Source organism: Entelurus aequoreus, linkage group LG19 (genome assembly GCF_033978785.1).
Source record: "Entelurus aequoreus isolate RoL-2023_Sb linkage group LG19, RoL_Eaeq_v1.1, whole genome shotgun sequence".
Classification (NCBI taxonomy): Eukaryota; Metazoa; Chordata; class Actinopteri; order Syngnathiformes; family Syngnathidae; genus Entelurus; species Entelurus aequoreus.
The window spans coordinates 39,323,385-39,395,473 of NC_084749.1; the positions used below are offsets into that span (position 1 = coordinate 39,323,385).

The 72,089-nt window shown below is 42.4% G+C and overlaps 3 protein-coding genes and 2 pseudogenes across 3 annotated transcripts; 3 read left to right on the forward strand and 2 right to left on the reverse strand.

Annotated features, from left to right (window-relative positions):
• Positions 1-884: 884 nt before the first annotated feature.
• LOC133634970 (uncharacterized) lies at positions 885-20,448 on the forward strand. The gene is made up of 9 exons (XM_062027631.1): positions 885-1,032; positions 1,322-1,457; positions 5,218-5,758; positions 5,915-10,619; positions 13,599-13,881; positions 13,943-14,188; positions 18,518-18,578; positions 18,867-19,060; positions 20,172-20,448. Exons 1-9 carry the CDS (start codon positions 885-887, stop codon positions 20,446-20,448), a joined length of 6,591 nt encoding a protein of 2,196 aa, XP_061883615.1.
• A 104-nt stretch (positions 20,449-20,552) lies between these two features.
• On the forward strand, positions 20,553-22,619 carry LOC133635365 (general transcription factor II-I repeat domain-containing protein 2-like). The gene has a single exon (XM_062028504.1). It carries the CDS (start codon positions 20,728-20,730, stop codon positions 22,546-22,548), a length of 1,821 nt encoding a protein of 606 aa, XP_061884488.1. The 5' UTR covers positions 20,553-20,727; the 3' UTR covers positions 22,549-22,619.
• A 989-nt stretch (positions 22,620-23,608) lies between these two features.
• On the forward strand, positions 23,609-30,229 carry LOC133634971 (uncharacterized; annotated as a pseudogene).
• Positions 30,230-34,998: 4,769 nt separating this feature from the next.
• LOC133635367 (uncharacterized) lies at positions 34,999-37,014 on the reverse strand. Its single transcript, XM_062028507.1, has 3 exons — positions 36,492-37,014; positions 35,777-36,106; positions 34,999-35,591 (listed from the first exon to the last, which is right to left on the reverse strand). Exons 1-3 carry the CDS (start codon positions 36,592-36,594, stop codon positions 35,122-35,124), a joined length of 903 nt encoding a protein of 300 aa, XP_061884491.1. The 5' UTR covers positions 36,595-37,014; the 3' UTR covers positions 34,999-35,121.
• A 32,212-nt stretch (positions 37,015-69,226) lies between these two features.
• LOC133635440 (uncharacterized) overlaps positions 69,227-72,089 on the reverse strand; it is a 4,347-nt pseudogene continuing 1,484 nt past the window's right edge.

The following is a 72,089-nucleotide window of genomic DNA, read 5'->3' on the forward strand; positions in this document are numbered from 1 at the left end:
AATGATTTGCAAATCCTTTTAAACTTATATTCAATTGAATGTACTGCAAATACAAGATATTTAATGTTCGAACTGAGAAACTTGTTTTTTTTTGCAAATAATCATTAACTTTAAATTGAATGGCAGCAACACATTGCAAAAAAGTTGGCACCGGGACATTTTTACCACTGTGTTACATGGCCTTTCCTTTTAACAACACTCAGTAAACGTTTGGGAACTGAGGAGACCAATTTTTGAAGCTTTCCCATTCTTGCTTGATGTGGAGCTTAAGTTGTTCAACAATACGTTGTCGTATTTTAGGCTTTATATTGTGTCACACATTTTCAATGGGAGACAAGTCTGGACTACAGGCAGGTCAGTCTAGTACCCGCACTCTTTTACTATGAAGCCACGCTGTTGTAACACATGCAGAATGTGGCTTGGCATTGTCTTGGTGAAATAAGCAGGGGCGTCCATGAAAAAGACGTTGCTTGAATGGCAACATATGTTGCTCCAAAACCTGTATGTACCTTTCAGCATTAATGGTGCCTTCACAGATGTGTAAGTAGGGTTGATGTTCGAAACCGGTTCTCCCGATTGTTCGATAAGAAAAGAACTGATTCCATGGATTTTTGAGAAACGGTTCCCTTTATCAAAGCCACTAGAGTAAAGAAAAAGATTTGGTTCGTTAGTCAAATCACGTGTCACAGGAAGTGTCCTGTGGGACGTCACAGGAAATGACGTAGCTCAGTCATTCGGCGGCAGATACAGAAACAGCAAAAATAATTGACCGGAAAAAACGCTCTAAGTCATGGCTATATTTTACTAAAAAATACGATGAGGAAATGGCTATATGCAATTATTGCCAGGCTTCGCTCTCATGTAAGGGGGGCAGTACATCAAGCATGTTGAAACATGTTCAGGCCGTACATAACCGGAAGGTGAGAGAAAGGTGTCGTGTCTTCGACACGTGGAGAAGCAGCGACAGAGACGACGAAGCACACCCCTCTTCCTCTGCTTCAACCTGCAGTCCCAGTCCCAGTTATAGTGCCGGTGAGTAACTAATGTTAACTCTTACAGGTTAATTTCCATATCTGCTCACTTGTAACCTTTAGGCTAAAATAACGTTACCTCTTATGTCAACCAGGACTGCAGTAATGTTAGCTAGACTAACGTTACCTAAGCATAGTCAGTGGCTAACGGTAACATTGACGTTAGCCTTTTTGTATGTGTTGTTAACGGTACCTTGTAGCCTACACCACTCCAGAGTTTGCAGGTCTGTCTAATAAACTAGTGCTTGCAAGATGTGAATTAAGATAATGTTAATGTTATCCTATTTCAGATGATGACATTCATGACAGCCAGAGTGACCAGGGCAGTGTTTGCTCTGCAGCACAGGGCTTTAACCCTTTTACCATAGCGAGAATGATGGTGAAAAATCCCCTCCCCTTCAACTTGGTGAACACAGACGAATACAAGTAGGTTAATAATTGTATTTTGCTGACATGTAATGGAGCAAAAAGTAAACAACACCATTACTCTGAGATGTGTTTCAAATGTAAAGTGCTGTACAATACAAATGAATGCAGGATTTTCCCTGCATGTATTTTTCTTAGGTGGCCCACTTAAAGGGGCACTGTCGGGATATGATAGACCTTGTATAATCACAGTCAGTGTATCTGAGTATATGTGCTTCATTCCCACAACAATGTGTTCTGTGGTAGTGTTGTGTCGTTCGCGAATGATTCGTTCGAAAGACCGAATCTTTTGAGCGAACGTACTGAACCGAATCACTTCATAAACTGATTCGTTCCTTTCTCAGTTCAGTTGAGCTCCGCCGCGACCATGCCGGTATGAGTGGAACTGGCGCATTCTGTGACTCACTGAACCCTCGACGTCGGCGAACGACGCAGCCAATGAGAGGGCGGGGGGAGGGACTGAGCGAACGATTCGTTCACTGCGGAATAACGACATGAATCACTCAGTGAACGACAACGCTCTCGCTCTCTGCTCTGCTTGCCCCAATGCCGCGAGTGATTCTCCCCCCGTCGCGGGGATATGTTTCATGCCATTGGCATCCGTTCTCCATTCATTCTCCAAGCTAACGGCTAATGTTGACTCAAGCCACATGAAAACAAACACACGTCCCCATTATCTCAACACATAAAGTTAAAGAAAATCCGTGCAGGCTGAGCAGCAGCGACGCGAGGGGGAGGGGCGGAGGGTAACGTGTAGGGCAGGCTGTTTTGAGAAGATTTAAAATAAAAATAATAACTAATGTATGTACACATACATAGGCTATTATTTACACAGTTATTGTAACAAAAATACATTTCTCCTTGGGGATCAATTCTGATTCATATTATTATTAGGGTCCGCACAGGACCTTTTCAAAAGGAATCCCACAGGGAGTCCTTTTGCAATGGGACGAAAGGACCCTATTGAAATTGTAATGTTTTATTATTATTATTATTATTATTTTTCCGCAGCTTTGCGCACTACTTTGCCCCCCTTAACATGCTTCAAAACTCACCAAATTTTTTCCACACATACAAAAAGTGGGCCAAAACAACTTGGTCTAAAAACCAAAGCCCAAAAATCAACATTGCTCTCTAGCGCCCCCTAGGAAGAAAACTGCCTTTAACTCCCACTAGGAAGGTCGTAGAGACATGAAACAAAAACCTGTATGTAGGTCTCACTTAGACCTACAATTCATAATTTCACTTCTTCGGGCGAAAACCAACAGGAAGTTGGCAATTTCCCCTTCAAGACAAAAAATGACTAAAAACACTCATTTTTGATTTTTGAGCTGTAATTTGACCCCCTTAAAATACTTCAAAACTCACCAAAATTCTCACACACATCGGGACTGGTGGAAACTGTGATCTAAAAAAAAAAACGAATCCCAAAACTCAAAATTGTGCTCTACATAATTTTTGGAAAAAAATGAGAAAAAACTGCTCCTCAGAGGAAAAATCAGACAAAACTGCTTGTAACTTCCGGTAGGAACGTCTTAGAGACATGAAACAAATACCTCTACGTAGGTCTCACTTAGACCTACATTTCATACATTGAGACAGTTTGCTGTGGTCGACAGTCACTCTCGTAGTAGCTGTGGCCTGCTAGATCACAACGGTACAAGTGTAATACTGCACGTTTCCTGTTTAGATGACCTGCATCACTACATCTGTTGTTTGGCTGATGCTCTCTGTTCAGGGCTGAAGCCTTTTGAGCTGTGTGGCGTTAGGGTTAGTGTAGGTGCAAGTCCAGCGTTGTCTGGAGCTTCTGTAGAGAGTTGCATCTTTGAGATGAACACTGCTGCAGCACCTGAACATAGTGACATCAATGATGTTTGTGCCACCACCTCCTTGTTTGACAGTGATGCAGGTCCAGCTGTGAGCCACGCACAATCCGGTGTTCCTGTGGAGAGTGGCTTCATAGAGATGAGCACTGCTCCGGCACCTGGATTTAGTGACGTTGAAAAAGATTTTGCAGCCCCATCTGTGTGTCAGAGTTGGGCTGGTGTTGAAGCGAGCCCAGCACTGTCTGGCGCATCTGTTCTCACTTTTTTAAGTGAAGTTAGCAGTGGCTCAACAGCAGAATTTGTTGCCACTGATGGCAAAAAGCGTACGATTTTGTCTCGTGAACGCAAGTCTAAACAATCCAAGCGTTTTGATGGCGTTACAGTAAACTCTGATGTAGTGTTTATCGCTGCATCAGAGAGTGAGAAACAGTTTTTCCGTCCCCTCGGTGATGACGTTTGTAGGGCTTTGTGTAGTCAATTAAAAATAGATTTTATGAAAGTCGGTGGTCTGGTGCACAGAGAGGTGGGCTACTTAGGTGTTCCTTGCCTTAGGGAGAAAATTGTTCCGGATGGGAACTGCTTTTTCAGAGCTGTTTCTCACGCTGTCAGTGGTTCACAGAAGAACCATCGTAAGATTAGACTGGCAGCCTGTAGAGAGCTCGAAAAGAATGAGGCTAAGTATCGGGGTCTTTTGAGGAGTGATATGTCACTTTTAGAGTACATCAAGCAGTCCAGGATGAAGTGTGTCAAGACTTGGGCCACAGAGGTTGAAATCCAGGCCACTGCAGATTATTTAGGCATTGCCTTTTTTACATTTCATGATGCTCGTTGGCTACAATATCGTTGCAGCAGTAAGTGTTTGTCAGCGGACTGCATTTATTTGGAGAATGTCGGGGGCCAGCATTTTGACTGCGTTCTTTGTGTTTTCAAGCCTGGACTGCAAAGTTGTTATGGATATTCTGAATTAGGCTGGGATATAGGCTGTACCACTAGGTCTTCAGTGAAAGATAGAGCGGGGCAGGCAGTAGATGGGATAGATTGTCTAGATGCAGGTACAGATGTTGTAGAGGGCAGTACTATAAGTAGGGATTCTAGTGCGACAATGTATTTAAAGCGTAAGGAAGGACTGCACTGCAAGATAAAATTAATGTTAAACATCGAGAGAGACGTGCCCTGCTTTATAGGAAAGTGTATAGTGAAGATTTGAACTTCAGGGAGAGCTGTATATCACGAGGAGTAGAGAAATACAGACATAGCTTTGAGCACAGGGGCAAAGTGAAAGCACGCAGTGTAGGGACGTACAGGGACATTTCAGAGCACAGAGACATGGTTAAAGCACGCAGTGTAGGACGGTACAGGGACATTTTAGAGCACAGAGACAGGGTTAAAGCACACAGTGTAGAAAAGTATAGGGACATTTTACAGCACAGAGACAGGGTTAAAGCACGCAGTGTAGAAAAGTATAGGGACATTTTACAGCACAGAGACAGGGTTAAAGCACTCAGTGTAGACAAGTATAGGGACATTTTACACCACAGGGACATGGTTAAAGCACACAGTGTAGACAAGTATAGGGACATTTTACACCACCGAGACAGCGTTAAAGCACGTAGCAAAAAGCAGTACAGTGTTAGTTTAAAGCATAGGCAACAAGTGAAAGCTAGTGTACAGCTGAGTCGGAAGCAGAGGCTGGAGAGGTCTGTAGATTTTGGTTTTGTCATGGATAGTTTTTTGGATAAGGTTAGACACGGACCGGATTTCGTGTGTAGTGTTTGTCATAGGCTGCTGTTTAGATATCAGGTGCTGCACTGTGAGAGGGAAGTATATGCAGCATGTTTAGCAACGGCTGGCATTGCAAATAATTGCATTAGTGAGCATTATCTGCATAGTTGTGATGATAGGTGTGTTGAGCCCTGTCCCCTTGTTGTGTCCAGAGGTCACTTGTGGATTTACTTTAGTTGTCATAGTAAGATCAGTAAAGGTCAAATCCCAGCTGAATGTTGGAACAACAACTTAGCTGTACACCCCATTCCTCCAGAACTGGGATGTCTGAATAGCTTAGAGCAGCACCTGATTGCTTTACGCATCCCTTTTATGAAGGCGGTGGCGTTGCCGAAGGGTGGTCAGAATGGTGTACATGGGCCCGTTACTTGTGTTCCGGCCAACATTGTACAAACCACCAATGTGTTGCCGCGCTCCAGTATGGAGGGGTCTCTGCTTCAAGTGAAGTTAAAGCGGAAGTTGACTTACAAAGGACACTACGAGTATCAGTTTGTTGACTCGTGGCGTGTCAGGCGTGCTATAGAGTACTTAAAGAGAACCAATGTCTTGTATAAAGACATTGAGTTCAACGAGGAATGGTCAAATGCTTTTTGTAGGGAGGAAGAGGTTGTAGAGGATGGTCAGGGTGACCAGGTTGTTGTAGAGGATGGTCAGGGTGACCAGGTTGTTGTAGAGGATGGTCAGGGTGACCAGGTTGTTGTAGAGGATGGTCAGGCTGGTCAGGGTGACCAGGTTGTTGTAGAGGATGGTCAGGCTGGTCAGGGTGACCAGGTTGTTGTAGAGGATGGTCAGGCTGGTCAGGGTGACCAGGTTGTTGTAGAGGATGGTCAGGCTGCTCAGGGTGACCAGGTTGTTGTAGAGGATGGTCAGGCTGGTCAGGGTGACCAGGTTGTTGTTGACCCACAGTTCAGTGAGGATGAGGCTGTAGAGCAGAAAGGTGGCCCAGAAGAGGAATCCGAAGACATTGTGCAAGATGAACTGTTACATGACAGACAACAGCACTGCATGTTTCAGGACACTTGTCTTATGCCCGTTGATATCGGTCAGGAAGCATTAGTTCACTATTTTAAGGATGTTGTATGTCTGGCCCCCGCGGAAGGTAATAGTCCGGTTAGAATGCTTTCTGACAAATTCAATGAGGCCATGTGTTTTCCTGCGCTGTTTCCAAACAGCAGAAATACATTCCACGCCGACCGCGCGCATCGTATAACATTGTTGCGCTACTTTAATAACCGGGTAATGCATGCAGACGGCCGTTTTGCGCGCAACGTTGAATACATATTCTTTTGTCAGTATATGTCCGAATTGGACCAAGTCATAAGTAGCATTTCGGTCGCCATGCGTAAAGGTAAGGGGGGTCAGCATTCTCAGCGGATTTTGCCGGACATGCTCAAAGACGACGAGTCTCTGAAGCGCTTGCTACAGTTCGATGACGGTTTTCGTTTCCTTCGGCCCATTCGCGGGACGCCAGCTTTTTGGTCTTCCGTTCAGAAAGACCTTATGGCTTGTGTCCGCCAATTGGGGATCCCAACATGGTTCTGCTCCTTTTCGTCTGCTGATCTGCGCTGGCAGAATCTCCTTGCCAGCATCCTGAGACAGGAAGGCAGACAGCAGACAGTAGAACAGCTAGAGTGGGCCGATAGGTGCGAGCTGTTGCGGCGCAACCCGGCCACAGCCGCGAGGATGTTTGACTACAGGTGGCACTGTTTTCTGAAGGAAGTACTCATGTCCCCGTCTAACCCTGTTGGCAAGATTTTGGATTTCTTTTATCGCATTGAGTTCCAGCAGCGTGGGTCCCCCCATGTTCATGCGCTGTTTTGGATTGAGGGAGCTCCCCAGTTTTATAAAAACCCCGACTTAGAAGTCGCACAATTTATTGATCAATATGTGACATGTGAGCTACCCTCTGCCGATGACACATTATCGGAAGTTGTGTCATCGGTTCAACTGCATTCGAAACGGCATTCAAAGTCGTGTCGTAAAAATAACACCAAATGCCGTTTCAATTTTCCCAAACCCATCTCTGCACGCACATTCATCTGCAAAATCCCAGAATGTGTTTGTCCTAAAAAGGCAACGGGGACAGAGAGTGAGTGCCTTCCAGAAAACCGGCCAAAGTGCACCTGTTTAGATAAGGACAAGAAGATGCGAAAGGAGGTTGCGCAGATGATTATGGAGAAAGTCATGGACGCCATGGAGAGGGAGGAGCCCTTTGGTAGCGTAGAAGAGTTGTTTGCCAGTGTGGGCATCAACCAGGACGTCTTTGAGCTCGCTTATTGGCGGCTGGAGACTAAGAATAAGGTGGTTTATAGGCGAGGGGTAAACGACACCTGGGTTAACCAGTACAATAAGAATCTATTGAAGTGTTGGAATGCTAACATGGACATTAGCTTTGTCACTGACGCCTACGCAGTCGTCATCTACATAATCAAGTACATCACAAAAGCAGAGAATGAAATTGGTCTGTTATTGAGCAATGCCCTTAAAGAAGCCAATAAGCTAGGAAATCTCTCTGCTAAAGAGGCTTTAAAGAAACTGGGCAGTGTATATTTACACAACAGAGATGTATGCGCTCAGGAGGCAGTGTATAGGCTAATGAGCATGCATTTGAAAGAATGTTCCAGGAAGGTGGTGTTTATTCCAACAGGGAATAACATTGTGCGGATGAGCTTACCCCTCAGCGTGTTGTTGCAAAGGGCTTCCTCAGAGGGTCTCAGGTCCGAAAACATGTGGATGACGAGTGTTGTCGAGAGGTATCAGAACAGGCCCGACGGTGTCGTATTTGCCGATATGTGCATAGCCACGTTTTGTTCGGAGTATCGTGTTCTCACCAAGAATGAAGACTCTGACAAAAAAATTGCACTTCAAGGGGGTTTAGGGTTCATCTTGCGGAGAACACGAACTCAGTTTGCCGTCGTCCGCTACATGCGCTTTAAATTAGACAAACAGGAGGAAGCCCACTTTCAGAGTTTGCTGCAGTTGTTCCTTCCTTATAGAACTGATTGTGAACTCAAGCCGGAAGGCTTTGACTTCTACAAACAGTTCCACGACGAAGGTAATGTCACGTTGGCTGGCGGGACCGCACGGCCGGTGCGAGACGTCGTCGATGACAACAGGGCAAAGTTTGAAGTGGACTGTCCTCGGTTAGAGCATGCGCAGGAGCTTGCGGATCTGTTAGGTCCTAATGTCGATGAGGATGCGTGGGGGGACCTTCGTCCTGAACAGGAAATCGAACACATGGAGTGTTTAGAGGAGAGGCAGAAGCAGCAGCAGGGGGAAATTAGTGACGAGCAGCTAGTTCAATCTGAGGAAAATGTCCCCGATTTGTTTGTTGGTGGTAAACAAGTAGCTACGATTGAGAGAAACACCAACATTTTGTCTAGAAGGGAGGGTTTAGCTCTGCTCCATTCTCTCAATGAGACGCAGAGGAGCGTTTTGGATAGGATTAGGAAATGGTGCTTAGAAAAGGTGAGGGGAAAAAACCCCGAACCTTTCCATGTGTTCGTAACTGGTAAGGCAGGTACTGGAAAAAGCCATTTGATTAGAGCTATCCAGTACGAGGCAGGGAGACTATTGTCGCGTCTGTACAAACCAGATGAAACCTGCGTGCTCTTAACTGCCCCCACAGGCATAGCTGCATACAGTTTACATGCAGCCACAATTCACCACACCTTCAGTATTGGCATACAGGTTAGTTTACCCTATATCCCTCTGGGGGAAGATAAGATAAACTCCCTGAGGGCTCAATTTGGTCACCTACAAATTCTCATCATTGACGAAATCAGTAAGGTAGATCATCATCTTTTAGTCTATGTGCACGGCCGGTTAAGGCAAATGAAGCAGACGGGGGACTTTTCTCCATTTGGAAACGTTAGCGTTGTAGCTGTCGGTGACTTTTATCAGTTGCCGCCCGTTAAAGGGAAGCCGCTGTACGCCAGTCAGGTGGGTGTGGACCTCTGGTGTCATTTTACAAAAGTAGCACTAACAACAGTTGTGAGGCAAAAAGATAGTGTCTTTTCTGAGCTGCTCAATAGGCTTAGAGTTCGGGCGAAGGGAACCCCCTTATTGCAAAGCGACGTCGATATCCTCAAGTCCCGGGAGACGGGGGAAGAGAGCGCTGCTTTGCATATTTATCCCACGAATATGCAAACCAGCCACCATAATCTGGAGAGGTTATTCGCAATCTGTCCAGATTATGTTACAATCGAGGCGCAAGATTTTATCAACAGTAGGAAGACGGGTCAATTAGAGCACGTGGCTGATCATCACGCTAAAACGTCGTACACGTGTTTGGTCAAGAGTTTGTGCTTGGCTCCGAACGCACGTGTAATGCTGTGCAAAAACATTGCCGTGGCAGACGGTCTGGTCAATGGCGCATGTGGAACGGTCACTTATATTCATTTTGGAGCCGATAAAGACTTCCCCCTCACAGTTTATGTGAAATTTGATGACCCAAAAATAGGCTCACAAAGGAGAAAGGAACGTTCCCATGCTGCTGTAGAATGCCCGCATTCTACCGCCATTGATCCCGTGGAGGATTCCGCGACAAAATGCGGCGGTTTGCGTCGTCAGTTTCCGCTTAAACTCGCGTGGGCCTGCACTGTTCACAAAGTGCAAGGTCTAACTGTAGATGAGGCTGTCGTGTGTTTGCACAAGGTTTTTGCAGCTGGGCAGGCGTATGTCGCCCTCAGCCGTGTCAGGGATATATCCGGCCTTGTCATTACTGACTTTAAGGAAAAGGCCATTTACTGCAAGGACGCCGTCAAGGAGGCATTGGATAGCATGCCCCCATTTCTACTTGAGCAGCCACAGCCCTCGTTAGAACCCCGCAGTTTCTCCGCGTATTTACTGAACGTCCAAAGTTTACCTTGCCACGCCGCTCATTTGATGTCTTGTACGCAGCATTTACAGCCTACCTGTATTGCTGTCACAGAGACGTGGCTCACTGCACAATCCCCGACAGACTGTGTCCAAATACAGGGATACACTTTCCACAGTCGTCCCCGAGCCTTGTGTTACAGTAGCAATGATTTCAAATTAGCTGAGATTAGAGATTTACAACATGGCGGAGTAGGTTTATATGTTGTAGATAATTCGGACTGTGAGATTCTGCAGGTGCCCGATTTAAATCTGGAGTGTTTGGTGTGCCTGTTTACCAAAGAAAACATTTTGATGGCAGTCATTTATCGTCCGCCATCTTACCCAAATTTACTTTTTAAATCCAATCTGGTGAAGTTACTTGATTGGGTCACTCCACTCAGTAACACAATTGTTATAATGGGAGATTTTAATGAAGATCTTCTCAAACATTCATCAATTTCTAAATTAATGGGCCAAAATGGCTTTTCGCAGCATGTAACACAAGCGACTACAGAGAATGGGACATTAATTGACCACATTTATGTCAAAACAACGCAGTATGCTGTGGATTGTGCAGTGCTGTCCACTTATTTCAGTGACCACGAAGCCATCCTGTGTGCTTTTCGTGGTCAAGATGAAGGTGATGCGTTTAATTTGGAGTTGTTGTTTGCAGAGCAGTTTGCTGACGAAGAGGGTCCCTAAGCATCGTCTCAACCCCCAAGATGGATTAGCTTGCTGGACTAAGACATTTTTAACATGCATGTGAAAAAGTGCAATATATTTATCTGTACAGTAATCTATTTATTTATTATATATATATTTATTATATAGTATTTTTATATATTTATTTATATATGCACCTTATTGCTTTTTTATTTCTTATATATATATTTATTATAGAGTATTTTTATATATTTATTTATATATGCACCTTAGTGCTTTTTTATCCTGCACTCCTGATAGGCGTCCTCCTCCCTTAGCCAGGCTTGCACCTGACCGCAGCTTTTAGATTGGTGTTTGCATGTTTTGCTTCTTCTGGTGTCATCGCTGATTTTTTCATGTTCTCTTCATGCTTTTCATGCAGTACCTCTGCTTTTCTCATGCTGCATGCCTTACAAAGTATGTTTGTTTTGTTTATTCATAGCCACAGTTAGCGACTTTTGTTTGTCTATAGTTGAGGCTAAGTGTTAATTTTTTTTTCTCCGCCTTGTGCGCGCCTTTTCTTTGCACCCTTACCTTCACGCCATCTCCCGTCACTTTCCTTTGCATGCCGTAATAACATACCTCAACCCCAGTCCTCGCTATGTCCCTGGTTTTTCTGTTGGTCCTTCTGGTGTCGTCGATTTTTTTTCCTGCTCTCTTCATGCTGTTTCATGCAATACCTCTGCTCTTCTCATGCTGCATGCCTTACAAAGTATGTTTTTTTTTTGGTTTATTCATAGCCACAGTTTGCGACTTTGGTTTCATGTCTATAGTTGACGCTAAGTGTTAGTTTTATTTGTCTCCGCCTTGTGCGCGCCTTTTCTTTGCACCCTCACCTTCACGCCATCTCCTGCCACTTTTCTTTGCATGCCGGAACAAAGTACTTTTTGATTGATTAATTGATTGACACTTTTATTAGTCGGTTGCACAGTGAAGTACATATTCTGTACAATTCACCACTAAATGGTAACACCCCAATAAGTACGTGCTTTGTTCCGTGTTCTACCTTTGCATGCCTGGGGGACAATGGATCAGCGTTCACGTCGCGTCCCCTGTCAGTACCCACGTTCACCTGGGGAAACCAATGATCCCACCTGTACATCTTTATATTCTCTCAGGGACTGTTTGCACGTCTTGTTTGTATGGGGTTTAAATGTACAGATACCAGGATACAGAGAAGGTAGGTAATGTGCAGGTAATGATATGACTGGGTGATGGCAGGAAGCACCAGCGTAGCGTGACATACACGGGGCATGTGCAGGAGCCGGCTGTGAAGCAGATGTCAGGTGAGTGGATATCTCTGCTGGAGCCAGTTATCTAATCACCTGTGTCTTTATTAGCAGCGTTGGTGACCACAGAAGCTGAGAAGCAAGGAAAGACTTTGTGAGGAAAAAAGAAGAAGAAATACTTTCTGAAGGACAAAAGACATTGTGAGAAATAAACGATTGTAAACCTGGAAAAGCCGGCTGGCTGTCAGTCTGTCGGTCCTGAAAGAACCCCACGCCACAAGACGTGTCACATACTACAATTACAACTACTACAATAATAACTGCAGCTGCTACTACTACTACTATTTCTACTACACATATTAATAATACACTACCTGCTACTAATACTACTATTACAATACGTGTTAATAATAATACTATTACTACGCCTACCGGTCACAATGCTACACTTACTACTACTACAAATGCTACTGTTACTAATACTACACTTACTACTACTACAAATGCTACTGTTACTAATACTACAATTACTACTACTACAAATGCTGTTACTAATACTACAATTACTACTACTACAAATGCTGTTACTAATATTACAAATACATTTACTTTTGCTACTACTAATAATACTACTATTACAATTACTGCCTATAGTAATACTACAATTACTACGACTACTAATGCTACTGCTATTACAATTACTGCTAACAGTCATACTACAACTACTAATCATAATACTACTGTTACTACTACTACTACTAGTAGTAATTATACAATTACTACTACTACTACTAATAGTAATACTATAACTAATACTAATAATAATACTACAATTGTTACTAACACCTAAACTACTAGTTTTACTACTGCTATTACAGCTATAACTACTACCAGTACCAATATCGTAGAGACACGAAACAAAAACCTCTATGTAGGTCTCACTCAGGACTACCACTGGACAAAAGTATTGGACACCTACGACTAGCACCTGCCAAAAGGCGGACCCGACCAATGCTGCTTGCAGCTTTAATTATTATTATTATCCATTCTACTGCAACAGTTGTTGTTGTTTAGTAGCTATCATCATCATTATAATAATGCTGATTTGCAATTAAACTGTACTGCTGCTGCAGAAGTGATTCGGTACACGTACTGAACTGCAGCCACAGTGTGGCGTTGTCAGTCACTGATTCTAGTGTTTAGTACAGTCAAAAGAACTGCCGATCCCATGAAAACAAGCCACATGAAAACAAAATGAGAGTAGACTAGTAGAGGAGACAGAAAGAAGGGGCGGGGGGTAAAGTGTAAGCAGGCTGTTTTGAGAAGATTTAAAATAAAAAATAATAACTAATGTATGTACACATACATAGGCTATTATTTACACAGTTATTGTAACAAAAATACATTTCTCCTTGGGGATCAATTCTGATTCATATTATTATTATTATCCCTTCTACTGCAACTGTTGTTGTTGTTAGATTAACACGAGTCCCTACGCAGTGCACGAATGTCTGCACTGTACTGTCTGCACTACGCACGCCCCCCCCAATGTTTTTTGGGGGGTGGGGTGATTCGGTGAACACATTTTTTGAACGAATCAATTTAAGGAACTGATTCTAGTGATTCAGTACAGTCAAAAGAACTGCCGATCCCATCACTATTCTGTGGGGAGGCTCTAGCAGCTCTGAACCCCAAGTACAAGCCCTTCGACAGATTAAAGCTGTCTGACACCCTGGTCCCAGCGTGGTATGAGGTGGAGAAGGCCAATCTGATCTCTCAGCTAGAGCAGGTTAGCAAGGTAGCTATTACTGCTGACGGCTGGACAGCTGTCACGCAGGATCACTACCTCTCCGTAACTGTGCACTACGTCTCGGAGGGTCAGTTAACGGAGAAAGTCCTCAACACCAGAGCCGAAGAAATAGATGAGATCCTGGAAGAGTTCAAGATCCAAGCGAAGGTCGTGGCAGCCACCGTTGACAACGCTGCCAATATGAATGTTGCTCCCAAGAAGCTCCACCTGCTCAAGTTTGGGTGTTTTGCTCACACCTTAAACGTGGAGCGCAGAAGATCTATAGCATCTTGTCAGTATCCAACTGGGCAGCGAGGATTTGTGCCATGGTGGCGTGGTTGAAGCGGTCCCACAGGGCCAAAATGGTCTTGAAGGACAAGCAGCCACCGTTGACAACGCTGCCAATATGAATGTTGCTCCCAAGAAGCTCCACCTGCTCAAGTTTGGGCGTTTTGCTCACACCTTAAACGTTCCCACTCAGGGATTTCTTCGAGTCACGCTGTCTGGACTTCCTGTGCATAACGGAGACGTGGCTCGGTGCCGGTGAGTCCAGTGTTTTCTCCGAACTTCTGCCGGCAGATTGTTGCTATTTTAACCCTCCTCTTACCTCAGGCCGCGGAGGAGGAACGGCGACACTTTATAAAATTGACTATAAATGTAAGTAATGCTTTCCTTCGTCATTTTTCGCTAGCTTTGAAATGACTTTATTTGAGGTGTGTCGCGCTGACGCGGTGCTGTGCGCTGTCATTTACCGCCCGCCCAAATACAAAAAGGACTTCATCAATGACTTTTCGGATTTTTTAGCAGGAATTATGCCCCGCTATGATCGTGTCCTCATTGTTGGAGATTTTAATATCCATGTATGTATGCAAGCCACTGTTGAAGGAATTTTTTTAAACCTTATTGACTCTTTTAATTTGACACAGTTTGTGTCTGGCCCCACACACGGACGTGGTCATACGCTTGATCTTGTCCTCTCATATGGTCTATCTGTGTCTAACTTGGACATTTGTGACAATGTGCTTTTAGACCATATGCCTGTCATATTTGAGGCCAGTTTTAACCGCTTGACAGCTGGAGCGCACGCTCCTGCGCATCTCTGTCGAGTTTTTAACCCTTCCACTGCTGGTCAGTTTATTATTGCTTTTAACCAGGTTTTTTTACCCTCTGACTCTGTTTTTTCTGACACTAAGAAACTGCATTGTTTGACTCCACCTGTGAGACAGCCTTGAACTCAATGGCTCCTTTAAAAATCAAAAAGGCCAAAACTAAATCAGAACCCTGGTTTAATGAGAGAACACGTGCGATCAGACGTGAGTGCCGCAAAGCTGAACGCAGGTGCGAGAAGGACAAGTTTCAGGTGTCACTCCAGATTTTAAAGGACTGTTGGCATGGATATCAGAGCACAGTAAAAGAGGAAAAAAAGATCACATTTGGCAAACATTATTGCCTCAAATAGTCTTGACCCTCGTGTTTTATTCAAAACCATTGACTCTGTTCTTAATGCCCCTTAGCCTACATGTTTAGAACCCTCCTCTGAATTGTGCAATGCCTTTTTAGAGTATTTTATTGATAAGATTGCCACAATAAGGGCTCTCATTTTTGTTCCGACCTCTGACCCTTCTGTCCCATTTAACTACTCTGCTGTTTTTAATCAGTTTGAGCAAGTGACTCTGCGGCAGTTACAAGAATTAACTAATCATATGAAGCCCTCAGGTTCCCCCCATGATGCTGTCCCTCCTACATTTTTTAAAGAAGTGTTTTCTTGCATAGGGCAACCCGTTCTTAACATTTTAAATAGCAGTCTGTTTTCTGGTGTGGTTCCTACCAGTTTTAAACACGCCGTGGTTCAACCGCCTTTAAAGAAACCTGGTCTGGAAAGTTCCGTTTTAGCCCATTTTAGACACATTTCTAAGCTGCCTTTCCTCTCAAAGATCTTGGAGAAGATTGTTTTTACCCAGTTAAACACTGTTTTAGAGGACTGTGATATTTTAGAAGTCTTTCAGTCTGGGTTTGAACCCCTCCATAGTACCGAGTCAGCATTATTAAGGGTTTTTAATGAAATCCTTCAAGCAACAGATTTAGGTGATCATATGATTTTAGTTTTACTGGATCTAACAGCAGCATTTGATACAGTGGACCATAATATTTTAATTAGCCGCCTACAGCATCAAGTGGGCATTTGTGGTACTGCTTTGAGTTGGCTGAAGTCATATTTGACTAACAGGGCCTTCTCTGTAAATGTTGCTGGTTCTGAATCCTCTGTTGCTCCCTTGACATGTGGGGTCCCACAGGGCTCAGTTTTAGGACCACTGCTCTTTTCTATTTATTTACTTCCCCTGGGCTCAATCCTAAAAAAGCATGATATTTGTTTTCATTGTTATGCCGTTGACACACAGATTTATTTTCCGTTAAAGAGAAATCATGCCTCTTCAACGCAGCCACTACTTGCTTGTCTTGATGATATCAAGGCCTGGATGGCCCTAAACTTCTTAAATTTTAATGAAAAGAAGACAGAAGTAATAGTGTTTGGACCTAGTGGTACCTGTGAGCTCCCTGTTGACTTTGGCCCCTTGGCTTTGCACGTTAAGCCCATGATCACCAACCTAGGCTTTCGTATTGACAGTGATTTTAAATTGGACCGTCAGATTGGCACAGTGGTGAAAGCCAGCTTTTTTTTTTTTTACGTCAGCTGGCCAAGGTTAAAAACCTTCTTTCTAGGCAGCAGTTTGAGACAGTAATCCATGCCTTCATCACATCTCAGCTGGATTACTGTAACTATTTGTATTTTGGAATTAGTCAATCCTCCCTCTCACGTCTGCAGCTGGTCCAAAATGCAGCTGCTCAACTTTTAACAAACACAAGAAAAAGAGAGCACATTACTCCTCCACTGGCTGCCTGTGTCTTTTAGAGTCCATTTTAAAATTATCGTACTCATTTTTAAATCCTTACGTGGTCTTACCCCACCATACCTCTCTGAGCTGCTCCACCTCTGTTCCCCCACCCGGTCCCTCAGGTCAGCTGATCAGCTGATCCTGGAGGTACCCAAATCAAAGCGCAAGCTCAGAGGGTACAGAGCCTTCTCTGTTGCGGGTCCCAAACTCTGGAACGACCTCCCTCTCAATGTGAGACAGGCCCCTTCTTTGGCTATTTTTAAGACCCTTCTTAAAACCCATTTTTATTCACTGGCTTTTAAACCAGCATGAGACTTTAAACTGTTTTTAACTTTAACTGTTTTTAACTTTTTAACTGCTTTTTATCCAACAAATTGTTCTTAGGGTAATTTGTATTTGCTTTTTCAATGTTTATTTTATTTCTGTTTTAAATGTTATTTTTTAGTCTGTCCTTTGCCTCCCTTTCTTTGTGGTGTACAGCCCTTTGTTCTTCAAATGTGGTTGTTTTTAAAGGGCTTTATTAGGGACCGATGTGCCTTTGGGACAGAGGACCCTATTGCATTTCTAGCGTTTTATTATTCTTTATTCTTTATTATTATACCGCCGCGTCTTTGAGCTGTAATTTGACCCCTTTAACATGCTTCAAAACTCACCAAATTGGACACACACATCAAAACTCAAAATTGTGCTCTATCGCCCCCTAGGAAGAAAACACAGACAAAACTGCCTCTAACTCCCAGTAGGAATGTCGTAGACACATGAAACAAAAACCTCTATGTAGGTCACACTTAGACCTATATTTCATACATTGACAACCCCCAGCAAAAATCAACAAGAAGTTTGCAATTCCCCCTTCAAAACAAGAGTTGTGTAAAAACAGTCACCTTTTTTGAAACATTATCTCCTCTGAGCGTGTTTGTCGTGTCGGCTTCAAATACGCACAGGAGAGAGATTGAACCCTTCTGATTAAAAGTTGATGAAAGAGTTTTAATTACTGCTCCGGTTTGGATTTTATGAGCCCTCAAAAAACCGCTGCGCTGCTGCTGGTGCGCTGCTGCCATCTCAAGATGGCGGCACCCTGCTCAGACAAAACTGCCTCTAACTCCCAGTAGGAATGTCAGAGACACATGAAACAAAAACCTCAATGTAGGTCTTACTTAGACCTATATTTCATATACTGACAACCCCCAGCTAAAATCAACAGGAAGTTTGCCCTTCCCCCTTCAATACAAAAGATGGCTAAAAAAACTTGCCTTTTTTCAAAAATCTCCTCTGAGGCCGTTTGTCGTGTCTGCTTCAAATAAGCACAAGAGAGAGATTGAACCCTTCTGATTAAAAGTTGATAAAAGAGTTTTTAACGAATCTAAGAGACTGATGTATAATACATGTGTATGCAACTTTTTCTCTGTGTAATAATCCATCCATCCATCTTCAACCGCTTATCTGGGCTTGGGTCGCGGGGGCAGCAGCCCAATCAGGGAAGCCCAGACTTTCCTCTCCTCAGCCACTTCCACCAGCTCTTCCCGGGGGATCCCGAGGCGCTCCCAGGCCTGCTGAGAGACATAGTTTCTTCAGCGTGTCCTGGGTCTTCCTCGTGGTCTCCTACCGGTGGTACATGTCCTGAACACCTCAACAGCAAGGCGTCCTTATAAATTGCCCAAGCCACTTTACAACTGTTATTACTATGAGACTGATGTATAATACATGTGTATACAACTTTTTCTCTGTGTAATAATCCATCCATCCATCTTCTACCGCTTACCGGTGGTACATGTCCTGAACGCCTCAATAGCAAGGCGTCCTAATAAAATGCCCAAGCCACTTTACAACTGTTATTACTATTATTACCATTATTACCACTAGTTGTTAATCAAATGTTGGAACATTTTTATGAGTACGTGATACATAATTTTAAAATATCAAATAAAGTATGACTTAAGTAGACAGTCTCTATAAATGTGTCTTTTAATTTCAATAGGCTTCTCCTGGGAGGTGTCGTCGGAGACGTGTGGCCCTCAGGCGCCGGACGGAGGGAGCAGGTTGGTGTCCCAATTTTTCCCCTTACTCTGCATTCACACAGCCGGTGATCATTGGCGATGCGGCAGCCCAGTGGGCGTTTAGCTCATATGATTTCATGTTGGGTGGTTTTTCCACATTCGTTCCAACATGCTACAGTGTTATTTATGTTCAATGACATTCTTCCCGCCAAGTCTCCCACGATCTTCAGTTCCCATCGTCAAATCACGGCCATCAGTGCAGAGTTGCATTCGTCACTGGTTGTGTGAACGTAGGGTTAGTGTCAAGATGCACCATATGTACAATTTCAGGTGCCAGCGGTCCGTGGGGAGCCAGCGGTCATCAGGGAGGAGCCTGCAATCCAGGAGGAAGCCCAGGTGCCGCTGCAGGTCTTCAAAGATAAGGTTGCTTTTTTTCCTCTCCCTAGTGATAGTGGTAGTGTTAGTAAACCTCAGTCCGTCCGCGGTCGTGTGGCAATGGTCGAGAGGGATCGTCTGAGAATAAGGTTAGCTAAGGTTGTGCGCGGATCTTTTCACCAGGGGGATAGCAGATTTAGTTACGGAGGGATGCAATGCATGGCCATTGTTTCAAGTAGTATAGCTGAGCATATGGTGAAAAGTGTGTTTTCGTGGGAGACAGGATCTCGATCGCATCCTGTATTCCGGCGACACATTTTACAGTAGTATGCGCAACCTGGGTAGTTTTTAGCCATCCGTCGCATTATTTGTCCGTGCCGGATCTACCTAGTCATGTAGTTATTGACGAGCAGTTGTTTAGTTTCCATTTTAGTCAACACCCATCATCAGGTGATGTGGGTGTTGAGCAGGAAAACTGTCAAAGTCTGTAGTTGACGAACCCCAAGGTGCAGAGATGATGGCAGGCATTGAATGGGAAAACACGATTTAATTAAAATACTCTGGCAAAAAACAAACAAAAGGGAACAAACAAAAGGCGCGCACAAGGCGGAGAACAAACTAAGCTATAAACTAAAATAGCACAAAGCTAACTATGGACAATAAACAAAAACACTTACTGTGACACGAAGGAACTATGACTAAAGCGGAGTGGACAAAAGTAGACGGAGCTACAACGACAAATAGGTAGAAGGTAAGTGACAAGTGACAAGTATTGTAATGACAATGATCCAGCAGTGACTGGAGGGCAGGACAGGTATAAATAGGCAGCTGTCTGACTGGCACCAGGTGTGGCCACGTGCCAATCAGCCACAGCTGAGGGGACAGAGCACTTAGGGAGACAATCAGGAAATGAAGACAAAATAAAAGCACTGACAGGAACTAAAGACAGGAAACTAAGACAAACGCAGAGGAAAACTAAAACTTGATCAAACTGTCAGGGATAACCCTGACAGAAAACGGTCCCTTTGTAACTCTGCGTAATGGATTACAGGGAATTTTCAGGCAGTACAGTATGTTTCTACTGACACTGGTAACGTCTACATCTGCCATCATCTGTGAGGATGGACAGTTCGCTGTGGTCGACAGTCACTCACGAAGTAGCTGTGGCCTGCTAGATCACAACGGTACCAGTGTAATACTGCACTTTTCCTGTTTACATGACCTGCATCACTACATCTGTTGTTTGGCTGACGCTCTCAGTCCAGGGCCGAAGCCTTTTGAGCTGTGTGGCGTTAGGGTTAGTGGCGGTGCAAGTCCAGCGTTGTCTGGAGCTTCTGTAGAGAGTTGCATCTTTGAGATGAACACTGCTGCAGCACCTGAGCTTAGTGACATAAATGATGTTTGTGCTACCACCTCCTTGTTTGAGAGTGATGCAGGTCCAGCTGTGAGCCACGCACAATCCGGTGTTTCTGTGGAGAGTGGCTTCATAGAGATGAGCACTGCTCCGGCACCAGGATTAAGTGACCTTGAAAAATGATTTTTGTAGGGAGGAAGAGGTTGTTGTAGAGCACATATGTCAGAGTCAAGGCCCGCGGGCCATATCCGGCCCGCGAGAAGGTTTTTTTACGGCCCTTGGGATGATCTTGATTTATTATTAGAACCGGCCCGCAGACCGCAGATCTTTTACACGCACCAATACTACATTTCCCACAATGCAACGGTGACGCACCGAGCAGTAGGCTGCTTCATTTCAATATTTATTGGCACAGCAGTCGTCAGCATCACAGTAAAATTAACTTTCAGATACCCATCAAAAATGGCAAAACGGAAGGTGGACACTGAGAACCGGGGGTTTCAAACAAGGTGGGAGTCGGAGTATATGTTTTTGGAGGTAGCTGGAAAACCTGTGTGTCTTCTGTGTGGAGAAAGTGTGGCGGTACTGAAAGAGTATAATCTGAGACGACATTATGAAACGAAACACGCGGACAAAAACAAGAATATGGACATGGAACAAAGGCTACAAAAGGCAGAGGAATTAAAACGAGGCCTCAAATCTCGACAGGCTCTGTTCAAAAAAGCCAAATCACAAGGCCAGGCTGCTGTCAAGGCCAGTTTTATTTTGGCAGAAGAGATCGCTAAATCAGCCCGGCCATTTACGGAGGGAGATTTCATCAAAAACTGCATGATTAAAGTTTGTGACGAAGTTTGCCCAGAAAAAAGGCAACTCTTTTTAAATGTGAGTCTGAGCAGAAACACCATTGCCGAGAGAGTAGACCAGTTGTCCATCAATCTAAAAGAGCAGCTTGTGAAAAAGGGAAAAGATTTCATTGCATATTCCTTGGCTGTGGATGAGAGCACCGACATTTCTGACATTGCCCAGTTGTCAATTTTCATCCGCGGAGTGGACTCCAGCCTAAGCGTGACAGAGGAGTTTTTGGCTTTACGTCCTATGCATGGCACAACTACGGGGCATGATTTGTATGAAGAGGTGTCAAGATGTGTAAATGAGATGGAGCTGCCTTGGGAAAAACTCGTGGGTTTGACAACCGACGGAGCACCTGCGATGTGTGGACACAGGAGCGGACTGGTAGCGAAGATACGGGAAAAGATGCAAGAGGAAAACGCGACAGGTGAGCTGACAGCTTATCATTGTATCATACACCAGGAAGCGTTGTGCGGTAAAGCCTTGAAAATGGAGCATGTAATGAGCATCATCACGCGCACAGTTAACTTTATCAGAGCCAAAGGTTTGAATCACCGCCAGTTCAAGGCATTTCTGACGGAGTTAGAAACGGAGCATGGTGATTTGCCTTATCACACAGAGGTGCGATGGCTAAGCCAGGGAAAGGTGCTTCAAAGATGTTTCGAGCTTCGTGAGGAGATTTGTCTGTTCTTGGACAGCAAAGGGAAAAACACAACACAACTCCGAGACGAAATGTTTCTGTGTGAAATGGCTTTTCTGTGTGACATTACGAGTCATCTGAATGCAATGAACTTGCAGCTGCAGGGTCGGGATCATGTCATCTCTGATATGTACAGTACAGTGAAGGCATTTAAAACCAAACTGACTCTGTGGGAGACGCAGATGCGGAAAGAAAATTTGACCCACTTTTCCAGCTGCCAGACCATGAAAGAGAAGCTCTCTACCAGTGCATTCCCGAGCGCACAGTTGGCTAATAAAATAAGTATGCTTGCCGCTGACTTTCGACGCCGATTTGCTGACTTTGAAGCACAAAAAAGTAGGTTGGAACTGCTCGGTAACCCGTTTGCTGTTGACGTGGAAAGCTCACCACCAAACCTTCAAATGGAGTTGATTGACCTCCAATGCAATGATGCACTGAGGGCAAAATATGCGGCAGTGGGTGCTGCGGAGTTCGCCCGTTTCCTCCCCGACACAATGCCCCAGCTGCGCATCCAGGCTGCTCAAACGTTGTCTATGTTTGGCAGCACATACCTGTGTGAACAACTGTTTTCTTTGATGAACCTGAACAAAACATCACACAGAAGTCGACTTACTGCTGAACACCTCCATTCAATCTTGAGGATTTCCTCAGCTCAGAGCCTTACCCCGAACATTGATGAACTTGTGGAAAAGATGGGACACCACCAAGTATCACCCTCAACCTCAAACAAGTGAACATTACTGTGCAATCACATATTTAGAGTTTTTACTCAATTCAAGTTTAAAAGTTAAAGTTTAATATTTGTTTTCACGGCATGTTACTTCTCCTTAAACAAAGTGTTGTTTTTGATTTATAGATTTTTGCACTTTATTTTATTGTATTTCAATTTAATTATATTTTAAAAATATTTCAGTTGAGTGGATGATAGAAAATTGCTATTATTGTTTTTTTCTTTGAAGTAAATTTAGCCCACTTTTGCTAAAATAGAAAATATAGGCTACTGATGGTGCCTTGAATACCGGTTTCTTTCATTTAATGTTCATGTTATGGGGATTTTTATATAAAGGAAATTTGTCTTTTGTGTCTGTTGAAAATTAAAGATTACTGACAGAGCCATAAGAAAATATTGCTTTATTTATCTGATCATATTGGAATATATTTGTTAGGTTTTCAGTAGGTTCAATTAGGTTCACTAGACTATATGCGTCATTTAAAAATTTTTCAATGAACATTCGAACAGTCCGGCCCTCGGCTTGTAGCTAAATTTTTTATTTGGCCCTCCGTCCATTTGACTTTGACACCCCTGTTGTAGAGGATGGTCAGGCTGGGCAGGGTGACCAGGTTGTTGTTGAAAGACAGTCCAGTGAGGATGAGGCTGTAGAGCAGGTAATTGGGGCAGAAGAGGTATCAGACGACATTGCACAAGATGAAATGTTACATGACAGACAACAGCACTGCATGTTTCAGGACACTTGTGTTATGCCTGTTGATATCGGTCAGGAAGCATTAGATCAGTATTTTGAGCATGTTGTAAGTCTTGCCCCCGCGGAAGGTAATAGTCCGGTTAGAATGCTTTCTGACAAATTAAATGAGGCGATGTGTTTCCCTGTGCTGTTTCCGACGAGCACAAATACATTCCACACCAGCCGAATGCATCGCTTAACATTGCCGCGCTGTTTTAATAATCGGATAATAATGCATGCCAACGGCCGTTTTGCGCGCAATGTGGAATATATATTCTCTAGCCAGTATATGTCCGAAAGGGACCAAATGATATATAGCATTTCGGTCACGATGCGTAAAGGTAAGGGGGTTCAGCATTGTCAGCGGATTTGCCTGGGCTTGCTCAAAGAGGACGAGTCTCTGAAGCGCTTGCTACAGTTCAATGACGATTTTCGTTTCCTTCGGTCCATTCGCGGGACGCCAGCTTCTGTAGAGAGTTGCATCTTTGAGGTGAACACTGCTGCAGCACCTGAGTTTAGTGACATCAATGATGTTTGTGCTACCACCTCCTTGTTTGAGAGTGACGCAGGTCAAGCTGTGAGCCACGCACAATCCGGTGTTTCTGTGGAGAGTGGCTTAATAGAGATGAGCACTGCTCCAGCACCAGGATTTAGTGACCTTGAAAAATTTTTTGCAGCCCCATCTGTGTGTCAGAGTTGGGCTGGTGTTGAAGCGAGCCCAGCACTGTCTGGCGCTTCTGTTCTCACTTTTTTAAGTGAAGTTAGCAGTGGCTCAACAGCAGAATTTGTTGCCACTGATGGCAAAAAGCGTAAGATTTTTTCCCGTGAGCGCATGTCAAAACAATCAAAGCGTTTTGATAGCATTATAGTCAACTCTGATGTAATGTTTATCACTGCATCAGAGAGTGAGAAACAGTTTTTCCGTCCCCCCGGTGATGACGTTTGTAGGGCTTTGTGTAGTCAATTAAAAGTAGATTTTATGAAAGTCGGTGGTCTGGTGCATAGACAGGTGGGCTACTTAGGTGTTCCCTGCCTTAGCGAGAAAATAGTTCCGGATGGGAACTGATTTTTCAGAGCTGTTTCTCAGGCTGTCAGTGGTTCACAGAAGAACCATCGTAAGATTAGACTGGCAGCCTGTAGAGAGCTAGAAAAGAATGAGGATAGGTATCGGGGTCTTTTGAGGAGCGATATGTAGCTTTTAGAGTATATCAAGCAGTCCAGGATGAAGTGTGTCAAGACTTGGGCCACAGAGGTTGAAATCCAGGCCACTGCAGATTATTTAAGCATTGACATTTTTACATTTGATGATGGTCTTTGGCTAAAGTATAGTTGCAGCAGTAAGTGTTTGTCAGCGGACTGCATTTACTTGGAGAATGTCGGGGGCCAGCATTTTGAGTATGTTGTTTGTGTTTGTTTTAAAGCCTGGACTGCAAAGTTTTCATGGTTATTGTAAATTAGGCAGGGATATAGGCTGTAGCACTAGGTCTTCAGTGAAAGATGGAGCGGGCAGGCAGTATATGGAATAGATTGTCTATATTCAGGTAAATATTTTATAGAGGTTGTAGAGGGCAATACAGTAAGTAGGGATTCTAGTGCGACAAAGTATTTATAGCGTAAGAAAAGACTGCAGGATACATTTAATGTTAGACGTCGAGAGAGACGTGCCCTGCTTTATAGGAAAATGTATAGTGAGGACTTGAACTTCAGGGAGAGCAATACATCACGAAGTGTAGAGAAATACAGATACTGTATAGTTTTGAGCACAGGGACACGGTGAAAGCAAGCAGTGTAGGTAAGTACAGGGATAATTTGGATCACAGGGTCAGGGTTAAAGCAAACAGTATAGGGAAATATAGAGATAATTTAGAACACATGGAAAGGGTTAGAGCAAGCAGTGCAGGGAAATATAGAGATCATTTAGAACACAGAGAAAGAGTTAAACTAGGCAGCAAAAGGCAGTATAGTGTTAGTTTAAAACATAGGCAGCAAGTGATAGCTAGTGTACAGCTGAGCCGGAAGCAGAGGCTGGAGAGGTCTGTAGATTTTGGTTTTGTCATGGATAGTTTTTTGGATAAGGTTAGACATGGACCGGATTTCGTGTGTAGTGTTTGTCATAGGCTGCTGTTTAAATATCAGGTGCTGCGCTGTGAGAGGGAAGTATATGCAGCATGTTTAGCAACGGCTGGCATAGCAAATAATTGCATTAGTGAGCATTATCTGCATAGTTGTGATGATAAGTGTGTTGAGCCCTGTCTCATTGTTGCTTCCAGAGGTCAGTTGTGGATTTGCTTTACTTGTCATGGTAAGATCAGTAAAGGTGAAATCCCAGCTGAATGTTGGAACAACAACTTAGATGTAGACCCCATTCCTCCAGAACTGGGATGTCTGAATAGCTTAGAGCAGAACCTGATAACTTTACGCATCCCTTTTATGAAGGTGTTGGCGTTGCCTAAGGGTGGTCAGAATGGTGTACATAGGCCCGTTACTTGTGTTCCGGCCAACATCGTACAAACCACCAATGTGTTGCCGCGGTCCAGTACGGAGGGGTCTCTGCTTCAAGTTAAGTTAAAGCGGAAATTAACTTACAAAGGACACTGCAAGTATCAATTTGTTGACTCGTGGCGTGTCAGGCGGGCTCATTACTTAAAGAGAACCAATGTCTTGTATAAAGACATTGAGTTCAACGAGGAATGGTTAAATGATTTTTGTAGGGAGGAAGAGGTTGTTGTAGAGGATGGTCAGCCTGCAGAGGTTCAGCATTCTCAGCGGATTTGCCCGGGCATGCTCAAAGACGACGAGTCTCTGAAGCACTTGCTACAGTTCGATGACGGTTTTTGTTTCCTTCGGTCCATTCGCAGGACGCCAGCTTTTTGGTCTTCGGCTCAGAAAGACCTTTTGGCTTGTGTCCGCCAATTGGGGATTCCAACATGGTTCTACTCCTTTTCTTCTGCTGATTTGGGCTGGCAGAATCTCCTTGCCAGCATCCTGAGACAGGAAGGCAGACAGCAGACAATAGAACAGTTAGAGTGGGCCGATAGGTGCGAGCTGTTGTGTCGCAACCCGGTCACAGCCGCAAAGATGACTACAGGTGGCACTGTTTTTTGAAGGAAGTACTCATGTCCCCGTCTCAACCAGTTGGCAAGATTGTAGATTACTTTTATTGAATTGAGTTCCAGCAGCGTGGGTCCCCCCCATGTTCATGTGCTGTTTTGGATTGAGGGAGCTCCCCAAATTAATAAAAACACCGATTTAGAAGTTGCAGAGTTTATTGATAAATATGTGACATGTGAGCTACCCTCAGACGATGACACACTATTGGAAGTTGTGTCATCGGTTCAAACGCATTCAAAGTCATGTCGTAAAAATAAAACAAAATGCCGTTTCAATTTTCCAAAACCAATCTCTGCACGCACGTTCATCTGCAAAATCAAAGAACGTGTTTGTGCTAAAAAGGGAACGAGGACAGAGGGTAGTTGTATTTCAGACACAGTGCAGCTGTCTGGACGATGAGGGACAGAAGTTGCCAAAGGAGGTTGCACGATTGATTATGTCGAGAGTAAAGGATGCCATGGAGAGGGAGGAGCCTTTTGGTAGCGTAGAAGAGTTGTTTGCCAGTGTGGGCATCAACCAGGCAGTCTTTGAGCTTGCTTATAGGTGGCAGGAGACTAAGAATAAGGTGGTTTATAGGTGAGGGGTAAACGACACCTGGGTTAACCAGTATAATAGGAATTTATTGAAGTGTTGGAACGCTAACATGGACATTAGCTTTGTCACTGACGCCTACGCAGTCATCGTATACATAATAAAGTACATCACATAAGCAGAGACAGAAATAGGTCTGTTATTGAGCCATGCCCTTAAAGAAGCAAATAAACAAGGACATCTCTCTGCTAAATATGCTTTAAAGAAACTGGGCAGTGTATATTTACACAACAGAGATGTCTGTGCTCAGGAGGCAGTGTATAGGCTAATGAGCATGCATTTGAAAGAATGTTCCAAGAAGGTCGTGTTTATTCCAACAGGGAATAACATTGTGCGGATGAGTTTACCCCTCAGTATGTTGTTGCGAAAGGCTTCCTCAGAGGGTCTTAGGTCAGAAGACATGTGGATGACAAGTATTGTAGATAGGTATAGGAACAGGCGTGTTTGAGGATATGTGCATAGCCACATTTTGTTTGGAGTATCGTGTTCTCAGCAAGAATTAAAAATCAGACAATAGAATTGCACTACAAGGGGGTTTAGGGTTCATCTTGCGGAGAACACGAACTCAGTTTGCTGTCGTTCGCTACATGCGGTTTGAATTAGACAAACAGGAGGAAGCCCACTTTCAGCGTTTGCTGCAGTTGTTCCTTCATCATAGAACTGATTTCGACCTCAAGCCGGAAGGCTTTTAGTTCTACAAACAGTTCTATGAGGTAGGTAATGTAACGTCGGCTGGCGGGACCGTGCGGCCAGTGCGAGACGTCGTCGATAACAACAGGGCAAAGTTTGAAGTGGACTGTCCTCGATTAGAGCGTGCGCAGGAGATGGCGGACCGGTTCGATAATGTCGATGACAATGCGTGGGGGGACCTTTGTCCTGAACAGCAAATCGAACACATGGAATGTTTAGAGGAGAGGCGGCGACAGCAGCAGGGGGAAATTAGGGAAGAGCAACTAGTTGAATTGGAGGAAAATGTCCCTGATTTGTTTGTTGGTGGTAAACAAGTAGCTCAATTTGAGAGAAACACTGACATTTTGTCTAGAAGGGAGGGTTTAGCTCTGGTCCATTCTCTGAATGACACGCAGAGGAGCATTTTTGATAGGATTAGGAAATGGTGCCTAGAAAAGGTGATGGGAAAAAACCCAGAACCTTTCCATGCGTTCGTAACTGGTGGGGCAGGTACTGGAAAAAGCCATTTGATTAAAGCTATCCAGTACGAGGCAGGGAGACTATTGTCGCGTCTGTACCAACCAGATGAAACCTGCGTACTCTTAACTGCTCCCATAGGCATAGCTGCATACAATTTACATGCAGCCACAATTCACCACACCTTCAGTATTGGCATGCAGGTTAGTTTACCGTATATCCCTCTGGGTGAAGATAAGATAAACTCCTTGAGGGCTCAATTTGGTCACCTACAAATTCTAATCATTGTCGAAATCAGTATGGTAGATCATCATCTTTTAACTTATGTGCATGGCCGGTTAAGGCAAATTAAACAGACGGGGGACTTTTCTCCATTTGGCAACTTTAGTGTTGTAGCTGTCGGTGACTTTTATCAGTTGCCATCCGTTAAAGGGAGGCCGCTGAACACCAGTCAGGTGGGTGTGGACCTCTGGTGTCATTTTACAAAAGTAGCACTAAAAACAATTGTGAGGCAAAAAGATAGTGTATTTTCTGAGCTGCTAAATAGACTTAGAGTTCGGTCAAAGCAAACCCCCTGATTGAAAAGCGACGTAGATATCCTCAAGTCCCGGGAGACGGGGGAAGAGAGCGCAGCTTTGCATATTTATCCCACGAATATGCAAACCAGCGCGCATAATCTGGAGCGGTTATTCACAACGTGTCCAGATTATGTTACAATCGAGGCCCAAGATTTTATTAACAGTAGGAAGTCGGGTGAATTAAAGCGCATAGTCGGGCATCACGGCAAAACATCGTACACGTGTTTGGCCAAGAGTTTGTGTTTGGTTCCGAAAGCACGTGTAATGCTTTGCAAAAATTTTGACGTGGCAGACGGTCTGGTCAATGGCGCATGTGGAACGGTGACTTATATTCAATTTGGAGCAGATAAAGACTTCCCCCTTGCAGTCTATGTGAAATTTGACGATCCAAAAATAGGCTCACAAAGGAGGAAGCAACGTTCCCATGCTGCTGTAGAATGCCCGCATTCTACTGCCATTGATCCCGTGGAGGATTCGGCGACAAAACGTGGCGGTTTGCGTCGTCAGTTTCCTCTTAAACTCGCATGGGACTGCACTGTTCACAAAGTGCAAGGTCTAACTGTAGGAGGCTGTCGTGTGTTTAGGCAAGGTTTTTGCAGCTGGGCAGGCGTATGTCGCCCTCAGCCGTGTTAGGGATATGTCCGGCCTCCGGCCTTGTGATTAGAGATTTTGAGGAAAAGGCCATTTACTGCAAGGACACCGTCAAGGAGGCATTGGATAGCATGCCCCCATTTCTAATTGAACAGCCACAGCCTTCATTAGAAACTCACAGTTTCTCTTTGTATTTAATGAACGTTCAAAATTTAAGTTACCACACCGCTCATTTGGTGTCTTGCACACAGCATTTACAGCCTAACTGTATTGCTGTCACAGAGACGTGGCTCAGTGCACAATCCTCAACAGACTGCGTCCAAATAGAGGGATACACTTTCCACAGTCGAACTCGAGCCTTGTGTTACAGCAGCAATGATGTCAAATTATCTGAGATTAGAGATCAAGAACATGGCGGAGTGGGTTTATATGTTGTAGATAATTCGGACTGTGAGATTATGCAGGTGCCCAATTTAAATCTGGAGTGTTTGGTGTGCCTATTTACCAAAGAGAACATTTTGATGGCAGTAATTTATCGTCCGCCATGTTATCCAAATTCACTTTTTAAATCAAATCTGGTTAAGTTACTTTATTGGGTAAATCCAATCAGTTACACAATTGTTATAATGGGAGATTTTAATGAAGACCTTCTCAAACATACATCAATTTCTAAATTAATGAGCTAAAATGGATTTTATCAGCACGTAACACAAGAGACTACAGAGAATGGGACATTAATTGACCATGATTATGTGAAAACAGCGCAGTATGCTGTGGATTGTGCAGTGGTGTCCACTTATTTCAGTGACCACAAAGCCATCCTGTGTGGTTTTCATGCTCAAGATGAAGGCGATATGTTTGATTTGGATGTGTTGTTTGCAGATCATTTTGCTGATGAAGAGGGACTTTTTGATGGCGAGTCTAAGGCGGAGTAGGGTCAAACAGTCCCTAAACATCATCAAAATGATCTACAAACACATCAAAATATAACATCTTCATCTCGACCAGGAAAACCACTAGTAAATCAATCATTTGTATGACGGACTGAAAGGGAAAATATTTAGCTTGTGGATAGTAATGTGTTAGAAGATTTGACGTAGAAATTTGACGTAGAAATGTTTTTTGGTGCATGCATTTTTCTATGTTATATGTTTTGTTTGGTGTTTATATGTCTTGTTGTCATGTCTTGTGATCATGTTTTGTTTAGTTATGTTCTGTTTGTTTAAAACGCCACTGGTTCCTGTTTTTTCACCCTCTTGTTTTGTTTCCATTTCAACACATTAGTTTCACCTGTCTCACGTTTTGGACTCACGCACTTGTCTCAATCAATGTCATTATTTAAGCCTGGTTTTTCAGTTGGTCGTTCTGGTGTCGTCGTTGATTTTTTTCATGCTCTGTTCATGCTGTTTCATGCAATACCTCTACTCTTTTCATGCTCCATGCCTTACCAAGTAAGTTCTTTTTGTTTATTCATAGTCACAGTTAGCGACTTTTGTTTCATGTCCATAGTTGAGTGTAAGTGTTAGTTTTTTTTGTCTCTGCCGTGTGCGCGCCATTTGTTTGCACCCTTTTTTATAGATAAATTAAATTATGTATTTACCTTCACGCCACGTCCCGTCACCTTCCTTTGCATCCCGGAAAAACAAACCTCACCACAGTCCTCGCTATGACACTTGTTTGATGTTTGTATGTCTTGTTTGTCTGGGGGACAATGGATCAGCGTTCACGTCGCGTCCCCTGTCAGTACCCATGTTCACCTGGGGAAACCAATGATCCTACCTGTACATGTTTTATGTATTGTATAGTATAGTATGTATTGTTTGTATTGCACATGTTTAATCTCTTTCAGGTTCATGGTAAGTAATTTTTTATATGTACATGTTTAAATACTCGGTCTTTCCATCGCTGCTTGCCGCTTTAATTTTATCTTATGTTTTGTCAATTATCAGAAATATGTATTTTTGTTGTTTTCAGTGTTCTCAAACCTTGAGTTATAGTTCCTGTGATGCTGCACGTGTACAACAGACAGGTGGCTCTGCATGTGCATGTGTCTACGTGCTTCCTCGCATGGATGATCACATTATTTGGCCAGATCCTGTCAGGATTTCATTAGCAGACCTTACAGCTGCTGGATGTTCGGGAGGCAGGGGAGAACATTGACTGATAAGCAGGTTAATGTTGAATGAAGCTGTTCTCAGGCTGAGGCTGATCAAGCATATCTAATATAGCTGCAGGCAAACAAAGGTGCACATATCACAACCATCTGTCTTTCTATATATTGTATATCAGTGACAGTGACACATACATTATAACAACAACAAATGTAAATATTCTCAATTGTGTGGAAGTGTGCTTTGCATATTGTATTTTTTTTTTGCGTGTAAACATTCTCAAAGCCTGCTTGATATTGTTTTGGCGAATATACTGTATGTACATTTTATGTTCTGTCCGGGTGTTGTTGGAAACTCAAAATGTGTAAGAACTCTTTTTCTAAGTTGGTTGAAAAAAATTGCCAACCTCCCACCCTTTAAGTTTATCTACATCACTGGTTTATGTTCTCCCTTTTTGTCATGTGGTTTGCTCTGGAGAACAGAGAGTGAAATTGCTGCTGCTAATGTATGTGCATGAATTGATTGCGCCCTCCTTGTCACTTTCTCCCCTATAGAAAACATAATAAATAAATAGGCAGATCCCTACAACTGGTGTGCCGATAAATACTTAATCACAGATGGTATTAGAAGTCTGCCAAATAAAACTGGTACCGTGACCCGAACACTTTAGACAGCCGCTGCCAATCGCCAAATTTCAGATGTGAATATGTGACAACTAAGGTGTGAAGTTGGTAGACCTGTGATCCATGTTAATTGATAGCTAAAATATTTAATAGCATTCTGGAGCAAGAGTATTTAAATGATTAGAATACACTTACCAATTATTATTATCATTATTAAATTCTTACTGTTATTAATTAATTTATTTTTATTGTGATTACTTATGGAGTTTATTGTGAAAAAATTGTGAACAGGAAGTGAACAAAAAGTTTTGCAACTGTTATGTAAAGAAAAGGGGTAGGATTAAATAAGCTCTGCTTCTTCCTACTCCTTTTCGAACATGTTGAAAAGAAACTGGAAATTGTGATGTATCATGTTGTATGCTTGCATGTTCGAAATAAACTCAAACTCAAACTTAATAATCATATGATACAAAACCAGTGAAGTTGGCACGTTGTGTAAATCGTAAATAAAAACAGAATACAATGATTTGTGTAACCCTAGTTACGAACTAGTAATAGAGGAAACAGGTGAGTAGTAGTCAATGGTTTAAATATCGAACTGGACTAGTATCAGAAGGATCCTAGTGTTTTTAAGAGCCAGTGTTGCATATCAATAATGACACAGATAACGATGAACTGGAATGTTGAATGGCAAAAAATATATTGAAGAGTGCACATAGAAATTTACAACAACTGCAGTATATAAAAAATAATAAACAAGAATAAGAAAAGCCGGCAGAATAGAAACCCTTTTGTCTAAGTTCCCAAAGTTTGTTTAAATTGTTCCTTGGGGCCCGTTTCTCTGTAGCTGACAGAGCACTGTATTAGTTTTGTCCTACCGCACAGACTGTGGGGGAGGGACGTCAACACTGCACCTCAGTGTCAAGATTATCAGGTAGCTCGCCACCCAGTATGCACTGGGAATTGGATCGATGGATCTGGGGAATGGGCGATGCCGTCCTCTCCACACAAGGTGCTCCAGGGGATGAAGATAGTATCTGAATCACCCAATCAAAAAACCTGACCTAATAATAGATCAGACAAGACCCAATAGCTTGTGTTATTCACACAAACTGGTTTCAACTGTGTTCTTAATTAACCATAAATTAGCTTAAATACTTTTAACTTGCATTAATGATCTCAATTGTCATTAATCACTAATCATGTATCTCAAATGCTTTGGTTTACAATGTATTTGTTTTCAAAATAAGAAATATCAAAATAAAAGTTAAAGCTTATTATAGTTCTTTTCACCAATTGTTCAAATATTAAAAAATATATGAAATGTTCCTTTAAATACATAAATAAAAATACAATTTAAATGCACCTTTAAGTTCACAATTAAACAAGGTAGGTTAATTGCACAAAGTTCACATTAGCGTTCAAAAGGGACTTTTGTGTAGCAACTTGGAGGTATATAAGGTTAAAACTTACTAAATATCTCTTCCTTGCTAGCACAGGTGAGAGATGCACTAAAAATTACCCCTTCAATCACTAAATCAAAAGTATTTAGTAATCTATTACTTCAGTAAAAGAAAAATAATCACAGCGTTCCCAGCATGTGCTGTAAACATGAACAAAATAAATATCACCAACACTTATGGCTCATATAAAACATCACATCATTGTTATTCACTCACCGCTGGTCAAGTGAAATGACTGCACACAGGGATGCTTTTTGATTGATTGAAACTTTTATTAGTAGATTGCACAGTACAGTACATATTCCGTACAATTGACCACTAAATGGTAACACCCGAATAAGTTTTTCAACTTGTTATAGTCGGGGTCCACGTTAATCAATTCATGGTACAAATATATACTATCATCATAATGCAGTCATCATCATGTCAGTCAGTGAATGTTACACACGGATGTCACACTGCTCTACAAGGTTCAAACAACACAATATATGGATCAAAAGTTGTATAACAACATTAGAAATGTGGATGGATCGAATTGCAAGCTTATTTTCAAGCCTTACCAAGTGGATTGCAAAGGATTGTTCGACAGGTTCTCTGCGTGTGTTTAACATCATAGACATATATAAAGCTAGATGACTCACCCGCGCTGCTGGCCGATGGAGACCGACGTTGCCACATGGCGGCCATCTTGCGTCGGGCAGCACGCCCACTCATAACATGAATGTCTATGGTGCATGTACTATTGAAATAACCATAGCTTGCTCAATTTTCAACCGATTTTCAAACGGGTTGGTTTGTTATAAACGTCAGAGATGTAGTTATGATACTGCATACTTATAATGGACTTTCATATGAAAATAATATTAAGCAGATAGGTAAAGCAATAGCTATACACACACACACACACACAGTATTTATATTACACATTTACCGAGATATTTTTTATATATAAAAAAAAATATATATATATATAAATAAATAAATACAATTCCATTTATTTTATTATATTGTTAATATTTATGTTATTTTATAATACATTTTAAAATTTAAATATATTTACATTTTATATATAAAAATCTGTCTCATGTTGCCACTCTGTAAGCTAAGAGTTGTTAATTTAGCAATGCCTTAGCTTGAATGACAGGGACACAACTAATGACAATAGCATAGATATTCACACCTTTATCAGAAGAACCAAACCAACATAAAATTATCTCACAGACAGTAGGTCCTGGCCAGTTCTGTCTCATTTATCACAAATATTTTGACATTAAATCTTCATATCGTCCCATTCCTAACCAATACCTTCCATAACCTGAAACTTTCTAGAAACCCATGAAGGTCTGTGATTGGTTTTGTATTTAGGTTCTGGATTTGGAAACAAATCCAGAACCTTTGAAATGCGTTACCACTACACAGCACGGTGCGCTGAGTTCCTGTAGTCGAAAAAAGCCCAAGAACAACTTGGTGTGGTGTGGAGGGGATGTAGGAAGCAGGGGCAGGTGGGGAGAGATGGGGCTTCAAGGTTCAAGGTTATTTTATTTTGTCTTGGAGACAAGGACCAGCTGCACACAATACAATACAGTACAACACAAAACCAATAAGACACACGGTGCACACACAGTTGGAGCTAATGCCCTTTGAAAAGGACTGCTTTGGTGAGCTTCTGTCTCATGTTGCCACTCTGTAAGCTCAGAGTATTGATTTTTGCAATGTGGTGCAGCCTTAGCTTGAAAAACAGGGACACAACTAATGTTACCAGCGTATGGTGGTGACTGTCAATGCCATACTGTGTGTCGCCGATGTGCTCCCCGAGCAAAAACACATCCTCTGAACCTATCCTCTTCCGCACAATGTAGAGGACCTCTAGCAGTTTGATGGGCTGTGATCGTCTGGAATCTGCTGATGCCTGGCGAATGACCCACTCTGCTGCCCTGACGACCCTCACCGTGCCTTCAGACGGAATCACCAGGCCTCCATTGTTTCTTAGAGTCAGCAGGTGGTAGCTCTTGTCCTTACTGGCAGATGCAGCGTCCGTCACCAGGCTGGCACGGCAGACATCACAGGACAGCTTCTTCACCGTCCGTCGCACAACAAATCCTGAAATTAGAGGTAGACCGATTAATAATATAATAACTTATAATAATAATTAATAAGCATGGGGAAATTAGGGGGACATTTCTTTTTTAGTACTATCGTCTGATTAATTGGCCATCGTTTTCCCCCAGATTTTGACTATTGGCACTATCGGTTATAGGCAAAATACACTATCGGTCGACCTCTACCTGAAATGTACACGAGAGCGTTGTCCACAAGACCATCGAAGCGGGTGGGAAGGTAGCTGTGGTCATGTACAAGGGCAGGAATGTCAGCAAACGGGGATGGAAGATCTTCTCTTTGTTCTGCAGAGGACATATCTACAGCTGACAGGTTTGTAGATGTGTCGATGTGGTAGGACTGGGCAGCAGAGGACATTGCTACAGCTGGTAGGGACTCTGTGTCATCCTGTGCAGTCACATTGCCTTTGCTGCTTGGTTTAACAACCCCACACCGGGCCATCAGCTTTCGGAAGATGTACTTGAACTGGCTGGCATTAGGGTTGTTATTCCAGCCACCTTAAAATAAACACAAGATATACGAGTATATTACACATATATATTCAATATATCTTTATGCTTTAAAAAAAAAAAGACAAATTAGAACTAGCCACCCCTGAATGATCTTTCCACATAAATTAAGTTGAATGACATCATCATACAATTCAGACTGTATCACAGTGGTGACAAATTCTGCAAACAGATAGACAAACACACAGACATTTTACTAAATACTAAAAATAGTTTGTGACACTTCCAGATACTGTATATGTCTTCAGAACCACATTTTTCCCAAAAAAAAACAAAAAACATATGGACCGACAAACTGAAAACAATACGAGCATTTGCTGACACTTCGTGTCACTTAGTGTTGCGGCTGGTAAATATGAATTATGAACCCTACCGGATGCTCTGATGGAGTTAAAGAGAAGCTCCAAGTGGTCCTGGCTGAACCTGTAGGTCAGGACATATCGCTGTCCTTCAAGCAGCACAGGAACCATTGACATCAACGTGTCGATATTGATGATGAAGCCCAGGATAGAGAGGAACCTTCAAAAGCAAATATTGTATTACTATGATGATCCTGCCAAAACAGGACACAAGAAAGCAGGGATGCAAACACAAACGGTATAGGGTGAAAATAGTGAATGCTCCCAGAGCAGCACTTCTCAGGGAGCTGCCAGGGCAGACACAAATCCACATTTCACACAATTCACTTCATTGCCACATTTGGGGGAAAAAAGGGGGCCGTAACCTAAAGCTGACTAGTTTGCATCCCTGATCTTAAATGTATAATCAGTGTGAGGTTTAGGATCCTTAAAAATACTTTTAGGACACTAAACCTGCTTGAATCAATTCACAACAGAGCATGCAGACCATGCAATACATACCATTTTGACACCTGCATCTGGGGGGGGGGGGGGGGGGGGGGACTGAACACAAGAGAATTGGAACAGAGACAAATTTGCAGACAGCAAACACATTGGAGCAAGATAGTATCATATGAATAATACGTACCACTTTATGAACTCAATGCAGAAGAGTAGGGCATCTCATTAACTCGATGCAGACAGGAAAGAGCATCTTATGAACTTGATGCAGAAGAGTAGAGCATCTCATGAACTCGATGTAGACAGGACAGAACATCTTACAGGACAGAGCATCTTATTAACTCGATGCAGACAGGAGGACAGAGCATCTGAACTCGATGCAGAAGATAGTAGAGAATCACATAAACTTGATGATAAACAAGAGAACAGAGCATCTCATGAACTTATGTCATGGACTTTAGGGATGCACTGAAACCGGTAGAGTTGAGCTGTTGGTAATCGTTAGTTTTACCTTAGATAATTTAATGATTTGTAAATTGACTACTTGTATACATCTAACGAAGAATAAAATAAACCCTTATTTTCTAAATCAGCAGTCTCATTCTGATAATTTCATTATAATAAAGAATTTGTACTGGGTATTGGCGACTACTCAAAAGTTGAGTAGTTGTACTTATACTTGTGTGGGGGGAAAATGGTATCAGTGCATCACTAATAGAACAGTCACTATTTTAAAAGACCTCTTTGTTCGGTAAAGGGGTGTGCCATCTTCCATCTTCAAAGTCAGCAAGTACCCCCTAGCTCTTGACAAGAATTCCCTGGTGCTTGTCCAGTTCCTTGAACCAAGGGGGGCTTTGAACCCTTTGGCTCTGGGATTGCGGCTGTTCAATATGTCAAACAGCCTGTCCGTTATCTATAAACAAATATCTAAATTAACTGGAAGCACTGAAATCATCACCATAACTGGGTGTCAACAGGTATCAGATAGTAAACATCTAAGTATGATGAATAGTTTGATTCCTCTCCATTTCCTCTGTGGCTGTGCTTTTTAAAATTAAATTGCTGCACTGCGTTATACCTGTAAATCTGAGATGTGACAATAAGGGTGCTTCTGAGGTAAGTATGAGGTAGGTATAAACAGTTTTATCCAAGTGCTTGCATATTGTTGAATTTGAGGATGGTCATAATTATTTAATCGTTCCCGATGCCCAAATTCAAATGTTAATGTATTAATGTTTTGTTATATAACGAACAACACAAATAGAAGATCTACAAGCGGTGTGTTGTGAACTTTCAGATCTGGTATTTTCACGTTTTTGTGAAAACTTAAAATCTGAAATCGCTCACCTGTGATGACATGATAAAATGGGAATGCCACCAGGATTAAAGGGGTTAAAGCAATTAATCACTCAAATGTTGTTAAGAACAGTAGAATATTGGAAAACGATTTTGGTCAATGATGCAAATCCCTAGCTGTATTACCTCAATGAATTCTGAAGTAGCCTCACAGTCTTTGAACTCTGCATAGCCCATCTCCCGCAAGGTGCGGAGCGCCACTGCCACAGAGTTACTCAAAGTCTGAGCAGCCAGGGAGACCTTGATTGAGTTTATAAGGAGATAGTTCAAATGAAGAGCACATTAGCGCTACAAGATACAAACATCATCACCAGGGATAAAAACACAATAAAGCCCTAGAGCCCATTTCTATTGCGGCCCTCTATACATAAATCATCATACAAACATACCTTCATCTTCTGATTAGCAAAGTTCACATGCTTATCTGTGACTCTGTTGGCAGCATGTAGTCCACTTTTCTTTTGGACATTGTTCAGATGAACTATGTACCTCCAATTGATGCTGCCAGTGATGCTTCTAATTGGGCTGTATGCCTGCAGAATCAGAATCTTTTTTCACTGCACACGTCAAATGTAAAGCACCATATTCTCCACAATTATGTAAATACAATCAAAATGTATAAAAAGCAGAATCGAATCAACCAGAGCAAATAGGCAATAATCAGCATTTACCTGCAACATATTGCGTGTCAGCTTCAGCATGTGGCAAGCGTCCATCATAACAAAAACATTGTCATGGGTTACTGGATGTGGGAAATGGGTCTTCAAGGGCTCACAGGGGTTTGCCTTTAGATCGCACCCAAGTTGGGTGCACATACTGACATTGGATGCATGACCATCCATTGTCATGCACACCACCCTTATCTGACGATGATGCAGCTCTTCTAATGCATGCTCTACCAAGACTTTCTGTGTTTCTGGTGTGAGGGACTTGGTCAAATAATACGCAATTGGAGCTTTCCAATAACCTTGAAGCCCAACCACCATAAACACAAGAGCCTCGGAAGCAATGTCAGTCTCATTCAATCGATCCCCCATGTCCACAAATCCAGACATTGTTTGTGTCTGAGGATCATATTGGATGTGCTTTTTGATGGCCATGGCATCCAGCATCAGAGTGACACATCCGTACTTGGCCTCATCTTCCTGACGCCGTCTTTCCAGCATGTCCAACATCATTTTATTGAGACCAGGTTTGGCATCAAGAGAGCTCAGCCACCTTAGTAAAAATAAAAAGTAGCCATTTAACCACGTAGCCATTTAACCACTAAACCAAGCATCCCTATTGTGGACACTGGACATACTAAAAATAGCTACAATATCAAAATGTATCAGCATGAGACATGGGGCTCTATTTTCGTGCCGGCGGTAAGCGGCGTTATGATCGTCCTGATTCACCAAAATAGAGCCCATGAGCTGTTAGATCAGTAAGTTTAACCATTCATGATAATACAGTCTGTAGTGCTTAAGTGGTTAATGTAATTTAGTTTAAAATTAGACATCATGAAGAATACCTTTGCAATGAACTGGGATGTGGGAGGTGAATATGCAGAGTCTCTCTCAGGTAGTGATATGCCTTTGGACCATGCAGATGGAGCGTAAGGGCAAAATCTCTCTGGGCCTTGGTGTACTCTACGCCCTGCCTCGACAGGAGGTGAACCGGAAGATCTGAAATTCAATTAGTAAAAGTGATTTAGTAGGTCTCCTTTTAATAGTAACTAGGAAGTCTAACAAAGAACATAAAATACACAAAATATTCAATGTAATATTTTTATTTTACCTGAGTAGCATTCAAGCTTGTCTTTCAGCTCTTCGTTGATGAGATTTTTCTCCTTCAGTTCCTCCAGAAGAGCCCGCATGTTTTTCTTGGCCCTCCTTTCTCTCGCCAAGGCATTAGTCTTCTCCCGCTGCAGTTTCCTCACTCTCGCTGAGGCTTCTTTGAGTTTGGCCTTTATAGCCTTGGGGCAAGCAGGCAATGCGTATAGGTGGTCAGTGGCCTGCCGCTTGCGGCTCTTTCGCCTCTCTCCAGTGGCTCCCTGTTGCTTTGGCAAAATATACAAATATATAAATATTAGTAATATGTTAATTAATAACAGTTACTTTTTTAACAATTCAATGTTCACTTATCAATGCTGTGAGCCTAAATCAATTTTTATGTTCTCCAATTCTCCAACAGAAAACACAACTCAGCATACTTTTAAGAAATTGATCTTAATAGGCTTGTCCCCTTATAAGGCAAAAATATGTTTTGTGGCTCTGGACAAAAATGACTCTTTTGATTGTAAAGGTTGCCTACCCCTGGGTGTAGTTTCAATGTTCGCACATGTTTATTCATCCAAGTGTATGAGTGACAGAGCAAGTGAGATAGCCAGTGGTTCTCAAACTTTTTACACAGAGTACCACCTCAATATAATAATATGACAAGCCAAGACCAATGGACACATTTGTCCGTGTACGGACATGTTGATGACACCTGGACATTCCACATGCAAATACTCACAACATCAGGCTGAGGTTCATCCTGAGACAAGTCCATTGGCAGGTTGTCTTCCGCTCTTCTAGCAGTGGTTGTGCTTCTTGTTGCTATCGGCTAAAATAAACATAAGAGTGAAAAAAAACATATTGAGTGTCTAAAATGTGCTGTAATAAGCAACACATTATTTCTTCCTAAACTTGCAGAAAGAAAAACTAAAGTGTGACATTTAATCACATATTTATATATTGATATATCAATCTTATACACCTTGAATTCTTGTTGGTCAATGATACACATACCCTTTGAAGATGAGCTGGAAAGTTGAAAATTGTTGGCACAACACCATCTTTAAGCCGGACAGTCTGCCCCGTCCTGTCAAAATCCTCACTCCTAAAGTGCTCACTGCAGAGCACTGTCCTGCCAGAGGCAACAAAACCATCCCTTCTTAGGGCAAGTTCCCACTGCCTCTTCCTCTCTCCGGTTTTGGGAAACCTTAAAAACGTGAGAAAGGTAGCCAGATATATAAATTATTGTCAACATTTTCCACCCTTCTTTCCTTTAACATTAAGGGTAAGGACAAAAATACACACCTAAATTATCATATTTTTGGGGTAATTGTATGTATGTATGTATGTATGTATGTATGCATGTATGTATGCATGTATGCATGTATGTGCATGTATGCATGTATGTACTTTAAGAATAAGACAACCACACTAAAAGAGTTATAAGAAAGGTGTCCAAAAGAAACATTCAATTGTGTAAAAAGCCTTGGGTCAACAACAATCTTGCAATACTATTATCTCACATAGCCCCGCTGTTCCTGTGTAGCAGGACCTGTATTGTACATACATCCACTAAGTAACTAACGATTATCCTAATTATAGTCATAATATTGTCATATCTTACCGGTGAAAGGTGATCCCACGGGTTCTCGTTTTGAGACTACGGCGATTAGAGCATCCGTAGGCTGCACAAAAGTCAGGCATCTTCACTGGTAGGCGTAGTTCTGTAAACACAAAGCCAGCAATTTCCTGTATCATAATGTAAGATGTTTTTAACAAACCAAACCGCTTGGAAATCATGTGCAACTTAAGTTATGTTGAAAAGAAAGAGCAATTCTGCCTCTCCCACTGATCCTTTTCCCATGAAACGAGCTAACAAAATTGTTCAGCTAACTTAGCTAACGTTAATAGGTACAGCTGGCCAGGGACAAACATACAACCTTATTTTTTAAGTCGTTTTTCGAACAGAAAAGCTGCAATTTCAACATGTCCAAGCATCCTGAATCATAGCCACGTTAATAACGTGTGTAATAAACAAAACCGTTTGTAAATCCGTCAAGATTTCAGCGAGTTAAGAGTATTTTTGTTTGTGCAGATCACTCACCTTACAACAGCTACCATAGAACGTACCAGAATAGTTGACCGTCACAAGATGGCCGCCGGTGAACTACGCTGGAGACTCCGCCTTGCGCCATCTACTGATATATATCTATGGTTCCAACATTCAGCTGGGATTTGACATTTACTGATCTTACCATGACAACTAAAGCAAATCCACAACTGACCTCTGGACACAACAATGGGACAGGGCTCAACACACTTATCATCACAACTATGCAGATAATGCTCACTAATGCAATTATTTGCAATGCCAGCCGTTGCTAAACATGCTGCATATACTTCCCTCTCACAGTGCAGCACCTGATATTTAAACAGCAGCCTATGACAAACACTACACACGAAATCCGGTCCGTGTCTAACCTTATCCAAAAAACTATCCACGACAAAACCAAAATCTACAGACCTCTCCAGCCTCTGCTTCCGACTCAGCTGTACACTAGCTTTCACTTGCTGCCTGTGTTCTAAATGATCCCTGTACTTCCCTACACTGCGTGCTTTAACCCTGTCTCTGTGCTCCAAGCTATATCTGTATTTCTCTACACTTCGTGATGTATAGCTCTCCCTGAAGTTCAAGTCCTCACTATACATTTTCCTATAAAGCAGGGCACGTTTCTCTTGACGTCTAACATTAATTCTATCTTGCTGTCCTTGCAGTCTTTCCTTACGTTTTAAATACTTTGTCGCACTAAAATCCCTACTTATTGTACTGCCCTCTACAACATCTTTACCTGAATCTAGACAATCTATCCCATCTACTGCCTGCCCCGCTCCATCTTTCACTGAAGACCTAGTGCTACAGCCTATATCCCAGCCTAATTTACAATAACCATGACAACTTTGCAGTCCAGGCTTTAAAACACAAACAACGTAGTCAAAATGCTGGCCCCCGACATTCTCCAAGTAAATGCAGTCCGCTGACAAACACTTACTGCTGCAACGATACTTTAGCCAACGACAATCATGAAATGTAAAAATGTCAATGCCTAAATAATCTGCAGTGGCCTGGATTTCAACCTCTGTGGCCCAAGTCTTGACACACTTCATCCTGGACTGCTTGATGTACTCTAAAAGTGACATATCGCTCCTCAAAAGACCCCGATACCTAGCGTCATTCTTTTCTAGCTGTCTAGAGCAGGGGTCACCAACCTTTTTGAACCCAAGGGCTACTTCTTGGGTACTGGTTAATGCGAAGGGCTACCAGTTTGATACACACTTAAATAAATTGCCAGAAATAGCCAATTTGCTCAATTTACCTTTAACTCTATGTTATTATTAATAATTAATGATATTTATCTTTGTGGAAACACTGATCATCTTAATGATTTCTCACAATAAATATATATAGAAACAGATAAATATCAATATGCAACACTTTATTTTTATATTTTCTCTAAGTGCACATTTTTCAAATTGAACATTTTCAAATGATCACTTCTTAAACAGTCTTGTGAAATCACAATATCCCATTTTAACTAGCTAGCCACTGAAATTTTTTAACAAATCATGAATTACTTTGCACCATGTTTGTACAAATAATAACTCATGTAAAATACAAAGGTCAACTCTCCAATTTTTAAATAAATCATGTCACACTTTGAACTGATACCAAATCTGTTATCTGTTTCTTTGTCAGTTAGTGGGAAGCCTGGCATTGCACACTGTTAACTAGTGTGTTGTACTCTGGTGTGTAACTTGACACTGCAACTCTGAGTGAGTCTTGCAGATGTGCATCAGTGAGGCATGTTCTGTGTTTGTTCTTGATAAAGTTCATGTCAGAAAAGGCTGACTCACAAAGATAAGTTGAACCAAACAGGCTTGCAACCTTCATAGCTGCTGCGCATACACCACTGTACTTTTCTGTGTCAACAAGGCACCAAAAGTTTGGTGCAGCCTGGTGGGCTTTGAGGTGGAGGTCATTTTGCATTGTTACAATTTCCATCTCCACCTGTTCAGCATCCAGGCTGAATGTTGCACTTAACTGCTCAGCAATGCATGATATGTCCACGTTCATGAAAGGATTACAAATGAACGACACACATGGCTCAAGCTGATCCAGGTCACAAAACCTGTTCTCAAACTCTTGCCCAACTCTGTTAATGACCTGAGAGTACTTTTCTGCAACTTTGTGAAAAGCCTCAGATGCAGAAGCATTGTTTTTCAGCACCATCTGCACAGAGGGAAAGTGCAGCACTTTTTTTCTCTGTAAATGTACAGAGAACAGGTTCATCTTAGCTTTAAATGCATTTAAAGCACTTATCATATCGGCGACAGTTTTACCTTTGCCTTGCAGCTCACAGTTCAAACTGTTCAGTTTTCCAGTAATGTCCGTTAAAAATGCAAGGTCAAGTATCCACTCAGTGTCCTCCAGCAGCACGGTGTCCTCACCTCTGGACTGCATGAACTCTTTGATTTCACCCAAAAGTGACAAAAAACGTTGCAAAATTCGTCCCCTGCTGAGCCATCGGATTTCTGTGTGTAGTAGCAGGTCACCATATTCAGCTGACAGCTCCTCCAAAAGTACCTTGAATGTTCTGTGCTGTTTAGCTCTGGAGCGGATGCTGTTTATGATCTTTACGACGGGAGTCATTACGTGCTCAAAGCAGATCACTTTTGCACATAAGGCCTGCTGGTGTATGATGCAGTGGTACTGCAGAAAGTTTGGGAACTCTGGGTCAGCTTTACAGTGAGCAACGAATCCTGTGTGTCGGCCGATCATAGCAGGAGCCCCATCCGTAGTCACTGATACCAGCTTTTCCAGCGGCACCTTTTTTTCCACCAAAAACTCCTTCACTGCGTTATAAATGTCAACTCCCCTCGTAGTTGTCTTCAGTGGCAGTAGTGTCAGAAGTTCTTCTTTTGTGGAGAAATCATCAAACACCATCCGGATAAAGACCATCAGCTGCGCCGTACTGCTGCGGTCCACCGACTCGTCACACTGGATGCTGAACCACCGGCACCTCGCCAGATCACGGTCCAGCTGATCGGTCAAGTTCCCAGACATCGCCGACACTCTTCTTACCATTGTAGTTGCCCCGAGTTGAACATCGGAGAGACTGGAGAGTACATCGGTTCCATACTTCTCGTCTTCAAGCACAGTTTTAGCAATTATCATCATTGCTTCTTTGACAACCTCCCCGTCTGTGAATGCCTTCTTTTTCTTCATCAAGAATTGCGCAGCTCTAAACGAGGCTTCGGTTGCTTTGTGGGAGTTTTTAACCGGTCTAGTGAAAAAAGACTGCTGTTTGCACAAAGCTGCCTTTAACTCGCGGGCTTTTTCTGCGCGCAGTGCACTGCCTGGTGGGTAGTTAGCATAGCTTGTGTGACACATAGTGAAATGTCTCTCCACATTGTGCCGCTTTGCCATTGCCACAGTTGCCCCGCAAATTAAACACACGCAGGATCCTTTCATAGTGGTAAAAAAAACCTCTACCTCCCATTCATCGTGAAAAATATATGTTTTCTTTCTTTTTTCTGACATTTTTTGGGGTAACTCTTCTCATATTCGCTGCGTTAGCTTGTTTGTAAGAGCGCAACAAACGCTACGTTTTGGTCATGCGCACAATACTGACCTTTGAACTATACTAGGTCAGAGTTAATTTATATTAAACACAAAACACTTTACATTTTAAGTGTTTGTTTGTTTATATATATATATATATATATATATATATATATATATATATATATATATAAATGATAAATGGGTTATACTTGTATAGCGCTTTTCTACCTTCAAGGTACTCAAAGCGCTTTGACACACATTCACACACTGATGGCGGGAGCTGCCATGCAAGGCGCTAACCAGCAGCCATCAGAGGCAAAGGGTGAAGTGTCTTGCCCAAGGACACAACGGACGTGACTAGGAAGGTAGAAGGTGCGAATTGAATCCCAGTAACCAGCAACACTCCGATTGCTGGCACAGCCACTCTACCAACTTCGCCACGCCGTCCATATATATATATATATATATATATATATATATATATATATATATATATATATATATATATATATATATATATATATATATATATATATATTGTCATTTGTAAGTTACATGTAAGTGTGATTTAAACAATAATAGCTAAATAAATAAATCTATATACGTATATATATAAAAAATGGGTATTTCTGTCTGTCATTCCGTCGTACATTTTTTTTCCTTTTACGGAAGGTTTTTTGTAGAGAATAAATGATGAAAAAACACTTAATTGAATGGTTTAAAAGAGGAGAAAACACGAAAAAAATGAAAATTAAATTTTGATACATAGTTTATCTTCAATTTCGACTCTTTAAAATTCAAAATTCAACCGAAAAAAAGAAGAGAAAAACTAGCTAATTCGAATCTTTTTGAAAAAATTCAAAAAAGAATTTATGGAACATCATTAGTAATTTTTCCTGATTAAGATTAATTTTAGAATTTTGATGACATGTTTTAAATAGGTTAAAATCCAATCTGCACTTTGTTAGAATAATAAGAATTAAAGTAAGAATTACAATTTATTAATTATTCTTTACAATAAAAAAAATAATTTACTTGAACATTGATTTAAATTGTCAGGAAAGAAGAGGAAGGAATTTAAAAGGTAAATGTATATGAGTTTAAAAATCCTAAAATCATTTTTAAGGTTGTATTTTTTTCTCTAAAATTGTCTTTCTGACAGTTATAAGAAGCAAAGTAAAAAAATAAATGGGAACGACGCCGCAATCAGCATAAGGTGCGTGGAGCGCGCAGCTGTGGACAGTGCAATCGCCCTCTCGGACCGTATAAAAGGGCGAGAGACGTGAACATCAAGGGAGGAGACGGAGAAAGACGGCGGACGGGAGGAAACCATCCTCTGCTGCCACGCAAACGACGGCGACGTGCTGCTGAAAAGCAGACGGCGGACGGGAGGAAACCATTCATGTGCTCACGTGAGAAAAAAGGCAGCTGCTGTAAAGCAGCAAAAGACTCTGTGATTGAAATAATAAAGAAGTCTAAACCATCTGACAATGTCTTCCCTGGATCGTCCTGAGAACCCGCGCGACAGTTAGGACTGTCACACTAGTAAATAAATAAAATTTAAAAAATAGAGGCAGCTCACTGGTAAGTGCTGCTATTTGAGCTATTTTTAGAACCGGTCGCCCGCGGGCGCCATGTTGGTGACTCCTGGTCTAGAGGCTGCCAGTCTAATCTTACGATGGTTCTTCTGTGAACCACTGACAGCCTGAGAAACAGCTGTAAAAAAGCAGTTCCCATCCGGAACTATTTTCTCGCTAAGGCAGGGAACACCTAAGTAGCCCACCTCTCTATGCACCAGACCACCGACTTTCATAAAATCTACTTTTAATTGACTACACAAAGCTCTGCAAACGTCATCACAGAGGGGACGGAAAAACAGTTTCTCACTCTTTGATGCAGCGATAAACACTACATCAGAGTTGACTGTAACGCTATCAAAACGCTTGGATTGTTTTGACTTGCGTTCACGGGAAAAAATCTTACGCTTTTTGCCATCAGTGGCAACAAATTGTGCTGTTGAGCCACTGCTAACTTCACTTAAAAAAGTGAGAACAGATGCGCCAGACAGTGCTGGGCTCGCTTTAGCACCAGCCCCACTCTGACACACAGATGGGGCTGCAAAATCTTTTTCAAGGTCACTAAATCCAGGTGCCGGAGCAGTGCTCATCTCTATGAAGCCACTCTCCACAGGAACACCGGATTGTGCGTGGCTCACAACTGGACCTGCATCACTGTCAAATAAGGAGGTGGTGGCACAAACATCATTGATGTCACTACGCTCAGGTGCTGCAGCAGTGTTCATCTCAAAGATGCAACTCTCTACAGAAGCTCCAGACAACGCTGGACTTGCACCTACACTAACCCTAACGCCACACAGCTCAAAAGGCTTCAGCCCTGAACAGAGAGCGTCAGCCAAACAACAGATGTAGTGATGCAGGTAGTCTAAACAGGAAAAGTGCAGTATTACACTGGTACCGTTGTCATCTAGCAGGCCACAGCTACTACGAGAGTGACTGTCGACCACAGCAAACTGTCCATCCTCACAGATGATGGCAGATGTATACGTTTCCAGTGTCAGCAGACACGTGCGGTACTGCCTGAAAACTCCCTCTAATCCATTACGCAGAGTCACAAAGGGACCGTTTTCCTGCTCAACACCCACAGCACCTGATGCTGGGTGTTGACTAAAATGGAAACTAAACAACTGCCTGTCAATAGCTACATTACTAGGTAGATCTGGCACTGACAAAAGATGCGACGGATGGGTAAAAATACCCAGGTTGCGCATACTACTGTACAATTCATCGCCGTAACACAGGATGCGATCAAGATCCTGTGTCTCCCACGAAAACACGCTTTTCACCACATGCTTAGCTATACTACTTGAAGCAATGGCCATGCATTGCATCCCTCCATAACTAAACCTGCTATCCCCCTGGTGAAAAGACCCGCGCACAACCTTAGCTAACCTAAATCCCTGACAATCCCTCTCGACCATTGCCACACGACCGCAGACAGACTGAGGTTCACTAACACTAACACTAGGGAGCGGAAAAGAAGCAACCTTATCTGTGAAGACCTGCAGCGGCACCTGGGCTTCCTCCTGGACATCACCCAGGCAGCCCGGGGTAGACTCCCGGTATGGGTGCCCCGCTCCGTCTTTCACTGAAGACCTAGTGCTTCAGTCTATATCCCTGCCTAATTTACAATATCCATGACAACTTTGCAGTCCAGGCTTTAAAACACAAACAACGTAGTCAAAATGCTGGCCCCCGACATTCTCCAAATAAATGCAGTCCGCTGACAAACACTACGCAACGATACTTTAGCCAACGACCATCATGAAATGTAAAAATGTCAATGCCTAAATAATCTGCAGTGGCCTGGATTTCAACCTCTGTGGCCCAAGTCTTGACACACTTCATCCTGGACTGCTTGATGTACTCTAAAAGTGACATATCGCTCCTCAAAAGACCCCGATACCTAGCGTCATTCTTTTCTAGCTGTCTAGAGGCTGCCAGTCTAATCTTACGATGGTTCTACTACTGTAAAATTCATCGCCTGAATACAGGATGCGATCGAGATCCTGTGTCTCCCACGAAAACACACTTTTCACCACATGCTTAGCTATACTAGTTGAAGCAATGGCCATGCATTGCTTCCCTCCGTAACTAAACCTGCTATCCCCCTGGTGAAAAGACCCGCGAACAACCTTAGCTAAGCTAATTTCCAGACGATCCCTCTCGACCATTGCCACACGACCGCAGACAGACTGAGGTTCACTAACTCTACCACTATCACTAAGAAGCAACCTTATCTGTGAAGACCTGCAGCGGCACAATATTTAATGTGACGTAATTGGAGCCGTGAATAGGTCAGTAATTTATAATGACATTGATTGTGATTCATTATTATTTTTTAAAGAAAGAAACAGCCTACATGGCAGCTTTGTGTGATTAGAGTAAACATTGCTACATTTTCTTGTTACATTTCACCTGTTTGCTCTTTAAATACCACTTATGTATTTGTTTTTTTTCTCCAATCTCTTTTTTAAAATGTGCCGTGGGGCCGTTAAAAAAAGAGCTGCGGGCCGCACTTTGGACACCCCTGCTATAAAGCATATGATAAGCTGTTCAAAACTTACGAGCGACGAACTCGGGGACAGGAGGCATGGGGGTCCGTGACTGCCGCTCTGCCATCTTCCTCCAAAAACCAGCAGATGCAGTGATGCAGTCCATCTAAACAGGGAAAGTGCAGTATTACACTGTTACCATTGGCACTTAGTTTATTTTATTTTATGTATACAGAATGAGAAAATATTGTAAGCAAACCATAGCCGGAGACTGTGGCAACTTTCCTAAATATTTCAGCCAACTCGTTAAGAGACATGCTCCACACACTCCAATAAAACATTCACTGTTTTTATTTTGATGACAGTGACAACTAAATATAATCAAAACTAGGCTTATACTTAGCATAAGTTAACATCAAAAAGCTGTCAAAAAACGTGACTGTTTTAGCTGTTTAATCAGCAACACCTGTCACTCACTCCTTTATTTAGTTTTTTCTTGTAAGGAGGCCTCATCTTATAAAAATGTGCACTGTTAAAGTACATCATAAACTATAGAGCCGTTGGTTATTTCATTATACATAATGTATTATCATAAATAAAAAAGTAACAAACAGAAAAAACGGCTCTAAAATACAGACAGCTGCCCACAGCAACACATTACCTTTCCCTCGTCTCCAAGCCTGGGCCACGTCCGGGGATCCAGGCAGTCCGTCCGAGGGGAAGGAAGCGCAGGACGAAGAAAATCTCCCTAGCCTGTGGCCTCAGTATCTGTTAAATATTCAAATTCAAATATAACCAGTTGCAGTGAGTTGTGTAATGTTCCTGGAATCCCAACAGAGCTGACAGGCATTTAAATATAGAAAAACATTAAAATCAGCAATGAGCAACTTGTTGTGTAAAGAGAAAAAAGGAAGAAAATATAAAGGTATTTACACAGAGTGTCCAATGTCCAGGTACGAACACTGGGAGAATAATCCACTGTAGACTGGCTGCATTATCCTGTAAAAAGACAACAATAGCTGAATATTAATTGCTCAAACTTCACTCAATAGAGCAAAACTTTTAAACAAATTACGGGAAGGTGATCCATGGGGTTCCTCGATGATGGTGGGAACCAAGAGGAAATGACATAGCTGTCTGCAGCAAACAGGTTCTCTACCCGCCATAACAAAGAAAGTTTGCTCAATCTCTTACTGTCAAAATATATTGACTATTGAACTAGACTATCCAATAATTTTGAATTAAATATTTCACAGGAGCTACACTGCCTTCTCAATCATTTTGAGACAAGAGTTCAGGATCTAGTAGAACACAAACACAAATTAAAGAAATATTTTGAAAAATATTACATAAACCATATCAGCACAGCATATTCTCTATGCCTACCGTTCCCTCCATGTCCCGCTGCAAACCCAGAGTCCAAAAGTCAAAGCGGGTCAGGATGATGTTATTCACCATTGCAAGGTGCTGAGTGTGACTTTTGGTCTCATCCAAGACATGAGACAGCTAGTGGAAGAAAACAAAGTCTTTATACATGTATGATTATATGAGTGACATTCATAGATAACCACAGTGGCACAATAGTTAACTTTACCAGTTGTTCCTGGCTGTCTTGGAGTTTCTGTCACCAGTATGCTCTGTGTGCTGAAAACTTGTGGAGACTAGGGAAGTCTCCATGAGGTCTCTGCTCACTGTCATCATTTACTAGTGTAGAAAGCAACAACCGAAAAATAAAATTAAGTGTGAAATGTCACATTTCTCATTTGAATGATGTGCAAAATAGAGCCATGACTCACACTCTTGAGACTCCTCTTGTTCTTTCCCTGATGATCCAGTTGACATCCCGGCTGATGGGGAGTGAGCTATAGGAAAAACATGCAACAAACTTAATTGTCTAAAGTAGATGAAGATGACAAATGTGCATAATTATTCAATCCCATACTTAAGACTACTCTTCCATGGCTGTCAAACTGCAATGAAACATCTGGAGGGACAATCTTGCTGTACTGTTTTTTGATTTTTTGGTTCCTTGCCATGTTGTAATGGTGGAGAATGTTTCTTTGTAGAAAAATGTGTGTTGATGGGGTTGTCTGATTTAAAAACTAGTTGTTTTTTCTCATCCCTGAAAACAGCTGCTCCGCACACTGACTGTTAATAAGACCAGCAAGTTCAGGCACAAGCTCCAGCTTTCTTAGAACCTCACACTGGTCTTTGCTGTTCCCCTGGTGCAGGGGTCGGCAACCTTTACCACTCAAAGAGCCATTTTGGCAAGTTTCACAAATTAAAGAAAGTAATGGGAGCCACAAAAAAATTTAAAATGAAAAACACCGCATACAAAGCCTTAATGCTTTGTGCTATGTTAACCAGGGGTCTCCGACACACGCACCGGCACGCACTTTAATGTGGAAATTTGATGTTAGTGCAGCCCGCGAGTTTTGAATGAATTTCGCTTGATAGCGTCATACTTGCCAACCCTCTCATTTTTCCCGGGAGACTCCCGAATATCAGAGCGTGATGACACTGCATTTGGCGCCCTCTACAGTCTGTTCTAACACTGTACCTGCTCGACCACATGTACAATGCAATTTTAGCTTGCTCACGCAAGTGACAGCAAGGCTACTACCTCAGCAGCCACACGTCTTACACTGACGGTACCAATACCCAGAATCCCATGCAGCCCTAACTCTTCCGCTCAACCAACGCACGGAGAGGGGGGTTGATGTGTGGGGGGATTTGGTGGAAGAGTTAGGACTGCATGGGATTCTGGGTAATGGTTGTGTTGTGTTTATGTTGTGTTACGGTGGGATGTTCTCCAGAAATGTGTTTTTCATTCTTTTTTGGTGTGGGTTCACAGTGTGGCGCATATTTGTAACGTAACAATGTTAAAGTTGTTTGATACGGCTACCGTCAGTGTAAGCTGTGTGGCTGATGAGTAAGTATGCTTTGCTGTCTCCTGTGTGTGCATGTAATAACAACATGCATCATGTGGCTGGACTGGTACGCTGTATGTAAATGCTATAGAGGACAATTACTGTAGTGCAATTAGAGCACGTCCTTCATTAAGTAATTAGAGTGCAAATATGATTATTGTTTCCCTGGGAGTAATCTATGAGAGACACTGAGACCCATAAGACTCCTGGGAAAATCGGGGGAGTCGGCACGTATGTAGCTGAGCCGCATAAGAGTGGTCAAGGAGCCGCATGCGGCTCCGGAGCCGCGGGTTGCCGACCCCTGCCCTGGTGGAACAAATCGTTCAAAGCAAAATGCTGTGAGGATCCAGTGAGAGGGTGACCATCTTTGTCAGCTAGCTTTTTTTTAAAATTTCAGCCAATGCAAGTTGACATGGACCTTTCCCTCTGAGGCCTGCTCCACGTTCTCTGGGGTGGGATCCAGTAACCTTCCCTGAAAAGGGGCAAATATTCCTGGCTGCCTGCGGTTGGCATGCAGTGCCAGACCCCTGGCATAATCATACACAGCCACATTGGGGAGGTGTTTCCAGGACAGCAAGAGATCCAAAGTCACGTGGACTCTCTGCTCTAAGGTTGAATTTTACTGAAAACACAACCCCACATGGGCAAGTGATAACTGCAGAAAAAACAGTAATAACTGACATTAGGAGCATGTATAGCTAACCTACTGCATAATGATAAGTAATTTCTTTAACACAACAATGTATAACAAAGTTAAATGATCTTCAACATTCCATATCATTTCACTTACCAGAAGCACCCCACACTTTCTCAAACACCTTGTTGTAGGTGACTCTATTAGACATTTTGTCAGACAGTCTCATGACCATATCTATCTTGGACCCGTTATCATCCACACCACACTGTTTGCACAGTGCCCTGACCTCCTGTACCTGTTGTGAACATGCAATGAAGTTACAGCCCTTTGAGACACTTGTGATTTAGGGCTGTATAAATAAACATTGATTGATTGATTGAAGTTGATATTGTTAATACAGCATAATCATATTTTTTGTTAGCATAAAGAAGTGGATTTGGCATATTTCATCAACTCATTCACCTTCAAGTTCACAAGCTCATCTGTGAGCCGCTCCTCATTTATTTTTTCATCATCATTAAAGTTATCATCTCCATCCGTTTTGGGGCTTTGCAATTTTTCAAACTCTGTGTTCAACACAGAATTTGACCTCCCGGGTGTGTGGGCCAATCCAGGGGGCCCAGTGATTATAACTTGGTGGCACAACAAAAGGGTTCTTCCGTCCATCTTTGTGAACAAATGTGATGCGTATTAGCTATTATTATCACAACATTAGACACATTTTAATATACTTTACTGTCTCTCCAACTGTTCTGTCTTTTGACAAGACTTACTGGAATTAATCCCCGACTGAGCATTTCTGTGGCCACAGTGTTCCAGAAATGGTCCATGTCAACATTACCATCATAACCTTCAGGTGGGCTTGGGATGTCACTCACTGTTAAAACAATAGTTTCTGAACACGACATTTAATGCAGCGTTATTCAAGGGCATGGGTAATATGATGTTACACAATTCAGAGACAGATGAGGTGCTATACAAACAATGAAGCTAAAATATGTGAAATCACAATATAACTCCCCTGGCATATTGAAAACGCCTTTTCTGTGGAGAAACCATAGCAACGCCGGTAAACAAACCCCGAGAAGCCCATCCCTATGAGTGCTCCCCGCGCTACGGTCATCCGGAGGCGCACAGAGCTTTTGGGCGTAATATTATTATATATATAATCATATTATATTATATACTATTATATATAAAGCTCCGGGAGTCGCAAACGGCAACAATCACTTTCTCCTCCTTGCTGCAGTTCACCCCGGACTGCACTACACTGCACTGAGTTTGAGGGTTGAATGCTGATTGGCTGTTACTTGCATGAATATTTTAATTATCGACTTGTTTGTCTATCCATACATTAGTTTATAATGTACAATATCAAAGTTGGTCTTTATTCAATTCGAAACCGGGTTGCTTTCGCGGTTCAAGGTAGCCAGAGAGCGGCAACTTACCTCAAGGCAGAAAAGCGTGCAGTAGTATGGACTCAGACGGAAATACGTTCTCTCGCTTTCTGCTTAAACGTTTAGACCAGCCCACATTTAGGGAAAATTTAAGCCCCTCCTCGATCTGCAGGCTGCAGTCAGGGGTTACTCGATGTAGAGGAGATGGTCTTCGTCGATGTGATGACTGAGGCAGGTACATGAAGTCGGAGCATCTTCCAGCATTCTGCCGAAGTCCAATCTGGCAGTCTCAGCCCTTCTGGTCAAAGACATTGCACTGGCGTCCAGGCCTGTGTGCCAATCAGCAGGTGTCTCTCTGTGACCAAGGAAAACCCTGACTGCTTGATTCACCACCTTTATCACCAGGTGAACTGTTAGGTGTCACAACTCAGCGAGCAGCATTACTTCTTTGAACCTGCTGAACAACTTCTGCAGCTCATGAAGCAGATACTGGAGGAAGTTCTCACGCCATTGATGCACAGAGGTATGTCTGGGAACTTCAGTCATTTGCTTCATGTGCACAAACTACCTCATAAGCATCTTTTGCAAACACAAAGACAATACAGGTTTTTTTATACTCCAAGAGAGGAGATATCTGTTGAAATGAGCAGTGAGCACACTATTTACCTCTTCAATGTCATCCTGGAAGTTGAACGGTGCTCTATAGGAAAGAAAATGAGAAGAGACTTTAGATGTCTGCGATGAGGTGTGGCAACTTGTCCAAGGTGTACCCCGCCTACTGCCCGAATGCAACTGGATAATCTCCAGCCACCCCCGTGAACCTGACGTGGTCGAAAATGGATGAATGGATGGACTTTAGATGTTGGTGACATAGCCTTCCTTGTGATATAAGACGGCCAGCAAAATGATTGTAGGACCACAAAATATTGTACAGGACCAGTGTTGCCAATACCAATTCTTCTTACTACTTGAGATGTATCAGTAAAATATGTTGTTGATCATGACAATTACAATGAAACACGCTCTGAAATCAACGTATATGTGCACAATTTAGAAATATATAAATACAACAATATAGTTAAGCACAACAAAAGACAACAATTGTTGCCTCTTTATTACATACTGTCATGTCTGTGTGATCATGTTTTTGTTTTGGCCATGTGTTGTTTGTTTTTTGACTCTTTTTAGTTCCTGGTTGCACTTCCTTGTTTGTTTGTTTCCATAGCAACTCATTAGTTTTCACCTGTCCTGTCACGCACCTGTTTCACGTTTTGAGTCACGCACCTGTTTTCACTGATCATGTCACTATTTAAGCTTTTCATTTTCTGTTGGTCTTTCTGGCGACATCACATTCACACTCCTGCCACTCTGTTCACCCTCATGCTTATGATCCATGCTGCTCTTTTTTATGCCCCTCTTCTCATGCCAAGTAAGTGTTTGTTTAATAGTTTTTGTGCCCTTGTGCAAGTCTTTTGTTTTGTCATAGTCAAGTTTTTACCTCCGCTGGGAGCGCCTTTTGTTTGCACCTTTTTGATTAATTTAAATAAACATGTATTTAAATTCACGTCTCGCATGCGCCAATTTTCCGTTGCCTTTTGGGAGAACAAACCACGCCAAGGACCCAGTCCTGACACATACATTTTAACGCAAAATAAAGCCAATACCTGTGGTGCAAAGTACTTTATTATGCTATTATGTAAATATAACAACCCTCCCACAAATATATGTACTGTATTTGTAAAATAGACAATGAAAACACAAACAAATATTCCACATATGTTCACTCACATCTTCGAACAATTACATCTGTACTTTTGTAATGACAAAACAAATCCATATAACATGGAGGGTTCATCGTTATATATCCCAACACTATCTTTCTTGTGTATAATCATCACTTAGTGGTACTGTTGCTTTAACAAACCTCTTCATTTTACATGTTTATACTGTATTGCTTTGTTTCAATATCACTGCTACCCCGAGATCGCCACCACAGCACTGAAAACCCTGTTGCTATTTCCGACATCCTATCTGTGTAAAGCGGGGTTTTCTACAGTGACAGCCACCAAAACAAAACAACGGAGCAGACTGGACATAAGCAACACACTTGGGGTGTATTTGTCTCCCATTACCCCCAGTTAGGACCGTCTCGCTGCAGAGAAACAAGCTCAGGGCTCCCATTGATTTAGCGTTACGGTGAGTTAAACTTCTCATGCACTTTACATTCGTTTTTAATGTTGTATCTGCATCTAATTTTGAAGGCATGTAAACGTTACCATAGCAACCAAAATCAGAGAGCGTTACAGTGCTCGCCAACAAAGGGAGGTGAGGGAGAGGAGAGGAGGAGAGCTTGAGAGTCTCGGGCACACAAACATGCAGGAGGCTTATCTGACAGTTCAAACGGGCAACTTTATTTCAGCTTTTGAAAAATAACATTCATAAAGAAAGTAGTGTGGTTCTTGTCATTTATATATTTTTCCACGTGATTTTTTATGTATGCAATGGGCTGAGTACACAGTGGATTCACGTTTATTATTATTTCATAACAATCAACGCCCGCCTCCCCGTCGCCCATCATTCCCACACCCCCCCTCCGTGGTCAAATTGTCAAGCGTTGACCGGTCCGCAGTTACAAAAAGGTCGGGGACCACTGGTCTAGATGTTCAAGGCCATGCCGGCCCTGGAATCACTCACTAGAACTAGGTCATCGGCAAAGGCAAGAGCAGACAGTTGGTGTGTGCCTATCAGGAAGCCTTTATCTTCTGTCTCAGGCCTTTCCAAAAGTGGGTTGATTGCCAAGTTAAAGAGAAGAGGTGATAGTGGGTCACCCTGTTTGACTCCACTACGAATATGTATGGGTCGAGTATTTCCGCTCAGTCTTGACCATGGTTTAGCAGTTATGATACATGTCAGCCACTAATTTACGGATCTTTCCGTCCACATGTCTTGCCGCCAAGACATCCATGATAAGCCCATGAGACACTGAGTCAAAAGCCTTGGCCAAGTCGATAAAGACCACAGCCAGCGGCCTCTTCCCCCATTTCGCAGTGAGTTATCAGGTCCTTGGCCAGTGTGAGATTTTCGGTACCCGGGCTGTCAATTAAACCTTTCTGTATTGGGCTCAGATCACAGCGACTCTGCAGTCGCTTGTTAATAATCCCGGACAGCAGGTGAGTCAAAACAGAGCCGATGGTTATTGGCCTCCAGTTCCCAATCTTCTGGAGACTCTCGGGATCGTTTGTCTTAGGCAGGAGAGTTGTTCGGCTCACCTTTAAATTGGTAGGTATACGGCCTTAGACAAGAAGGAGGAGTAGAGGGCTGAAAGTTTAACTCCCTGGGGATCCTATTCCTTTACTTTAGTGAGTCTAACCCCATCAGGGCCAGGGGCACCGGAGGCCTTTCTTCGTTTTAAGGCTCTGATTACCTCCTCGGCTAAGACTGGGTAGTCTAACCTGGAGTTGTCCAAATTTGGCCTGACCGGAAAAACTTTTAGGCCGGTGTATTTCGGGGTTTCTTCCCAAATTTGTTTATAGTGAGACTCCACCGTAGGTAAGGGGAGAGGAGACGCCTGCTGTTCCATGCCATTCAGTATTCTAGCGACTAGTGCCTTTTTATTGAGCTGGAATAGGGCCTGATCGCTGCGGTATCTACCGATGGGTTGTGCTGTTCTCTGTATAGTAATGGCCCTTCTCCCTTTGAGGTAAAGAACGATATTTAGCACCGAGCTTGTGAAGCACTTTCCTGGTGACCTTAGTAAAGTGCAACTCGTCACTATCTCTGGGAGTGTCTATATCTATGCTGGGCGGCGGGACTCTAGAGGTAGGTAGATGCCTCGGTGCAGTCTCTCTAACATTGAGTGATGTTATGTTTGACCCCCATTCCGGAGGTATTAGAGACTGCTCGGGTGCGCTAGTGGTATTTAACTTTATTTTGTAGTTGGGTTACAGTGAACCTCCGGAGACATTCAATTTCTTTGGTTAACAATGTATCGCTTCTACCATAGGTTGCCATCAATTCCTTTAGCTTTAGTATTTCAGCCTTTGTCCACCTATTGGATTTGGCAATGCCCTTGCATGCGGCAAGCTCCCTTAATTTGTTAAAATACAGTCTAGTATGTGCCCTGCGACAGTGCATATTCAATCCCCTTGCTGAGCTAAAGGCACAGGAGCATGCGTTGCATGCGTATTCCCTGGTGGTGGTCACCTCGGTCTTTCTCTTAGCTCTACACTTAGGAGCGTGACATGCAGCAAACCTTAATGACTGAAAGACCCTAGAGCATTTTCAACATATTATTAGAACCCTCCTTGCCCTATTGGACTTCCTGAGGTGCTCCACTGCCTGTTAGGCAGTCTCCGGCAGCATCCCACAATGTTTACAAAGATTCATTGCGCCAAGGGACCCTCATAACCATTACAATATGTTTGGGGAACCGGCCGTGCAAAACTTTACAGAATGCTCCCTTGTCCTCGTAGGACATTGTTAACATGGATGCAGGTTCCCCTGGAAAGAGGTTCCGGGGCCAAGTAATACGCCTTCTGGATGCATGTCCGGTTCGGGCAAAGGTTTTCCACTGCGGGTCCATAAAGTTTTCGCCTTATGGGGGTCCCTTGGCCTGGGGCTAGTGAAGCCCAGTTCAAGAGCAGAGAGGACATATAGATACACTTCACTTTTACCGCGGTAGACAACAAGACTAGTTCTGGACCCTGTGGCTTGATTTTTCTTCGGTAAAAATACGACCAACTTGTAGCGCCATCTGCACGCTAATCATTAAAACATCTACGCTACAGTAAGTAGGCGGAAGTTAATATTTTGAAACTACTCATACTGTACAAGTGACTGTTACTATTAACTCCGGTAGAACAGGAGCAAGACCAATTAATCTACTACTACTTTTGTTGTCTTTAGTATTTACATGCTGCCGCTAGGTGACATCATACGCAAATACGGTGTTAGCTTTCACTGTTATGCTGATGACACCCAACTCCACATGCCTCTAAAGCTGACCAACACGCCGGATTGTAGTCAGCTGGAGGCGTGTCTTAATGAAATTAAACAATGGATGTCCGCTAACTTTTTGCAACTCAACGCTAAGAAAACGGAAATGCTGATTATCGGTCCTGCTCAACACCGACATCTATTTAATAATACCACCTTAACATTTGACAACCAAACAATTAAACAAGGCGACTCGGTAAAGAATCTAGGTGTTATCTTCGACCCAACTCTCTCGTTTAAGAGTGTTACTAAAACGGCCTTCTTTCATCTCCGCAATATCGCTAAAATTCGTTCCATTTTGTCCACAAACGATGCTGAGATCATTATCCATGCGTTCGTTACATCTCGTCTCGATTACTGTAATGTTTTATTTTCGGGCCTCCCTATGTCTAGCATTAAAAGATTACAGATGGTACAAAATGCGGCTGCTAGACTTTTGACAAAAACAAGAAAGTTTGATCATATTTCACCTGCACTGGCTTCCTGTGCACCTAAGATGTGACTTTAAGGTTTTACTACTTACGTATAAAATACTACACGGTCAAGCTCCTGCCTACCTTGCCGATTGTATTGTACCATGTGTCCCGGCAAGGAATCTGCGTTCAAAGAACTCCGGCTTATTAGTGATTCCCAGAGCCCAAAAAAAGTATGCGGGCTATAGAGCGTTTTCTATTCGGGCTCCAATACTATGGAATGCCCTCCCGGTAAAAGTTAGAGATGCTACCTCAGTAGAAGCATTTAAGTCTCATCTTAAAACTCATTTAAATAGACTCCCTTTTTAGATCAGTTGATCTGCCGTTTCTTTTCTTTTCTACTCTGCTCCCAACCCGGGGTGGACCGCTAGCCTGTTCATCGGATGGGGACATCTCTACGCTGCTGACCCGCCTCCGCTTGGGATGGTTCCTGCTGGCCCCACTATGGACTGGACTTTCGCTGATGTGTTGGACTTTCACAATATTATGTCAGACCCACTCGACATCCATTGCTTTCGGTCTCCCCTAGAGGGGGGGGGGTTACCCACATATGCGGTCCTCTCCAAGGTTTCTCATAGTCATTCACATTGACGTCCCACTGGGGTGAGTTTTCCTTGCCCGTATGTGGGCTCTGTACCGAGGATGTCGTTGTGGCTTGTACAGCCCTTTGAGACACTTGTGATTTAGGGCTATATAAATAAACATTGATTGATTGATTGATTGATTGTTGAGGTATTGTCAATTTAATAGGCAAAATAAGCATACAGTGTACTTTGATTGGCGCAGTGTTCAGCTACTAATTGCACAACTTGACAACCCAAAAGGTCAGATTTGTCATTTTTACACCAGTGCATAAATACAGTGTAAAAATCAGTCTAAGCCTGGCCCCCTGGAGAGGGTGTCCAGACTGAGGCCAAGTAAGAAAAAAAACTTCATAGCCATAGCACACATAAACGCGTGTAAGAGGGAAACATCAAAGGACATTAAAGACATTAAAAAGAGCAGAGCTGATGCAACCAGCCACTTCCACACAGCCACAAAAGTAACACAACAAGAAAAAAACATATACACTGTGGTGGCCTCTGCGGTGTTCCACGCCATCGTCTGCTGGGGTGGGGGGAGCATGGCCAGAGACAGGAGCAGACCCAACAAATCAACCAAGAGCTGCTGACAAACGAGAAGGGTTGATGATGATTGGTGATGTGACGAAAATGGTGGATTGTGCTCTCACGTCACAGAATAGAGCGGGCATTATCTACCAGTAGATCGATACAGTATTGAAAGTTGATAATTTAGTGAAAAACAACACGGTTGCCTCTGGTGGGAAAAAAAAACGGATGAAAATTCGGGGCCCGCGGTACGACAGCATTTTTTAGAAGAGCGCTTTGTATCAGACTGCATTATATCAAACTTTACCTTTGTTTCTTCATATTTTTCATTTTAGTCATATATTATTCAACATTTGGACAAAAATGCTTAATTTCAGCTAAAATAATAACACACAGTAAGGTTAATGTGAAATGTACTTATTGATATACTCATGGTGGGCAGGTGTTAATTTTGTTTTTGAGATGCTCTGCTATAACTTTAATAAAAGTGGCTTCAAGACAACTTCAAAAATGTGTTATCCTTTATACTTTACTCGATGAAATGTTCTGTAATTCTAGTCAGCTAAACTAGACTACAACTAAATAAATTTAGATGACTAACATGACTCAAATTAAAATACATTTTCGTCAAAACACTAGGACTAGAAGTGAATTAATTTACAATTTAACAAAATTAACACTGGTAAGCAAGCGACTGGCTATTGAGTCTGTGTCCCTAACTCACATATAAGGTCACGCAGCTGCTGGGTGGTGTTTCCTCTGCTAGTGACGAGAGTGGAAAACTATGGTTCAAGAGGGGGGATGCTTATCTGCAAAAAATATACTTTTACTTTGGAAACATCCATCTATGACATCCAAATCCCTGCCTCTTCCTACAATCTGTGTTAACTAAGCGAATTTATCAAGACCCAGACTGTCATGACTTTGTTGTGTTCATACAGATTTATCAAAAGAAGAAGATGCAGCTTCAAAGGACAGCGCAATTTACAAAACCCAAAACCAGTGAAATTGGCACGTTGTGTAAATCGTAAATAAAAACAGAATACAATGATTTGGATATCCTTTTCAACTTATATTCAATTGAATAGACTGCAGAGACAAAATATTTAATGTTCGAACTGAGAAACTAAATATTTTTTTGCAAATAATCATTAACTTATTTAAAGGCAGTAACACATTGCGAAAAAGTTGGCACAGGGGCATTTTTACCACTGTGTTACATGGCCTTTCCTTTTAACAACACTCAGTAAACGTTTGGGAACTGAGGAGACCAATTTTTTAGGCTTTTCAGGTGGAATTCTTTCCCATTCTTGCTTGATGTACAGCTTAAGTTGTTCAACAGTCCGAGGTCTCCGTTGTCGTATTTTACACTTCATAATGCACCACACATTTTCAATGGGAGACAGGTCTGGACTACAGACAGGCCAGTCTAGTACCCACACTCCTTTACGATGAAGCCATGCTGTTGTAACACGTGGCTTGGCATTAGAATAGAATAGAATAGAATAGAAAGTACTTTATTGATCCCTGGAGGAAATTCAGCACCACAGTTCACTCACAATAGACAAGAATAATAATAAATAATATAATATAAATAATTTATTATATGTATAATAATATATAAATAATATAAATATATTCTACATATACAACATATACTCTACATTTAAGTGCATTGTCTTGATGAAATAAGCAGGGGCATCCATGATAACGTTGCTTGGATGGCAACATATGTTGCTTCAAAACCTGTATGTACCTTTCAGCATTAATGGTGCCTCCACAGATGTGTAAGTTACCCATGCCTTGGGCACTAATACACCCCCATACCATCACAAATGCTGGCTTTTGAACTTTGCGCTTGAACAATCCAGATGGTTCTTTTCCTCTTTGGTCCGGAGGACACGACGTCTACAGTTTCCAAAACCAATTTGAAATGTGGACTCGTCAGACCACAGAACACGTTTCCACTTTGCATCAGTCCATCTCAGATGAGCTCGGGCCCAGTGAAGCCAGCTGCGTTTCTGGGTGTTGTTGATAAAAGGCTTTCGCTTTGCATAGTAGAGTTTTTACTTGCACTTACAGATGTAGCAATCAACTGTAGTTACTGACAGTGGTTTTCTGAAGTGTTCCTGAGCCCATGTGGTGATATCCTTTACACACTGATGTCGCCTGAGGGATCATCGTGCAGTGAATTCTCCAGATTCTCTGAACCTTTTGATGATATTACGGACCGTAGATGGTGAAATCCCTAAATTCCTTGCATTAGCTGGTTGACAAATGTTGTTCTTAAACTGTTTAAAAATGTGCTCACACAATTGTTCACCAAGTGGTTACCCTCGTCCCATAATTGTTTTTGAACGACTGAGCATTTCATGGAAGATGATTTTATACCCAGTCATGGCACCCACCTGTTCCCCTGTGGGATGTTCCAAATACGTGTTTGATGAGCATTTCTCAACTTTCTCAGTCTTTTTTGCCAATTGTGCCAGCTTTTTTAAAATTTGTTGCAGGCATCAAATTCCAAATAAGCTAATATTAGCAAAAAGTAACAACGTTTTCCAGTTTGAACATTAAATATCTTGTCTTTGCAGTCTATTCAGTTGAATATAAGTTGAAAATTATTTGCAAATGTAACCCAGGCCTGGAGTTTAAATAATTAATTTGAGTTAAAATAATTCATTTAGTAAAGATAAATTAATTTCAGTTGAATACATCTGTAAAAAAAACTCTTGTGGATGTACTACCAGTCTGTGGTTGCCAGTGTTCTGTACTACATCGTAGTGTGCTGGGGGGGGGGGGGGGGGGGGGGGGGGGGGCAGTATATATCTAAGAAGGACAGCTACAGACTGGAGAAACTGATCAGGCGGGCCGGTTCTACGATCGGAATAAAACTGGACTCACTGGTGACGGTGGCAGAGAAGAGGACTGTGGAAAAACTAGTGAGCTCCCTGGATGATGCCAGTTACCCTCTGCATACCGTTGTCAGTAGCCAGAGGAGCCTGTTCAGTGCTAGACTGCTTCATCCCAAGGGCAGGACTAATACACTCAAAAACTCATTTGTCCCACACGCCATCAGACTGTACAACTCCTCTCTGAGGGGTAGGGGGGTACTAGGATGACAGGGGATGCAAAACAATAACAGTGCAATACTTTTTCATAACATGGTCACTACTGCCTAGTTTCTCTTGTTATATTCTTATTTTACTGTTATATTTTTATGCTCATTGTTGCTTTTTATTTTTATTCTATTGTAATATTTTTCTATTTAGTTTCCATTTATACCCCCATTATTTACTTTTTACAATTTTGTACACTGCTGCTGGAATTTAAATTTTCCTGCGGGAACTCTCCTGAAGGAATCAATAAAGTACTTTCTATCTATCTATCTCAGTGTTTTTCAACCACTGTGCAGCGGCACACTAGTGTGCCGTGAGATATTGTCTGGTGTGCCGTGGGAAATTATGCAACTTCACCTAATTGGTCCCAAAAATATTTTTTTCAAATCAATAATTATAATCTGCAAATAATGTGCCGTTCCTTAGTGTCGGTGCTGTGTAGAGCTCAACGGGGTAACCACGTAATACTCCATGTCAGTAGGTGGCAGCAGGGAGTTAATTGCTCTGTAAAAGTCGGAATTTGTCAGGTGAGACGAGGATGGTTTGTTGTGATCACAATATGCAGGTAAAAACGTATGTACTGCTTAAACCAAAAATAAGGAAAAGGCAATGAAGCATAGGAATGGCTATGCAAAACACAAGTAAAACTGAACTGGCTACCAAGTAAACAGAAACAGAATGCTGGACGACAGCAAAAACTTACGGCGTCCACAAAGTACATCCGTACATGACATGACAATCAACAATGTCCACACAAAGAAGGATAGCAACGACTTAAATAGCCTTGCTTGCTAACACAAAGCAGGTGCGGGGCATAGCGCTCAAAGGAAGACATGAAACTGCTACAGGAAAAGACCAACAAACAGGAAGGGCCACCAAAATAACAGCGAAAGACAAAAACTATACAGGAAAACACCAACAAAACTCAAAATAAGGCACGACGACCTGGTGGAATTTCATTTTTTAACGTTTTCTGCTGGTGGTGTGCCTCCAGAATTTTTAATTAAAAAAAACGTGCCTTGCCTCAAAAAAGGTTGAAAAACACTGATCTATCTATCTATCTAATCTATCTATCTAAATAACTAAATGTTAAAACAGGTACTAACCTACTCTACAAAATGTTAAAATAGAAAACACACAACATACATAGAAATGTTGGCACAAACCCATCCATCCATCCATTTTCTACCGCTTATTCCCTTCGGGGTCGCGGGGGGCGCTGGAGCCCATCTCAGCTACAATCGGGCAGAAGGCGGGGTACACCCTGGACAAGTCACCACCTCATCGCAGGGCTGTTGGCACAAACATGGTGTGTTAGCAGGATTTGCAGAGGTAAAAATGACCTGTCTCCATGATTGTCACCTCTAGAGGGCAATCAGTGAGCCTGTGAGCCCTTCCTGTCACTCTATTTATGACGCAACTTCCTGTAGTGTGGAAGCAGAGCAACTCCCCTTCCTGTTCATGTGTGGTTATGCTAAACACACGCAGAGAACCTTTCGAGCAATCCTTTGCAATCCACTTGGTAAGGCTTGAAAATAAGCTTGCAATTCGATCCATCCACATTTATAATGTTATTATACAACTTTTGATCCATTTATTGTGTTGTTTGAACCTTGTAGAGCAGTGTGACATCCGTGTGTAACATTCACTGACTGACATGATGATGACTGCATTATGATGATAGTATATATTTGTACCATGAATTGATTAACGTGGACCCCGACTTTAACAAGTTAAAAAACTTATTCGGGTGTTACCATTTAGTGGTCAATTGTACTGTGCAATCTACTAATAAAAGTTTCAATCAATCAATCAAAAAACATCCCTGTGTGCAGTCATTTCACTTGACCAGCGGTGAGTGAATAACAATGATGTGATGTTTTATTTGAGCCATAAGTGTTGGTGATATTTATTTTGTTCATGTTTACAGCACATGCTGGGAACGCTGTGATTATTTTTCTTTTACTGAAGTATTAGATTACTAAGTACTTTTGATTTAGTGATTGAAGGGGTAATTTTTAGTGCATCTCTCACCTGGGCTAGCAAGGGAGAGATATTTAGTACGTTTTAACCTTACATACCTCCAAGTTGCTACACAAAAGTCCCTTTTGAACTCTAATGTGAACTTTGTGCAATTCACCAACTTAAAGGTGCATTTAAATTGTATTTTTATTTTTGTATTTAAAGAAACATTTCATATATTTTTTAATATTTGAACAATTGGTAAAAATAACTATAATAAGCTTTTAACTTTTATTTTGATATTTCTTATTTTGAAAACAAATACATTGTAAACCAAAGCATTTGAGATACATGATTGGTGATTAATGATTGAGCTAATTAATGCAAGTTAAAAGTATTTAAGCTAATTTATGGTTAATTAAGAACACAGTTGAAACCAGTTTGTGTGAATAACACAAGCTATTGTGTCTTGTCTGATCTATTATTAGGTCAGGTTTTTTGATTGGGTGATTCAGATACTATCTTCATCCCCTGGAGCACCTTGTGTGGAGAGGACGTCATCGCCCATTCCCCAGATCCATCGATCCAATTCCCAGTGCATACTGGGTGGCGAGCTACCTGATAATCTTGACACTGAGGTGCAGTGTTGACGTCCCTCCCCCACGGTCTGTGCGGTAGGACAAAACTAATACAGTGCACTGTCAGCTACAGAGAAACGGGCCCCAAGGAACAATTTAAACAAACTTTGGGAACTTAGACAAAAGGGTTTCTGTTCTGACTGCTTTTCTTATTCTTGTTTATTACTTTTCATATACTGCAGTTGTTGTAAATTTCTAGGATCTGCCTATTTATTTATTATGTTTTCTATAGGGGAGAAAGTGACAAGGAGGGCGCAATCAATTCATGCACATACATTAGCAGCAGCAATTTCACTCTGTTCTCCAGAGCAAACCACATGACAAAAAGGGAGAACATAAACCAGTGATGTAGATAAACTTAAAGGGTGGGAGATTGGCCATTTTTTTCAGCCAACTTAGAAAAAGAGTTCTTACACATTTTGAGTTTCCAACAACACCCGGACAGAACATAAAATGTACATACAGTATATTCGCCAAAACAATATCAAGCAGGCTTAGAGAATGTTTACACGCAAAAATAAATACAACATGCAAAGCACACTTCTACACATTTGAGAATATTTACATTTGTTGTTATAATATATGTGTCACTGATATACAATATATAGAAAGACAGATGGTTGTGATATGTGCACCTTTGTTTGCCTGCAGCCATATTAGATATGCTTGATCAGCCTCAGCCTGAGAACAGCTTCATTCAACATTAACCTGCTTATCAGTCAATGTTCTCCCCTGCCTCCCGAACATCCAGCAGCTGTAAGGTCTGCTAATGAAATCCTGACAGGATCTGGCCAAATAATGTGATCATCCATGCAAGGAAGCACGTAGACACATCAGCATTAAGGGTTGGAATTGGGGGTTAAATCACCAAAAAATGATTCCCGGGCGCGGCTACGCTGCTGCCCACTGCTCCCCTCACCTCCCAGGGGGTGATCAAGGGGATGGGTCAAATGCAGAGGACAAATTTCACCACACCTAGTGTGTGTGTGACAATCATTGGTACTTTAACTTTAACTTTTAACATGCACATGCAGAGCCACCTGTCTGTTGCACACGTGCAGAATCACAGGAACTATAACTCAAGGTTTGAGAACACTGAAAACAACAAAAATACATATTTCTGATAATTGACAAAACATAAGATAAAATTAAAGCTGCAAGCAGCGATGGACGGACCGAGTATTTAAACATGTACATACAAAAAATTACTTACCGTGAACCTGAAAGAGTTCATGGTAAGTTTATGTATTGTTTGTATTGTGTGCAATACAAACAATACATACTATACTATACAATACATAAAACATGGACAGGTAGGATCATTGGTTTCCCCAGGTGAACCTGGGTACTGACAGGAGACGTGACGTGAACGCTGATCCACTGTCCCCCATACAAACAAGACATGCAAACAACAGTCCCTGATAGTATAAACATGTACAGGTAGGATCATTGGTTTCCCCAGGTGAACCTGGGTACTGACAGGGGACGCGACGTGAACGCTGATCCATTGTCCCCCAGACAAACAAGACATACAAACATCAAACAAGGGTCATAGCAAGGACTGTGGTGAGGTTTGTTTTTCCGGGATTCAAAGGAAGGTGACGGGATGTGGCGTGAAGGTAAATACATAATTTAGTTTATCTATAAAAAAGGGTGCAAACAAAAGGCGCGCACAAGGCGGAGACAAAAAAAACTAACACTTACACTCAACTATGGACATGAAAGAAAAGTCGTTAACTGTGGCTATGAATAAACAAAAAAAACTTACTTGGTAAAGTAAGAAAAACCAGGCTTAAATAATGACATGATTGAGACAGGGTGTGTGAGTCCAAAACGTGAGACAGGTGAAACTAATGAGTTGACACGGAAACAAAACAAGAGGGTGAAAAAACAGGAACCAGTGGCGTTTTAAACAAACACAACATAACTAAACAAAACATGATCACAAGACATTACAACAAGACATACAAACACCAAACAAAACATATAACACAGTAAAATGCGTGCGTGCGTAGTACAGTACAGACATTCGCGGGAGAAGCAGCAAATAGGGTGGACGCGAGTCCCTTCACAGCTCTGCGCATGCAGTACACAAGGCAGTGAGTGACTGACACAGCACCACAGTCAGCACAGTTCGGTACGTGAACCTGAATCACTTCTGCAACTGCAGTTCTGTGTGCAGGTCGGCGAATCGTGAGTCAGTCAGTAACAGCTTCCCCAGCGGCAGATCTCGGTGTGTGTCAGTTTGCGAACGACACAAGCTTGGCCAAACACGTGTACGACGTTTTAGCGTGATGCTCAGCCACGCGCTCTAATTTACCCGTCTTCCTACTGTTAATAAAATCTTGGGCCTCGATTGTAACATAATCTGGACAGATTGCGAATAACCGCTCCAGATTATGGTGGCTGGTTTGCATATTCGTGGGATAAATATGAAAGCTGTGCTCTCTTCCCCCGTCTCCCGGGACTTGAGGATATCGACGTCGCTTTTCAATAAGGGGGTTCCCTTCGACCAAACTCTTAAGTCTATTTAGCAGCTCAGAAAAGACGCTATCTTTTTGCCTCACAACTGTTGTTAGTGCTACTTTAATAAAAGGACACCAGAGGTCCACACCCACCTGACTGGTGTACAGCGGCCTCCCTTTAACGGGCGGAAACTGATAAAAGTCACCGACAGCTACAACACTAACTTGCCAAATGGAGAAAAGTCCCCCGTCTGCTTCATTTGCCTTAACCGGCCATGCACATAGGCTAAAAGATGATGATCTACCATACTGATTTCGTCAATGATTAGAATTTGTAGGTGACCAAATTGAGCCCTCAAGGAGTTTATCTCATCTTCCCCCAGAAGGATATACGGTAAACTAACCTGTATGCCAATACTGAAGGTGTGGTGAATTGTGGCTTCATGTAAACTGTATGCAGCTATACCTGTGGGAGCAGTTAAGAGTACGCAGGTTTCATCTGGTTGGCACAGACGCGACAATAGTCTCCCTACCTCGTACTGGATAGCTCTAATCAAATGGCTTTTTCCAGTACCTGCCTTACCAGTTACGAACACATGGAAAGGGTCTGGGTTTTTTCCCATCACCTTTTCTAGGCACCATTTCCTAATCCTATCCAAAATGCTCCTCTGCGTCTCATTGAGAGAATGGACCAGAGCTAAACCCTCCCTTCTAGACAAAATGTTGGTGTTTCTCTCGATTGTAGCTACTTGTTTACCACCAACAAACAAATCGGGGACATTTTCCTCCGATTGAACTAGCTGCTCGTCACTAATTTCCCCCTGCTGCTGCTGCCGCCTCTCCTCTAAACAGTCCATGTGTTCGATTTGCTATTCAGGACGAAGGTCCCTCCACGCATCCTCATCGACATTAGGACCTAACAGATCCGCAAGCTCCTGCGCATGCTCTAATCGAGGACAGTCCACTTCAAACTTTGCCCTGTTTTCATCGACGACGTCTCGCACTGGCAGCTCGGTCCCGCCAGCCAACGTCACATTACCTTCGTCGTGGAACTGTTTGTAGAAGTCAAAGCCTTCCGGCTTGAGTTCCAAATCAGTTCTATAAGGAAGGAACAACTGCAGCAAACTCTGAAAGTGGGCTTCCTCCTGTTTTTCTAATTTAAACCGCATGTAGCGAACGACGGCAAACTGAGTTTGTGTTCTCCGCAAGATAAACCCTAAACCCCCTTGAAGTGCAATTTTATGGTCCAAGTTTTCATTCTGGCTGAGAACACGATACTCCGAACAAAACGTGGCTATGCACATATCGTCAAATACGACACTGTCGGGCCTGTTCTGATACCTCTCGACAACACTTGTCATCCACATGTTTTCTGACCTAAGACCCTCTGAGGAAGCCCTTTGCAACAACACACTGAGGGGTAAACTCATCCGCACAATGTTATTCCCTGTTGGAATAAACACAACCTTCCTGGAACATTATTTCAAATGCATGCTCATTAGCCTATATACTGCCTCCTGAGCGCAGACATCTCTGTTGTGTAAATATACACTGCCCAGTTTATTTAAAGCCTCTATAGCAGAGAGATTTCCTAGTTTATTTGCTTCATTAAGGGCATTGCTCAATAACAGACCAATTTCATTCTCTGCTTTTGTGATGTACTTTATTATGTATATGATGACTGCGTAGGCGTCAGTGACAAAGCTAATGTCCATGTTAGCGTTCCAACACTTCAATAGATTCCTATTATACTGGTTAACCCAGGTATCGTTTACCCGTCTCCTATAAACCACCTTATTCTTAGTCTCCAGCCGCCAATAAGCGAGCTCAAAGACTTCCTGGTTGATGCCCACACTGGCAAACAACTCTTCTACGCTACCAAAAGGCTCCTCCCTCTCCATGGCATCCAGTACTTTCTCCATAAACATCTGCGCAACCTCCTTTTGCAACTTCTTGTCCTTATCCAAACAGGTGCACTTTGGCCTGTCTTCTGAAACGCACTCACCCTCTGTCCCCGTTCCCTTTTTAGGACAAACACATTCTGGAATTTTGCAGATGAACGTGCGTGCAGAGACGGGTTTTGGAAAATTGAAACGGCATTTGGTTTTATTTTTACGACATGACTTTGAATGCCGTTTCGAATGCGTTTGCACCGATGACACAACTTCCGATAGTGTGTCATCGTCAGAGGGTAGCTCACATGTCACATATTTATCAATAAACTCTGCAACTTCTAAATCGGTGTTTTTATAAAATTGGGGAGCTCCCTCAATCCAAAACAGCGCATGAACATGGGGGGGACCCACGCTGCTGGAACTCAATGCAATAAAAGTGATCTAAAATCTTGCCAATTGGGTGAGACGGGGACATGAGTACTTCCTTCAGAAAACAGTGCCACCTGTAGTCAAACATCCTCGCGGGTGTGACCGGGTTGCGACGCAACAGCTCGCACCTATCGGCCCACTCTAACTGTTCTACTGTCTGCTGTCTGCCTTCCTGTCTCAGGATGCTGGCAAGGAGATTCTGCCAGCGCAAATCAGCAGACGAATAGGAGCAGAACCATGTTGGAATCCCCAATTGGCGGACACAAGCCAAAAGGTCTTTCTGAACCGAAGACAAAAAAGCTGGCGTCCCGCGA

Excerpts from the sequence above, each read along its gene's own strand:
- LOC133635367 (XM_062028507.1), bottom strand. The coding sequence starts at position 36,594 with ATGTCAATGGTTCCTGTGCTGCTTGAAGGACAGCGATATGTCCTGACC. Across the intron at positions 36,107-36,491 it reads TAACTCCATCAGAGCATCCG|GTGGCTGGAATAACAACCCT; the intron begins GTAGGGTTCATA and ends GTTTATTTTAAG. Across the intron at positions 35,592-35,776 it reads CGCTCTCGTGTACATTTCAG|GATTTGTTGTGCGACGGACG; the intron begins GTAGAGGTCGAC and ends CTCTAATTTCAG.
- LOC133635365 (XM_062028504.1), top strand. The coding sequence starts at position 20,728 with ATGGCAAAACGGAAGGTGGACACTGAGAACCGGGGGTTTCAAACAAGG.
- LOC133634970 (XM_062027631.1), top strand. The coding sequence starts at position 885 with ATGTTGAAACATGTTCAGGCCGTACATAACCGGAAGGTGAGAGAAAGG. Across the intron at positions 1,033-1,321 it reads CAGTCCCAGTTATAGTGCCG|ATGATGACATTCATGACAGC; the intron begins GTGAGTAACTAA and ends ATCCTATTTCAG. Across the intron at positions 5,759-5,914 it reads AGGATGGTCAGGGTGACCAG|GTTGTTGTAGAGGATGGTCA; the intron begins GTTGTTGTAGAG and ends CAGGGTGACCAG.